This window comes from Triticum urartu, chromosome 5A (genome assembly GCF_056163025.1).
Source record: "Triticum urartu cultivar PI428250 chromosome 5A, HENAU_Tu73, whole genome shotgun sequence".
In the NCBI taxonomy this organism is placed as follows: Eukaryota; Viridiplantae; Streptophyta; class Magnoliopsida; order Poales; family Poaceae; genus Triticum; species Triticum urartu.
The window spans coordinates 183,712,160-183,784,248 of record NC_141877.1 but is presented as its reverse complement, the minus strand read 5'-3'; positions in this window follow the sequence as shown (position 1 = coordinate 183,784,248).

Genomic DNA, 72,089 nt, shown 5'->3' with positions numbered 1-72,089 from the left:
AGTAGGAGCGCTTCAAGAGCCAGCTAATAGCCACTACAAGGAGCCTGAAAAAGAAGCAGCAACAGCTTCAAGCTGACCAACATCTGCTCAACGATAAATAGACTGACGTCTTAGCAGCCGAAGAATACGACATCAAGCGCCTGGCCAAAGCAACCCAAAGCGCAAATTACTACCTCAGTTCGACGATAAGGCGCCAGAACACATACCACCATCGCGCAATGCGGCTGACCAGCCACCACGTGGCCGGTACAAACTAGCAACTCAAGCCGAATACCAGCCCGCCCCGCCTCATCGCAAAGGCAGAGGTAAATCAGCTGATGGTCATACATATGACCTTCGACATGACCTAAACAATAAAGCAGGACATACCAGATCAATCTACGGATCGCGAGGACATGCCCCACACGCGACAACGGCCATCTGTTTGAACGTGACAAACCTATTCATGCACGGGCCGAACACCGCAGACGGACTCCATCGGAGCTACATTGCGACGCGACCCGATATAGAGGCGCCGCACACCCTCTTTGCTTCACTCACGAAGTCATGGAACATGAATTCCCAGAAGGGTTCAAACCTGTGAATATAGAATCATATGACGGCACCACAGACCCCACGGTATGGATCGAAGACTTCATTCTCCACATTCATATTGCCCGCGGCGATGACCTTCAAGCCATTAAATACCTCCTCCTGAAACTCAAAGGACCAGCGCAGCACTGGTTGAACAGCCTGCCTAAAAACTCCATCGGCAACTAGGAGGACTTGGAAGAAGCCTTCCTTGATAACTTCCAAGGTACATACGTTCGACCTCCGGACGCCGATGACTTAAGCCATATAGTTCAACTGCCCGGAGAGTCCGCCAGGAAATTTTGGACCAGGTTCCTCACAAAAAAGAACCAGATAGTCGACTGTCCGGATGCCGAAGCCCTAGAGGCCTTTAAACACAACATCCGTGACGAATGGCTCGCCCGCCACCTCGGCCAAGAGAAGCCAAAGTCCATGGAGGCCCTCACGGCACTCATGACCCGCTTTTGCACGGGCGAGGATAGTTGGCTGGCCCGTAGCAAAAACAATACAAGCGATGCTGGCATCCCTGAAGCTAAAAACAGCAACGACAAGTCTCGACGCAACAGGTACAAACGTCGAAATAACCACAACAACACCGAGGATACGGCGGTCAATGCCGGATTCAGTGGATCTAAGCCTGGTCAGCGGAACAAGCCGTTCAAAACGAACAATTCGGGCCCATCTAGCTTGGACCGCATACTCGATCATCCGTGCCAGATTCATGGCACCCCAGACAAACCACCCAATCCTACCAATAGAGATTGCTGGGTTTTTAAAGAGGCTGGCAAGTTAAATACTGAAAATAAGGATAAGGGATCGCAAAGCGAAGACGGCGATGAGGAGCCCCGGCCGCTAAACACAGCGGGCCAGAAGAAGTTTGCCCCTTAGGTCAAAATGGTGAACATGATATACGCTACCCACATCCCCAAGAGGGAGCGCAAGCGCGCATTCAGGGACGTCTACACGATAGAGCCAGTTGCCCCAAAATTTAATCCATGGTCGTCATGCCCGATCACTTTTGATCGTCGGGATCATCCGACCAATATCCTTCGCAGCGGTTCAGCCGCACTGGTCCTGGACCCAATAATTGATGGGTTCCACCTGACGCGAGTCCTGATGGACGGTGGCAGCAGCCTCAACTTGCTCTATCAGGATACAGTGCGCAAAATGGGCATTCATCCATCATGTATCAAACCCACAAAGACTACCTTCAAAGGAGCCATACTAGGTGTAGAGGCCCACTGTACGGGCTCAATCACGCTCGAGGTTGTCTTTAGATCTTCGGACAATTTCCGAAGCGTGGAGATAATCTTCGACATAGTCCCCTTTCGCAGCGGCTATCACGCACTGCTCGGACGGACCGCATTTGCCGGATTCAACGCAGTGCCACACTATGCTTATCTCAAGCTCAAGATGCCCGGTCCACGTGGCGTCACAACAGTGAATGGAAATACGGAACGCTCCCTCCGTACAGAAGAGCACACAACTGCCTTAGCAGCAGAAGTACAGAGCGGCCTTCTCAAGTAGAACCTTAATTCGGCTGCCGAGCCCACGGACACCGTCAAGAGGGTCCGAACTACCCTGCAGCAGGACAGCTCGGCTCGTCAGGAGCAAGACTAGCAATTCGGCCTCCGTCTCAGTCCTGGTCAAGTAGTGGCATTCGCACCACGCGTACATAACTACGCACTCAAAAATCCATGGGCATCGACGGAGGCATAACTAGTTTGTGATCCACGGTACGGCTCAACCGACACCGGATACACACACACCTTCACTTTTATTAGTTTCCTTTTCAGGTTTCAATCCCACGGGCCCCATCGGATGGCCTGATCACCAGCCCTCTTGAAGGATAAACACACCAAGACGGCGAGAAACACAGACGTACGGGGGATTTTCAAGGTGGTTTCGTTAACAATCACCCTACCTATTTTTCAGGACCCATGTGCAGCTCCCCCTTGGTTTTTGGCATGTTAAATAGCATGTTGCTTATCGCACTACTTGTATCAATGCGCCTCGACGTATTAATCAAATTACAATGAAAACAGTTCGCGGCTGGAGCTTTAAAGCCCCAGTTTATCACCTTTTGCATCCTTTCTGTTTTCTTTCTTTTTTTTCTTCTTTTTTCTCTTCTTCTTCCCTGTGGGTAACCCCATGAGGTAGCACCCATACACTTTGGTACGTTTGATGTTTGCCAGGGGCTTCATAGCACCCCACACTACGACAACAAAAGTTCGAACACTTTTTATAGTATAGTTCGGCACCCCGAATTAAGCACTATATGCATTGGCTCCGAATCATGTCTTTGGTCAATAGTTGGGTTGCTCGGCACATGTGCTTGCTACCTTACGTTCCTCTATATCGCCTAAGGTAGTAAAGGTAGAATTACTGCGATTGTGCCCTGGTTTATCCAAAGGAGCACCTCAGTAGAGAAAGCCGAAAACTGACTATCATGATGCGGCGAGAGCCGGTCAGCTGTTCGGAGGTTGCAAATCGTTGGAGATTTCTTCCGCATTACGCGAAGGATCGGTACTTCCCGATTAGATGCTTATAGCACTTTGTTTTGGATACTAGGGGTTGCGCCTATGTTTTATTGTCAAACTCCTATGGCTAAGTGAGGGCCTTCAAGCCGCTTAGTCTGGTTGCCTGGTTCGTTGCGCTAAACAACTCCTTCATGACCATATAATTGGATCAAGATTGCTTAGATTCCATCCTGAATACCTCTGTATTTCCTACGTGGGGGCAGAAGCCGACGACTGGCCAACCCTCAGATTTCATACAACACGGCCGCACATGAGGAAAAATTTAAAACATAACAAGCATTATATTACAAACCCACTTTGTTCTATCATACAAAGTACTTGAATACATTCATTCAAAAATAATATCATGCGTACACTGCATTGCTACAACGCGAGAACCCTCTAGGACATCTGCAAAATAGCGCTCGGGTGTGCGGTGCTCCTTGCCCTCTGACGGCCCCTTGGTCAACTCAACGGCGTCCTTCTTCGCCGACCACATCTTGCAGCGGGCGAAGGCCATGCGTGCACCTTCAATGCAGGCCGATCGCTTGACGACGTCCAGCCGAGGACATGCGTTCACCAGCCGCTTCACGAGTCCAAAGTAGCTGCCGGGCATAGCTTCGGCTGGCCACAGCCGGATTATCAAATCCTTCATGGCTAGTTCGGCCACCCTATGCAGCTCCACCAGCTGTTTCAGCTGATCGGTGAAGGGCACGGGATGCTCTGGCGCAGGATACTGCGACCAAAACAATTTCTCTGTGGAGCTCCCTTCTTCGGCTTGGAAGAACTCCGCGGTGTAGGACACACTGCGTGGCAGATTTGCGAAGGATCCTGGAGAACTCAGAATCCGGGTTAGTAAGAAGTACTTCTTCTTTATATATTTGCTTTGCAAACTGAACGCCTTACCTGCCGCGATCTTCCTGGCCTCTTGGATCTCCTAGAGGGCACCCTGGTCTTCATCCCGGGCCGCTTCCGTGCTTTGACGAGCCTTGGATAGTTCGGTCTCTCGAGCCGAAACATCGCCCTCCAGGATCTCGTACTTCTTCACCACGTCCTGGAGCTCTTGCTCGACCTCGTTCAGCCGGGCCTTCAGCTTCTTGCGAGCGGCCTGCTCCCTGATAGCTTTCCCCTTGGCTTCAGCCAGGGCCTCTTTCAGGGCCGCGACCTTGTTTGTCGCCCCTACACATACAATGACACTACAGTCAGTATACATCATTTACTCCTTCCGAATATACAGCGAGCCATTGCATACCTTGCTGGTCTTCTAGCTGCTTCCTCGCCTGGCCAAGATCTTCTTCGGCCCGCTCTAGTTTCTGCTTTAGTCTGGAGACTTCGGTAGTGTGAGAAGTCGCAGCCAGCAGCGACGTCTGCTTATTCACATCAAACACAGTTTGGTTAGCTTCCTGCAAAATTTAATTGATCCTCTGTCCGGCTTTTCTTTCCGAACACCGGACAGTGTCTCAGGGGCTACTGTCTATGTGGGGATTTTCTCGGTTAAATGCCGCTTACCTCAAAACCTGTCAGCAGGCCGCTGCAGGCTTCGGTCAGTCCGCTCTTGACGGGCTGAACCTTCTTAATCACCGCACCCATAGGATACGGTGTTCTTCCATAATGGAAGCGCCTCGTAGCGCTTCCAATGGATTATCCGACGCCTCTGGTTGGACAGAGGTCGCCGGTGGGACGGGCGCGCCTCCTTCTCTTGATGGAGGCTGCTTGTTGGACTCCGGGGCCGTATGGGTCTCCGGATCCATGCTTAGAGTGGGGCCTAATCGAGTACGGCCCCCATCGTCACTCTCCATGGGGGCTTGTTCCCCCATGTGTCCGACGGCCGAGGTATCGCCCCCCGGCGCCGCCTTGATGGCCTGCCGAACCTCTCCCTGGCCTGGGCAGGTCCTTCGGGATAGCACCTCGATGTCTCCCTTGGCCTCGGGATAGTAAGCGGCCGGCGGTGTCTCTCTGGCCATCCCCTTTGAGTCCAACGAGCCTCTTGATGAGGATCACTGGGAGCTGTCGTGGGCCAAACTGCAATAGCATAATTAATCATGTCAATACGACAAAGAGGAGAGGTTAGATTTATGGGCATGTACGAGTCTTAGCACTTCCGATGCGCCCCGAGGCTTAGTGCAGGGGCGTCGCTCCGGACTGCTGTCGATGTCCCATGCGGAGCTGCCCGCGAGCGGGCCTTTCCCCTTCTTGAGTGCCTCCACCTCCAGAATTGTGGAGGCCGCCCTCTTCTTCCTCCCCCCATCAGGGGGAGAATCGGTCTCCTCCTCCTCATCGTCATCTTCAGCGACGGAGGAACGAGTCTTGTCTTTGGACATCGCGTCCAAAGTGCCCTTGCGGCGGGGGCCACTACAGACCCCCTTGGCCTTCCCCGTTGCTTTCTTCGCCGGGGTCGTATAGGGCGCCGGCACCAGCATCATCGCTAAACGTGGAATGACTGGTTCTTCGGGCTGTGGAGCCAGACACTGGATCTGCTTCGCCCTCTCCATCCAGTCCTGAAGAAGCAATGATAATAATAGCTTAGATATCATCCTTGAAACAAGTAAGTAGGGGATGCATTAAAAATAACATACCTCATTGGCCAGGTGGTTGATGTTGTGCCCGCGGTCCAAATCTGTGGCCGGCGGTGTCTCGTTTCCCTTGAAGAGCAACTTCCATGCATCTTCGTGAGTAGTTTCGAAGAGCCTCTTTAGGGTATGGTGCTTCCTCGGATTGAACCCCCATAGAGGGCGGCTTCGGCTTTGGCACGGGAGAATCCGGCGAACTACCATCACCTGGATTATATCGACAAGCTTGATATCCTTGTCCACCATACTTTGAACGCGCGTCTACAACGCTCTCAGCTCATTTGGCTAACACCAGTTCGGGCTCTTCTCAACCCAGGTGGTGAGCCGCATTGGAGCACCGGAGTTGATTCGGCAGCTGCGGCCCAGCTTGTGCTACGGGGTTCTATGATGTAGAACCATTGTTTCTGCCATTCCTTGACAGTCTCCACGAAAGTGCCTTTCGGCCAGGAGACATTGGTCAGCTTACTCACCATGGCTCCTTCGCACTCCGCGTGCTGGCCATCTACCACCTTCAGCTTCACGTTGAAGACCTTGAGCCACAACCCGAAGTGGGGTTGGATGCGGAGGAAGGCCTCACACACGAGGATGAACGCCGAGATGTTGAGGAAGAAGTTCGGCAATAGATCATGGAAGTCTATCCCGTAATAGTACATCAGCCCACGGACAAAAGGGTGGAGTGGAAACCCTAGCCCATGGAGGAAATGAGGGAGGAATACCACCCTCTCGTTGGGCTTCGGCGTGGGGACGACTTGCCCCTGGGATGGAAGACGGTGGGTGATTTCCTTCGCCAAGTACCCGGCCGCCCGAAGCTCAGTAATGTCCTTCTCCTTGATGAAGGAGACCATCCACTTGCCTTGGCCTCCAGATCTAGACATGGTTGAGTGCTAGCTTGAGTGGGAAGAAGATGAGAACTTGGGTGCTGGAGCTCAAGAGTGGAAGGGCAGAGGAAGAGAGATGGCATGGGAGAATAAGGGGGAATCCTTATCCCCTTATAAAGGCAGTGAATATCGAACGCCTCCCCACTTGCCGTAAAACTCGCCTATTCCCAAGGGCTGTGTAAATGGCATGGTTGGGTTACCCATGCCCGCGTTGATGAAACTCCCGTTATAAGGGGACACGATCTCTGCTTTGACACGACGTGCCAATGGAAACCGCATCTCGAAACACGGAACAACGGACAAAAACAGTTTGATATAGTGACCGAACAGATGTGATGTCATCTTGCAAAAATTTGTCAGCGGATGGGACTCGTGAAATATTATATTCCTTCCGGTTGTGTGTGGTACTTGTGTTGCAGATCTGGACACCTTCATTTCATCCGAAGACTATCCTGGAGTATTCGGAAAGTAGAACGCGCCTTGCAATGCCGAAGACAATCTGCCCGCCGGACACATCGTCATTGAAGCCTGGTTCAGGGGCTACTGAGGGAGTCCTGGACTAAGGGGTCCTCGGGTGTCCGATCTATTGGATATGGGCCAGACTGATGGGCCGTAAGGATACGAAGACTGACGACTCCACCCGTGTTTGGATAGGACTCTCCTTGGCGTGGAAGGCAAGCTTGACGACCAACTATGAAGATTTCTTTCTTTGTAACCGACCTCGTGTAACCCTAGATCCCTCCTATGTCTATATAAACCAGAGGGCTAGGTCCGTAGATAGGCCGAATCCTCATAATCATAGCCAGACTAGACTTTAGGGATCAGTCATTACGATCTCGTTGTAGATCAACTCTTGTAATACTCATATTCATCAATATCAATCAAGCAAGACGTAGGGTATTACCTCCATAGAGATGGCCCGAACCTGGGTAAAACATTGTGTCCCCTATATCCTGTTACCATCGATCCTAGATGCACAGTTCGGAACCCCCTACCTGAGATCCGCCTGTTTTGACACTGACAAAGCCACTTCCCGCCGACCCTCGGGTATGCTACCTCTTTTCGAACCATACCCTTGTTCTATTGCCCCATCTGCCACGTCGCTGCATGTGGATTTTTTCCACTCCACCATCTTCCCAATTTGCTATCCTCTGCTCTGCTGGTCACGTAGACAAAAACCTTAACTTGCACTAAAAAGGAAATCCTACTTCATGCAGACTAATCCATGTCTAGGTTCAATAAGGAAAGGGAGGGAGATTGTATTATCCAAGAGACTAGGCATCAAACCCGCATCTAGGTTGAAAAGGTGACAATCAGTAGCTAAGGAACGAGTCTCCTGTCTCTTGGTTGAAGAAGGGTAGAAAGGCATGACAACACAATAGAGAATGACCAGGTCGATCGGTTTGTTGTCCTCACATAGGAAAAAGGTGGCTAAAGAGAACAAAAATGGGACATAATCCACATATGTTGCCTGGATATTTATTGCTCTGGGCAACCATACCTCCCTTTCCACTCTATGCATTTGTGGAGGTACATCATACTGGTGCGCCCACTGTCCGAATGGGCCACCCATGCTCTTATTGCCACTTTTTTGCTGTTAGTATAACACCAGCGGTCAAGTCAAGCAATGCTACTACTAAAGTGATGCCACATTTAACTAATGCCACACTCAGTCTAATGTAACCGATAAATTTAAGCAATGACATTTAATGTCACTGGATTATTTCAGGGTTAGCCGTTGATTGTGGATTGATTAAAGATTTTTCAGCTAAGGCATTCTAATGTTGTTGCACAGCCAGTATACCAACGATGAATCTTGTTACTACCTTCAGATTTTTGCACTGCTAATGCTTATAGATTACTTACCTCACTTTCATAAGATAAGTCAATTTTTTTGTACAGTGTTAAGAGGAAAGGTCAAGAGTGGGCACCTCCTCCTTCAGCTGTTCTCTTGATTCGTTCGATCAAGTTTTTATGTTTAATCCATTATCAATATTGGGATAGCAATTTTTAGGTCCCCCGAGGTCGAAATGATATTTACCTTGAAGGTACATGGTTTGCAGTTTTTTTATACTGTCATTAGTTAATAATGCTAGTTACCTTCAAACTTTTTTATTTGGTTTAATGCTCTTGCAAAGCTAGTATACCAATGCTGAAACTTGTTACCTTTACATTTTGTATTGTTAATTCTTAGAGAAATCTTCCAGTGCTAGAGCTTATGGAAATCTGTTCAGTAAAACCATTGTACTGTACCCTGTAATAAAATAACTACTCTACTGTTGCACTAGCCACTAGATTAGTGTATATTTGTACTATTCGAATGGTGTTGCATTAGTGTATGGACATATATAAAGTGTGGCATGCTTCCCCAGATATGTGCTCAAGAAAACTACTACCTGTTTTTCTAAATACTAGATGTTTGGGTACTCTAAATTGAACTACGAAAACATCTTATATTAAGGAACAGAGGGTGTAGAGTTCATTCAAATTATCCCAGTAAAGCTAGTCACACATTTGTTAAAATTAATGTTCATTATGTTATCAGAGGAGGTCTGTATGTTTGTCTCTAATGCCTATCGACTACATAGCTGACATCATGATGTAATGTCAAGTCATTTCCTTTTGTACAGTGTGACTGAATTGTCAAGGCAGTGATGGCATTTTATTTTAGTTGAACCGCACAAAATATGCTTAAAAGAAGAGGAAAGGTCAGGAATGGTTCAATTTTTTAGAAAAAACTATGTATGCCTTCCTGACATCAGCCGCTGTTGCCTTATTTATTCCTTCAAGAAGGTGGTTAGAAACAGTCTTGCTACCTTTTCCCATTAAGAAATTGGAATGCTTATATTTGTGAATCTATGCTTCAACTAGTGCCACTTTTATAGTAATCGCACTTTCAATATCTATGCAAACAGGGATGCTCGATTTGAGTGGAACTACACAAAAAGTCCAAATGGTTCAACATTAGGAGCATGTTTTCTTCCAAACCTTTATATCCAATTAGTGGCACTATGAGTTGTTCATTATGAAGGTAGATGGTTTGCTACTATCTTGCTACTCTTTTTGTACTATCATTAGATAGTAATACTAGTGGTTTGCATGTGAATTTATTGGCAGGGCGGACCTACATTGGAGGTGCTGGGCATGATTGAATGATTGGATGCTCAATTTCGGTTGTATCGATTTCACCTCTTCCATCACTACGAACATGGATATCCTTGGTCTGATGAAGAATAGGCATTATATTTCTGCTCTGAACTAGCAAATCAATTCAGTATGAAATTGTCCAGGGTAAGACATGACTGTATCAAATTGTCCAGTGCAAAACATGACAGACGCTAAGCGGAAGAGACGTGTTTAAACCGAAAATACAAGGTGGGGTATATGTTTACTAGCTGCTTGATATTTGTGCAGACAGAGATTTCTTCCCGTTGCTATTTGGCAAACAAAGAAAGTGACGACAATTTTGGTTGAATTGCACAAGAGAATAGTATAGTCACTACATGCAGTGCCATTTGAAAATAGACACAGAAATATTGGATAGTCACTTCATGGAATGCAGAAAAGTAGTACTGTACTATTTATTGGCCAACACTAGGTGCTTCATTGCTCTGATCTGATTATATAATGGTCTAAGTTAAAGTTTGTATTTCGAAAATAGTCTCACCGTGTGATTGAGAGAAGACCAAATCATATTGCTGTGGATGTTCCTCCATCATGTGTGATTCATTCTCATGGTTCCAGCTGTTGGTGAAACCACTTATGTTTGCAAGAGGAATTGTAAACTTCACAAACAGATTTTTCTTTCACTCTGTACTGAATGTTGGCCATGTGAAGCATCCATATTAGTAGGAAGAACATATGTTTATTCTAGATCTTTGCTTTCGGAGCTATATATTTGTATATGGTCTATGAATCATTGAGATGCATTAACATGTTGATCTTATGTATGGGAATCATACTAGTTGGTTTTGAATTTGGGCTACTAATGTGAACATATTACAATGCCAGGCCTGTGAGTCTCGTGTGAACATTTTGAATGGATCGGCTCTTACTGTTGTGCACAACATCATCCTTATTTCTACATTCTTAGTGTTTACAAGTTACTAACAGTTCCTTATTTCTGTTCGCTCAGTGTTTACAAGTTACTGATCGATCACTAGCTAGCCTACTAATGCGCTCCTTGCAGTTTTAGTTGCGACGTAAGATTCGAAGTGGCAGTTTTTTGAATAAAAAAGCCTACCTCTGAAGAAACTGACAAGCTGCTCTAAAGAAAATGCCATGCGAATCTGAAGAAACTGCCAGCAAAAACATTCGCAAACGCCTTATCTCCCAGTGAACGTTCATCAGCTAATGCGATCCTACACGTACACCATCCGACCTACTCGATCCTACATGTATACTATCCAACCTACTCAATCCTACATGAATAAATAGCGGATCACGCACGTACTACCTCCTTTCCGGTTTGCATGGCTTAATTCAAAAATCTCACAAACCAAGGTAGATGATGAGTGGTGGAATCACTTTTGACAAGGCGGGAGTACCTCGTCTGGATGATTCGAGTGCACTCGTTTGACCGTTATGCCAACGTGCGACCCAGCACGGATGGGACGCACCACTGATCGAACGGGACGACACAGTCCTAGTTTCCGTTTTTCTAGTTTTCCACAGCAAGCTGGCATGCTAAGCCTTGCATTCTTATGCATTGAATTTCGATAACCGCGATGACCATCGCGTTTCCCGCGACACACTGGTTCACCTACCTTCTGCCTATAATTACTGTTTCTCGGCCTTCTCTAATGGCACCATCACCCTGTTGGAAATATGCCCTAGAGGCAATAATAAAATGGTTATTATTATATTTCCTTGTTCATGTTAATTGTCTATTGTTCGTGCTATGATTGTGTGAATACATAGACCACAACATGTCCCTAGTGAGCCTCTAGTTGACTAGCTTGTTGATCAATAGATAGTCATGGTTTCCTAACTATGGACATTAGATGTCATTGATAACGGGATCACATCATTAGGAGAATGATGTGATGGACAAGACCCAATCATAAGCATAGCACAAGATCGTGTAGTTCGTCTGCTAGAGCTTTTCTAATGTCAAGTATCCTTTCCTTAGACCATGAGATTGTGCAACTCCCAGATACTGTAGGAATGCTTTGGGTGTACCAAACGTCACAACGTAACTAGGTGGCTATAAAGGTGCACTACAGGTATCTCCGAAAGTGTCTGTTGGGTTGGCATGAATCGATACTGGGATTTGTCACTCCGTATGATGGAGAGGTATCTCTGGGCCCACTCGGTAAGACATCATCGTAATGAGCTCAATGTGACTAAGGGTTGGTCACGGGATGATGTGTTACGAAACGAGTAAAGTGACTTGCCGGTAACGAGATTGAACGAGGTATTGGGATACCGACGATCGAATCTCGGGCAAGTAACGTACCGATTGACAAAGGGAATTGAATATGGGATTGATTGAATCATCGACATCGTGGTTCATCCGATGAGATCATCGTGGAACATGTGGGAGCCAACATGGGTATCCAGATCCCGCTGTTGGTTATTGGCCGGAGAGTTGTCTCGATCATGTCTGCATGGTTCCCGAACCCGTAGGGTCTACACACTTAAGGTTCGGTGATGCTAGGATTGTAGAGATATTAGTATGCGGTAACCCGATAGTTTTTCGGAGTCCCGGATGAGATCCTGGACGTCACGAGGAGTTCCGGAATGGTTCGGAGGTAAAGATTTGTATATAGGAAGTCCATATTCGGCTACCGGGAATGTTTCGGGGGTCACCAGTATTGTATCGGGACCATCGGAAGGGTCTCGGGGGTCCACCGGGTGGGGCCACCTATCCCGGAGGGCCCCATGGGCTGAAGTGGGAAGGGAACCAGCCCCTGGTGGGCTGGTGCACCTCCCTTTGGGCCTTCCTTGCGTCTAGGGTTGCAAACCCTAAGGGGGTGGGGGCGCCTCCACTTGGCTTGGGGGCCAAGCCACCCCCTAGGCCGCCGCCCCTCCCATTAGATGGGATCTTTAGGGGCCGGCGCCCCCCCTAGGCCCCCTATATATAGTGGAGGGGAGGGAGGGCAGCCGCACCCAAGTCCCTGGCGCCTCCCTCCCTCCCGTGACACCTCTTCCTCCCCGCTTGCGCTTGGCGAAGCCTTGCCGGGATCCCGCTACTTCCACCACCACGCCGTCGTGCTGCTGGATCTCCATCAACCTCTCCTTCCCTTGCTGGATCAAGAAGGAGGAGACATCTCTCCCAATCGTACGTGTGTTGAAAGCGGACATGCCATCGTTTCAGCGCTCGATCATCGGTGATTTGGATCACGACGAGTACGACTCCATCAACCCCGTTCTCTTGAACGCTTCCGCTCGCGATCTACAAGGGTATGTAGATGCACTCCTCTCCCTCTCATTGCTAGATGACTCCATAGATTGATCTTGGTGATGCGTAGAAAATTTTAAATTTGTGCTACGATCCCCGACAGTGGCATCATGAGCTAGGTCTATGCGTAGTTTCTATGCACGAGTAGAACACAAGTTGTTGTGGGCATTGATTTTGTCAATTTACTTGCCGTTACTAGTCTTATCTTGATTCGGCGGCATCATGGGATGAAGCAGCCCGGCCTTACACGTACGCTTACGTGAGAATGGTTCCACCGACTGCCATGCACTAGTTGCATAAGGTGGCTAGCGGGTGTCTGTCTCTCCCACTTTAGTCGGATCGTGTCAGGACCCCGATTCCAAGTCACATCGATCTAGCCAGTAACACCTCATATCACTTTGCGGCCTCACGCACGGTGTTCCCACGGGTGTTGCCTTACCATGGCCCGGGACCGTTTGTGCCTTTTGGCTCACGTATATGATAGTGTCGCTAGCATCCATATAACAGAGAACCCGGGCCGACATGGCTAGTCGTGAACCCAAAGCGACACTAACCCATGGGGACAGGCATACATGAATCACATCAAGCATGTCGGTCAGCAGCGTGTGAGTCCGGGCTGTAGCACTGGGCTAACAGGACTCCGGGAATCCGGGCTATAGCAGGCTACGCATGACTCCGGATGTCACCGCGTGACATTTCCCCGAAGGGACAGACACAGGAACGAAGTGAAACACATGCCGGCCAGTCAAGTGTCCTGAGTAGTAGTGCTGGGCTAGCAGGACTCCGGTGAACCGGGCTGTAGCGGACTACTATGGCTCATGGAAGCACTAGACTACATTTCCCCATAAGAGAGGCTGCCAAGGATAAACAACTAGATTGTCGGATCCCACACATACCAAGCATTCCAATCATACACACAATATGCTCAATATGTGTAAATACAACATGGCATCACAACAAGACTCTATGACTCAAGCATTTATTCACTAGGCTCCGAGGAGCGAGATATTACAAACATGGGTCTCATGACCCAACAATCATAGCATACAAATCAAGCACATGGGGAAGCTTAACATGTCTGAGTACAGACATGTACAAATGAAAAAGGCTAAGAAGCCTGACTATCTACTAGATTCTGCCGAGGGCGCAAGATCGTAGCTGAGGTATCAAGCTAAACATAGAAGTCCACGCGGAAGTACTAGCGAGACTGAAGTCTCTCTACAAAACATAAATTAAACAAACTTGAGTACAAAAGTACTCAGCAAGACTTACATCAGAACTAGCTACATATGCATCGGCATCAACAAAGGGATGGTGGGGTTTAACTGCAGCAAGCCAGCTTTGACTTAGTGGCTAACCTGAACTACGACAGCAAGCAACTCTTTTGAGGTCGCGCACACGGGTCCACATATTCACCATATCAATACACCACTATGGATCCTCTCCCGTCTTCCCACGAGCACGCCATCCATAGCACTCACGCTTATCTTGCGCATTTTAGAGTATCCACTTTCACTTGTCTATGAACTGTTATAGGCAACCCAGAAGTCCTTTACCACGGACACGGCTATTCGAATAGATCATTTATAACCCTGCAGGGGTGTACTTCTTCACACACGCTCTCGCCACTTACCACCATGTACACGTCGTGTATCTCGGCATCCTTCAAGCGGAAGCCTGGCGAGGGAGTCGGCCGTGACCTGACTAACCACACAAGTCTCTAGTCCAGGTTTATCACCTATTCGAGTTCCATCCGCGAGGAGATCCGACCGGAGTTTCGCTCACAGCCCCAAACGATGTGTGCAGCGTTCCCGAGAGACCAAACGGGCGCTCGGTACACCGTGCCACGGTGTATCTACCGCATCATAGCCCACCCCTAGGGTCAGCGCTACGCACGGCCGCCAACACATATCCTACAAACACCAGAAACTAGTTGCAACTCCTGGACAGAAGGCAGGGGCAGTTAATAAGTCGAGAGGGTCCATTGGTTTCGGGCCCAATGCGTGGTAGTAGCTGTTCATGGATCACAAACACTGAACTCAGTTCCTGAGGACGACTTCAATGAGACAACCCACCATGTACTCCTACATGGCCTCTCACCGCTAACTTTAATGCACAATATGATGCATGATCATGACATGTCAATATGCTGTGTTTTGAGCTAATGCAACTAGCAACATGTTAAATGGGGTTGGTTTGAACCCTAGGTTCAAATTCAAACTCCATATGTGAGGGTTTAAATGCCATTTATATGATTTTGCCTAAACAGCAGCCATAAGTTATTCTAACATGCATGAGAATGGTACAGATGGATAGATTGGATTTTTCTGATCATTTTCATATATAATTTATTTCATTTGGAGTTACGGTTGATTTTATATGATTTTTAGAAGTTTAGGATATTTTCTGAAATAAATAAATCATTTCTGATTTATTTATAATCCAGAAAACTGATTACTGCGTCAGCCTGACATCATCATGACGTTAGCAGGTCAACGGGACACGGTCCAGGTCAAACCTGACCAGTGGGGTCCACTGGTCAGTGACACAGTGCTGTTTAGTGTCAATGACAGGTGGGACCTGGTCAACCGACACGTCAGCATAGTTAATACTGACGCGTGGGTCAAGGGTAATTAGATTAAACTTAATCTAGTTTAGTTAGCCAGTTAGTTAGGATGTGGGGCCCGGCTATCAGTTTCACCGGAGGTTAATTAATGGCACAATTAGCTGCTAATGGTTGTGCCACGTCAGCACAGCTGGAGTTATCCATCGGCGAGGTCAGTGACGGCGGAACGGCTCGGGTTTCGCCCACGGGCGACCAAACCCACAGCGGAGGGCATCTACGCGTTGCTGGAGAACGCGCGCATCCAACGGTGCAAGCAGCACCTGTGGGGCGGCCGGAAACGACGACGGCGTCGAGGTCAGCGGCGACCGGAGCTCGGGCGTCGACGGATTCGTCGCTACGGTGAGCAAGGCGTGCGTTGCTTGGCATCTACGGCAGCTGCACGTGCTAAAGAGGCAGTTGGGCATGCTAGTATGACCAAAGGGTCACCGGACTGACGCCGGCGACAAGCTCGGGCGGAGGTGAGCTTCGGCCTCGATGAACACGCCGGCTACGGTGTGCAGAAAGACGCGACGTTAGGGGGAAAGTGACCGGAGGCTCACAGCATGTTGATTGAAGTACTCGTCGGGCTCGGGGAAGGCCTGCAGACGACGGAGCGACGACAGGGATCGCCGGATACCCCGGAAGAAGATGGCGGCATTCAGGATGAAGCAGGGCTTCCCGACCCGTGCGGCTCGGCGTGGAGGAGTAGGGAGACGGCGCGGTTCTTTTAGACACGACAGAGAGGCGGGGCAGTGGCTCTGGCCGCAGCGAACGGCGTCGGTGGTGGTGGGCATGCTTAGCCATGGGGAGGGAAAGTAGAGGAGCGAGGGGGAGAAAGAACCAGAGAGCGAGAGAGAGAGAGGCAGAGAGGTGCGTGGCATCTCCAAGGCGACGTCGGGGAGGCAGCAGCAAGCAGGAGGTGGCACGCGTGTGTTGGTGTTCGTTGGGCACATGCCCTCCTGCCCACTGGTAGGAGGTTGCAGACGGTGGAGGGGCCTGGTGGGCTGGGCCAGCAGGAGTTGGGCCAGGTGGGCTGCATAGTGCAAGGCCGGTTAATGGGCTGCCAGGTACGTCCAGGTAAGTTATCCCCTCTTCCTTTTATTTCTGTTTTCTATTTTCTGCTCCTGTTTTGAATTTGGTTTGCAGACCAAATTATTTTTGCAGCTTCTGGAAATATTTGTGGATGCAAATTAGTTTATCCTAGAGCTCCACAAAAGTCTCAGAATTATTGGAGCAATAAAATATTTATAGGATTTATTTGCTCCAACTCAAATACATTAGTAAATTAAATCAAAGCCCAAATAATTCCCTACAAATGTTCAATATTTTTCGTTTGGATCAAAACCCTTGCCAAAATTATCAAACATTAATGAACACATTTTTTTGGGTTCATTGAAAATATTTTTAGGTGGAACATGTTTGATTTGACTTGGTGCTAGGGTTGGAATCATCCCCATTTTCAAAGTTTCACGAAATTTAAACATGATGGCATGATGAACAAGCAAAGTCAAGCAAGGGCTGAACTGGGGCTGTGACAGCTCACCCCCACTAAACAAGAATCTCGTCCCGAGATTCAAGCGTAGGGTAAGGTGAAGGGGGGAACACAAGCTAACATAATCTTCACGATCCAGGTTGCACCTCATAAGGTTGTTGATTCGTTGCATACGTTGATCTTGACATCCTCGCTTTTGATATCTTCATCCACGCGATGACGACGGAAAGAAACTCTACTAGGATTGATCTTGTTGAAGATCGAGCTATACAATATCAACTCGCGGAATGAGATGTTGAAACATCTCGAGTTGAGACACAAAACACATCGAGAGGGATGGAAGAACAACGATAGGGTTTGATTTGGTGGGCAACAATTCCATGCTAAGAAAGATGGTGGATGGTGTCAAGGTGGCGAGGAAATAATTGCCATGATCCCGTAACGGGTCACCTTTGGAAAGGTGACTCGTTGGACTGTTCCCTTAAGTGGCAAAGAACTACTTTTGATCCATAGATCATTGAATATCTTCATACCAGCTTAAGGCAATTTACAACTGATCGTTTGAAAGAGCTCAAAGGTATGGCACACTCGGACTAGGATGGATGATGTGGACTACCTTGTTGAAGACAACTCAATGGATGACTTTTGCTTATCACCGGAAATGGATGGGACCCATGGTAAGTCGACTTTTGAAGATGATCTTGGAAAACAACTGCTGAGAAGGGCAGCCCATGGGAAATTGGCACAATGGCGGTGCAAGCTGGGAACAAATGCAACTGTTGGGAATGTTCCAATCATCATATCTGCCTGAGATTCAGATCCGATTAGTGATTAGGATACTTCAGACTTAGCATGTCTGAAAAGAAAGTTTGCAACACAATCGACGAGATGACGTTGCGAGATTATCAGGAAATGAACTACGATAGTAAGCTCCAAAACATGAGCAAGTTCTCCTACACACATGTGAACACGTTGTTGCAGACAAGCATGACCACATAGTAGTCTTACAAAGAAACACTACCGAGTTTTGATTGGGAACCATCATTGGAATAACGAAGTCTTGTCCATATCCGTCTGACCCTTCAGGATTAGCGCATGAACTTCTTTTCTTTGAACAAATCAATCAGTGGCTTGGTGTGCTAGGAAAATAACGGTGGGATGGAGGTAGCTAATCTCTCAAGCCATAGTATACTTCGCACATGCATGACTGACTTGGGATGATTCCCGAGGAAGCAAAACTAACTTTCTCAAGTTCAGGACGGCAGCTTGCACCTAATGCACATGAACTTAGAGAAAGCCAGTTCTTACACCAAACATGTATTTCATGAACGGGACATGAAGATAATGCTTACAAAAGTTTCCAACACTAGGTTGATGTTCAACATGAATCATGGGGGAGACAAAATGTTGCTAATGGGCTCAACAGCAACTCATCGGAATTTCCATATCACTGGACTTCCACCATTATGTGAACAATGTGATAGTATTGATCAGACCAAAATATGTAATGGTGTATGCTCAAGGGATCAACCATGAGTAAGACAACATTACGAACATCGTTGGTTCTGATTTGACTTGACGATAGCCCATATTCAAGTCAAAGTTTTGACAAGACAATAGATCCAATAACTGATCACGAGGACCAATTGGTGAAGATATCATCTTTCTTCTGTACATACACAAACACAAAGATATCCCTTCAGAAAGAACCAAATTTGGCAAAGCTTTTTATCTTCCAACTCTCCAAGTTGTTGTTTAGCTTAACCAACTAGCTCAGGGGTATCCAACATAGATTCTTGGAGAAGGGGTGGTTTACAAGAAACCAACTTGATCACGAACTCAACATAGCGGTCAGGTGACAACCTGGTAACACTTCCGAGAAGATATCTGGAAAATCACGAACCACCGATATGGTACTAAGTTCGAGAACAATCTTGCTTTTCAGAGCAAGATGATATGATCAAATAAGCAAGGGATTGAATAATCATCACTCATTGATCGAGGAGTGCACCAGAAATAAGGACTAGCTAGCACGATCAGTCCTAGAATGGTGATTCAATAACCAACACGCTAAGAATGAGAATATTGTCCATTAACTACCAAGCAACACGGTTGCTAGGAGTATAAATTTCACACATCATGATTCACTTGCCGGCATTCCAGTTACAACAACACGGAACCAAGGAATGAACAATGATGGCAAGAAGTATCACTAAATAAAGAATTCACAAGAGGTGGTGCAATTCTCATGACATTCTTGATAAGAAGAAGGTGACACTCCACGGTAGAACAGAGCAAAAGCTAGATTGGCATTTTGATCTGCGGATTACAACTGCTTGACCCTCCTAGAAATGGATGAGGTACTGGAGTTTGTTTCTCCTAGTCATTCTGGAATAGAATGGCTTGACGGACCACAAGAATAATTGACACTGACGAACACGATGGCACAACTATTCCTGACTATCACTTGATAGACGGAGGTCAGGGTACAACTAAAGAGGGACAACTCAAAGGAACATATGTTTTTCTGAGTGGTGGATGCATAGATTACTATGCCGAGCAAAACCCAACATTTTTCTTCCGGATAACCCATACAGAAAGGTAGGGTTGGCAGAGTCACAACATAGAATGGAGAACTCATCAGGAGCACTCTGGTCGTGATCTTTTGGTTCAAAAGAACTCCTGCCAAGAATGGTTCATGATAATTGGAAGAAGGATGTACCACGAACCTCGAGGACTATCGCAAAGGTTACTAATATCCTAAAGGAACTAGCAACACTATCAATATGAGGTAAGTAGGGTGAATCTCGGGTTCAAGAACCCATGAATAGAATACCTACTACTACATGGCATCACGGGATGCTTTCGAGAGTGGTGGCCAGAATAATCACACCGGGAACACAAAACATAGCTAGATTACTAGGTGACTCCCTAAAACACCTAGGGTCATAATAATAGCTCCAACATATATGTCGAGGCAACAGAGTACCTCAACTCACCGATTAGTGTGATTAATCTGGCCCAAATGGACATCAGGAACAAGAGGAAGGGGCTTGCAAATGCATCAGACTACTTAGAAACCTGGGATGACTCGGACAACATAACGGCTGTAAATGCTCAAAAAGATTTGAGACATCCTGCAAAATGGTGGCATAACCACTCAACAACACAATATCAAGGTTCCGAGATCAACTGTCAAGATACGGAAGTAGTAGGAACGGAACTGAGGCTTGAAACTAAATATTCTACAAGTCTATGGATTAGTAACACGTCATCCTGATAGATAGATGAGAAGGCCTATTTCTTAATCCCCGTAGAAAAGAAGAGGTTGACTCAGATCAGAAGGGCATAGGGTAAAGGAGTAAAAAGAGCCTTACGTTCCCTTCCACAATCAATTCCCTTACATAACTAAAGCATTTCTAGACTCGACTTCGACCAGTTTGGCTTGGTAATCCTACAGGCAGTCAGGCTCTGATACCAACACTGTTAGGACCCCGATTCCAAGTCACATCGATCTAGCCGGTAACACCTCATATCACTTTGCGGCCTCACGCACGGTGTTCCCACGGGTGTCGCCTTACCATGGCCCGGGACCGTTTGCGCCTTTTGGCTCACGTATATGATAGTGTCGCTAGCATCCATATGACAGAGAACTCGGGCCGACATGGCTAGTTGTGAACCCAAAGCAGCACTAACCCATGGGGACAGGCATACATGAATCACATCGAGCATGTCGGTCAGCAGCGTGTGAATCCGGGCTGTAGCACTGGGCTAACAGGACTCCGGGAACCCGGGCTGTAGCAGGCTAGGCAGGACTCTGGATGTCATCGCGTGACATTTCCCCGAAGGGACAGACACAGGAACGAAGTGAAACACATGCCGGCCAGTCAAGTGTCCTGAGCAGTAGTGCTGGGCTAGCAGGACTCCGGTGAACCGGGCTGTAGAGGACTACTATGGCTCATGGAAGCACTAGACTACATTTCCCCATAAGAGAGGCCGCCATGGATAAACAACTAGATTGTCGGATCCCACACATACCAAGCATTTCAATCATACAGACAATATGCTCGATATGTGTAAATACAACATGGCATCACAACAAGACTCTATGACTCAAGCATTTATTCACTAGGCTCCGAGGAGCGAGATATTACAAACATGGGTCTCATGACCCAACAATCATAGCATACAAATCAAGCAAATGCGGAAGCTTAACATGTCTGAGTACAGACATGTACAAATGAAAAAGGCTAAGAAGCCTGACTATCTACCAGATTCTGCTGAGGGCACAAGATCATAGCTGAGGTATCAAGCTAAACGTCGAAGTCCACGCGGAACTACTAGCGAGACTGAAGTCTCTCTGCAAAACATAAATTAAGCAAACGTGAGTACAAAAGTACTCAGCAAGACTTACATTAGAACTAGCTACATATGCATCGGCATCAACAAAGGGATGGTGGGGTTTAACATTAGCAAGCCAGCTTTGACTCAGTGGCTAACCTGAACTACGACTGCAAGCAACTCTTTTGAGGTGGCGCACACGAGTCAACATATTCACCATATCAATACACCACTATGGATCCGCTCCCGTCTTCCCACGAGAACACCATCCATAGCACTCACGCTTATCTTGCGCATTTTAGAGTATCCACTTTCACTTGTCTATGAACTGTTATAGGCAACCCATAAGTCCTTTACCACGGACACGGCTATTCAAATAGATCATTTATAACCCTGCAGGGCTGTACTTCTTCACACACGCTCTCGCCACTTACCACCATGTACACGTCGTGTATCTCGGCATCCTTCAAGCGGAAGCCTGGCGAGGGAGTCGGTCGCGACCTGACTAACCACACAAGTCTCTAGTCTAGGTTTATCGCCTATTCGACTTCCATCCGCGAGGAGATCCGACCGGAGTTTCGCTCACAGCCCCAAACGATGTGTGCAGGGTTCCCGAGACACCAAACGGGCGCCCGGTACACCGTGCCACGGTGTATCTACCGCATCATAGCCCACCCCTAGGGTCAGCGCTACGCACCGCCGCCAACACATATCCTACAAACACCAGAAACTAGTTGCAACTCCTGGACAGAAGGTAGGGGCAGTTAATAAGTCGAGAGGGTCCATTGGTTTCGGGCCCAATGCGTGGTAGTAGCTGTTCATGGATCACAAACACTAAACTCAGTTCCTGAGGACGGTTTCGAGGAGACAACCCACCTTGTACTCCTACATGGCCTCTCACCGCTACCTTTACCAAATCGTGTTCAGACACTTATCTCACACACAGTAGGACATGTTCATCACCATTCCAATTCATCCCTGATGAATCAGACCTGACTCAACTCTAAGCAGTAGCAGGCATGACAAACAAGCATGAATGAGTAGGCACATCAGGGCTCAAACAACTCCTACTCATGCTAGTGGGTTTCATCTATTTACTGTGGCAATGACAGATCATGCAGAGGAAAAGGGTTCAACTACGCAGCATGTAACAGTTGAATCGTTGTTGTCCTAATGTAGTAAAAGAGAGCAGGAGCGAGAGAGTGGGATTGTATCGGAATGAACAAGGGGGTTTTGCTTGCCTGGCACTTCTGAAGATAGTATAGTTCTTCATCGGTGTCATCGAACTCATCATTGGGGCGTCGTCTACTGAGAGGGGACAATTACCGGCAGACAAGGAAGAACACAATCAATGCAATGCACAATATGATGCATGATCATGACATGTCAACATGCTGTGTTTTGAGCTAATGCAACTAGCAACATGTTAAATGGAGTTGGTTTGAACCCTAGGTTCAAATTCAAACTCCATATGTGAGGGTTTAAATGCCATTTATATGATTTTGCCTAAACAGCAGCCATAAGTTGTTCTAACATGCATGAAAATGGTACAGATGGATAGATTGGATTTTTCTGATCATTTTTCATATATAATTTATTTCATTTGGAGTTACGGTTGATTTTATATGATTTTTAGAAGTTTAGGATATTTTCTGAAATAAATAAATCATTTCTGATTTATTTATAATCCAGAAAACAGATTACTGCGTCAGCCTGACATCATCATGACGTCAGCACATCAATGGGGCACGGTCCAGGTCAAACCTGACCAGTGGGGTCCACTGGTGAGTGACAAAGTGCTGTTTAGTGTCAATGACATGTCGGACCTGGTCAACGGACATGTCAGCACAGTCAATGCTGACGCATGGGTCTAGGGTAATTAGATTAAACTTAATCTAGTTTAGTTAGCCAGTTAGTTAGGATGTGGGGCCTAGCTATCAGTTTCACCGGAGGTTAATTAATGGCGCAATTAGCTACTAATGGTTGTGCCACGTCACCACAGCCGGAGTTAGCCGCCGGCGAGGTCAGTGACGGCGGAACGGCTCGGTTTCACCCATGGGTGACCAAACCCATGGCAGAGGGCATCTACGCGTTGCTGGAGAACGCGTGCATCCAATAGTGCAAGCAGCACCTGCTGGGGCGGCCGGAAACGATGACGGCGTCGAGGTCAACGGCGACCGGACTTCGGGCGTCGACAGATTCGTCGCTACGGTGAGCAAGGCGTGCGTGAGGGGACGAGCTCGGGCGGAGGTGAGCTTCGGCCTCGATGAACACAACGGCTACGATGTGCAAAAGGACGCGGCGTTAGGGGGAAAGTGACCGGAGGCTCACAGCGCATCGATTGAAGTACTCGTCGGGCTCGGGGAAGGCCTGCAGACGACGGAGCGATGACGGGGATCACTAGATCCCGCGGAAGAAGACGGCGGCGTTCAGGATGAAGCAGGGCTACCCGACCCGTGCGGCTCGGCGAGGAGGAGTAGGGAGATGGGGCGGTTCTTTTAGACACGACGGAGAGGCGGGGCAGTGGCTCTGGCCGTAGCGAACAGCATCGGTGGTGGTGGGCATGCTCGGCCATGGGGAGGGAAAGCAGAGGAGCGAGGGGGAGAAAGAACCAGAGAGCGAGAGAGAGAGGCAGAGAGGTGCGTGGCATCTCCAGGGCGATGTCGGGGAGGCGGCAGCAAGCAGGAGGTGGCGCGCGTGTGCTGGCGTGCGTCGGGCACACGCCCTCCTGCCCACTGGCAAGAGGTTGAAGACAGTGGAGGGGCCTGGTGGGCTGGGCCAGCAGGAGTTGGGCCAGGTGGGCTACATAGTGCAAGGCCGGTTAATGGGCTGCCAGGTACGTCCACGTAAGTTATCCCCTCTTCCTTTTATTTTTCTTTTCTATTTTCTGCTTCTGTTTTGAATTTGGTTTGTAGACCAAATTATTTTTGCAGCTTCTGGAAATATTTGTGGATGCAAATTGGTTTATCCCAGAGCTCCACAAAAGTCTCAGAATTATTGGAGCAATAAAATATTTATAGGATTTATTTGCTCCAACTCAAATACATTAATAAATTAAATCAAAGCCCAAATAATTCCCTACAAATGTTCAATATTTTTGGTTTGGATCAAAACCCTTGCCAAATTTATCAAACATTAATGAAGGCATTTTTTTGGGTTCATTGAAAATATTTTTAGGTGGAACCTGTTTGATTTGACTTGGTGCTAGGGTTGGAATCATCCCCATTTTCAAAGTTTCACGAAATTTAAACATGATGGCATGATGAACAAACAAAGTCAAGCAAGGGCTGAACTGGGGCTGTGACAGATCGGATTCGATGAAAAGGGTCCTTATGGAGGGTAAATAGAAATTGGCATATCACGTTGTGGTTTTTGGCGTAGGTAAGAAACGTTCTTGCTAGAAACTTATAGCAGCCACGTAAAACTTGCAACAACAATTAGAGGACGTCTAACTTGGTTTTGCAGCATGTGTCGTGTGATGTGATATGGCCAAAAGGATGTGATGAATGATATATGTGATGTATGAGATTGATCATGTTCTTGTAATAGGAATCACGACTTGCATGTCGATGAGTATGACAACCGGCAGGAGCCATAGGAGTTGTCTTAATTTATTTATGACCTGTGTGTCAACATAAATGTCATGTAATTACTTTACTTTATTGCTAACCGTTAGCCATAGTAGTAGAAGTAATAGTTGGCAAGACAACTTCATGAAGACACGATGATGGAGATCATGATGATGGAGGTCATGGTGTCATGCCGGTGACGATGATGATCATGGCGCCCCGAAGATGGAGATCAAAAGGAGCAAAATGATATTGGCCATATCATGTCACTATTTGATTGCATGTGATGTTTATCATGTTTTACATCTTATTTGCTTAGAACGATGGTAGCATAAATAAGATGATCCCTCGCAATAATTTCAAGAAAGTGTTCCCCCTAAATGTGCACCGTTGCTAAGGTCTGTTGTTCCGAAGCACCACGTGATGATCGGGTGTGACAGGTTCTAACGTTCGCATACAATGGGTGTAAGCCAGATTTACACAGCAATACACTTAGGTTGAATTGACGAGCCTAGCATGTAAAGACATGGGCTCGGAACATGAAAGACCGAAAGGTCGAACATGAGTCGTATAGAAGATACGATCAACATGAAGATGTTCACCGATGATGACTAGTCCGTCTCACGTGATGATCAGACACGGCCTAGTTGAATCGGATCATGTATCACTTAGATGACTAGAGGGATGTCTATCTGAGTGGGAGTTCATTAAATAATTTGATTAGATGAACTTAATTATCATGAACATAGTCTAAAAATCTTTGCAATATGTCTTGTAGATCAAATGGCCCACGCTAATGTTGCCCTCAACTTCAACGCGTTCCTAGAGAAAACCAAGCTGAAAGACGATGGCAGCAACTACACGGACTGGGTCCGTAACATGAGGATTATCCTCATAGCTGCCAGGAAAGCATATGTCCTAGAAGCACCGCTAGGTGAAGCACCTGTTTTCCCAGCAGAACAAGACGTTATGAACGCTTGGCAGACGCGTAGTGATGATTACTCCCTGGTTCAGTGTGGCATGCTTTACAGCTTAGGACCGGGGCTCCAAAAGCATTTTGAGCAACACGGAGCATATGAAATGTTCCAAGAGCTGAAAATGGTTTTCCAAGCTCATGCCCGGGTCGAGAGATATGAAGTCTTCGACAAGTTCTACAGTTGTAAGATGGAGGAAAATAGTTCCGTCAGCGAACACACACTCAAAATGTATGGGTTGCACAACCGCTTGTCTCAGCTGGGAGTTAATCTCCCGGATGATGCGGTCGTTGATAGAATCCTTCAGTCGCTCCCACCTAGCTACAAGAGCTTTGTGATGAACTTCAATATGCAGGGGATGGAAAAGACCATTCCTGAGGTATATTCAATGCTGAAATCAGCGGAGGTGGAAATCAAAAAGGAACATGAAGTGTTGATGGTGAATAAAACCACTAAGTTCAAGAAAGGCAAGGGTAAAAAGAACTTCAAGAAGGACGACAAGGGAGTTGCCACGCTCGGTAAGCAAGCTGCCGGGAAGAAGCCAAAGAATGGACCCAAGCCTGAGACTGAGTGCTTTTATTGCAAGGGAAACGGTCACTGGAAGTGGAACTGCCCCAAGTACTTAGCGGATAAGAAGGCCGACAATACCAAAGGTATATGTGATATACATGTTATTGATGTGTACCTAACCAGCGCTCGTAGTAGCTCCTGGGTATTTAATACCGGTGCAGTTGCTCATATTTGTAACTCAAAACAGGAACTGCGGAATAAACGGAGACTGGCGAAGGACGAGGTGACGATGTGCGTCGGGAATGGTTCCAAGGTTGATGTGATCGCCTTCGGCACGCTACCTCTGCATTTACCTATGGGATTAGTTTTAAACCTCAATAATTGTTATTTAGTTCTAGCTTTGAGCATGAACATTGTATCTGGATCTCGTTTAATGTGAGATGGCTACTCATTTAAATTTGAGAATAATGGTTGTTCTATTTATATGAGAGACATGTTTTATGGTCATGCCCCGCTGGTCAATGGTTTATTCTTATTTAATCTCGAACGTGATGTTACACATATTCATAGTGTGAATGCCAAAAGATGTAAGGTTGATAATGATAGTCCCACATACTTGTGGGACTGCCACCTTGGTCACATTGGTGTCAAACGCATGAAGAAACTCCTTGTAGATGGAATTTTGGAGTCTCTTGATTATGAATCATTTGACATGTGCAAACCATGCCTCATGGGAAAAATGACCAAGACTCCGTTCTCCGGAACAATAGAGCGAGCAACCAACTTATTGGAAATCATACATACTGATGGGTGCGGTCTAATGAGTGTTGAGGCTCACGGTGGCTATCGTTATGTTTTCACCCTCACTGATGACTTGAGTAGATATGGGTATGTCTACTTAATGAAACACAAGTATGAGACCTTTGAAAAGTTCAAGGAATTTCAGAGTGAGGTTGAGAATCAATGTGATAGGAAAATCAAGTTCTTACGATCAGATCGTGGGGGAGAATAATTGAGTCACGAATTTGGCACGCACTTAAGGAAATGTGGAATAGTTTCACAACTCACGCCGCCTGGAAAACCGCAGCGTAATGGTGTGTCTAAATGTCGTAATCACACCCTATTGGATATGGTACGATCTATGATGTCTCTTACCGGTCTACCGCTATCATTTTGGGGTTATGCTACAGAGACTGCCGCATTCACTTTAAATAGGGCTCCGTCGAAATCCGTTGAGATGACACCATATGAATTGTGGTTTGGCAATAAACCTAAGCTGTCGTTTCTGAAAGTTTGGGGATGCAATGCTTATGTCAAGAAACTTCAACCTGAAAAGCTCGAACCCAAATCGGAAAAATGCGTCTTCATAGGATACCCTAAAGAAACTATTGGGTATACCTTCTACCTTAGATCCGAAGGCAAGACCTTTGTTGCCAAGAATGGATCCTTTCTAGAGAAAGAGTTTCTCTCGAAAGAAGTAAGTGGGAGGAAACTAGAACTTGATGAAGTATTGCCTCTTGAACCGGAGAGTGGCGCAGCTCAAGAAAGTGTTCCTGAGGTACCTGCACCGACTAGGGAGGAAGTTAATGATGATGATCATGAAACTTCAGATCAAGTTGCTACTGATCTTCGAAGGTCCACAAGGACACGTTCCACACCAGAGTGGTATGGCAACCCTGTCCTGGAAATCATGTTGTTAGACAATGGTGAACCTTCGAACTATGAAGAAGCGATGGCGGGCCTAGATTCTGACAAATGGCTGGAAGCCATGAAATCCGAGATAGGATCCATGTATGAAAATGAAGTATGGACTTTGACTGACTTGCCCATTGATCGGCGAGCCATAGAAAATAAATGGATCTTTAAGAAGAAGACAGATGCGGATGGTAATGTGACCATCTATAAGGCTCGGCTTGTCGCTAAGGTTTATCAACAAGTTCAAGGGGTTGACTACGATGAGACTTTCTCACCCATAGCGAAGCTGAAGTCCGTCCGAATCATGTTAGCAATTGTCGCATTCTATGATTATGAGATATGACAAATGGACGTCAAAACGACATTCCTTAATGGTTTCCTTAAGGAAGAATTGTATATGATGCAGCCGGGAGGTTTTGTCGATCCTAAGAATGATGATAAGGTGTGCAAGCTCCAACGCTCAATCTATGGGCTGGTGCAAGCATCTCAGAGCTGGAACATTCGATTTGATGAGATGATCAAAGTGTTTGGGTTTACCCAGACTAATGGAGAAGCATGTGTTTACAAGAAAGTGAGTGGGAGCTCTGTAGCATTTCTCATATTATATGTGGATGACATACTATTGATGGGAAATGATATAGAATTCTTGGAAAGCATAAAGGCCTAACTGGACAAGTGTTTTTCAATGAAGGACCTTGGAGAAGCTGCTTATATATTAGGCATCAAGATCTATAGAGATAGATCGAGACGCCTCATTGGTCTTTCACAGAGTATGTACCTTGACAAGAAATTGAAGAAGTTCAATATGGATCAGTCCAAGAAGGGGTTCTTGCCTGTATTGCAAGGTATGAGATTGAGCATGGCTCAATGCCCGACCACGGTAGAAGATAGAGAAAAGATGAGTGTCGTCCCCTATGCCTCGGCCATAGGGTCTATCATGTATGCCATGCTGTGTACCAGACCTGATGTAAACCTTGCCATAAGTTTGGTAGGAAGGTACCAAAGTAATCCCGGCATGGAACACTGGACAGCGGTCAAGAATATCCTGAAATACCTGAAAAGGACTAAGGATGTGTTTCTCGTCTATGGAAGTGACGAAGAGCTCGTCGTAAAGGGTTACGTCGATGCTAGCTTCGACACAGATCTGGATGACTCTAAGTCACAAACCGGATACGTGTATATTTTGAATGGTGGGGCAGTCAGCTAGTGCAGTTGCAAGCAAAGCGTCGTGGCGAGATCTACATGTGAAGCGGAGTACATGGCAGACTCGGAGGCACCACAAGAAGCAATCTGGGTGAAGGAGTTCATTACCGACCTAGGAGTTATTCCCAATGCGTCGGGCCCAATGACTCTCTTCTGTGACAACACTAGAGCTATTGCCCTTGCCAAGGAGCCCATGTTTCACAGGAAGACCAGGCATATCAAGCGTTGCTTCAACACCATTCGTGAAAATGTTCGAAATGGAGACATAGATATTTGTAAAGTGCATACGGACCTGAATGTCACAGATCCATTGACTAAACCTCTTCCTCGAGCAAAACATGATCAACACGAGAACTCTATGGGTGTTCGATTCATCACAATGTAACTAGATTATTGACCCTAGTGCAAGTGGGAGACTATTGGAAATATGCCCTAGAGGCAATAATAAAATGGTTATTATTATATTTCCTTGTTCATGTTAATTGTCTATTGTTCATGCTATAATTGTGTTATCCGGAAATCGTAATACATGTGTGAATACATAGACCACAACATGTCCCTAGTGAGCCTCTAGTTGACTAGCTCATTGATCAACATATAGTCATGGTTTCCTGACTATGGACATTAGATGTCATTGATAACGGGATCACATCATTAGGAGAATGATGTGATGGACAAGACCCAATCCTAAGCATAGCACAAGATTGTGTAGTTCGTCTGCTAGAGCTTTTCTAATGTCAAGTATCCTTTCCTTAGACCATTAGATTGTGCAAATCCCGGATACATTAGGAATGCTTTGGGTGTACCAAATGTCACAACATAACTGGGTGGCTATAAAGGTGCACTACAGGTATCTCCAAAAGTGTCTGTTGGGTTGGCATGAATCAAGACTGGGATTTGTCACTCCGTATGACGGAGAGGTATCTCTGGGCCCACTCGGTAAGACATCATCATAATGAGCTCAATGTGACTAAGGGTTGGTGACGGGATGATGTGTTACGAAATGAGTAAAGTAACTTTCCGGTAACGAGATTGAACGAGGTATTGGGATACCGACAATCGAATCTCGGGCAAGTAACGTACCGATTGACAAAGGGAATTGAATACGGGATTGATTGAATCCTCGACATCGTGGTTCATCCGATGAGATCATCGTGGAACATGTGGGAGCCAACATGGGTATCCAGATCCTGTTGTAGGTTATTGGCCGGAGAGTTGTCTCAGTCATGTCTGCATGGTTCCCGAACCCGTAGGGTCTACACACTTAAGGTTCGATGACGCTAGGGTTGTAGAGATATTAGTATGCGGTAACCCGAAAGTTGTTCAGAGTCCCGGATGAGATCCCGGACGTCACGAGGAGTTCCGGAATGGTCCGTAGGTAAAGATTTGTATATAGGAAGTCCAGTTTCGGCTACCGGGAAAGTTTCGGGGGTCACCGGTATTGTACCGGGACCACCGGAAGGGTCCCGGGGGTCCACCGGGTGGGGCCACCTATCCCGGAGGGCCCCATGGGCTGAAGTGGGAAGGGAACCAGCCCCTGGTGGGCTGGTGCGCCCCCCCTTTGGGCCTCCCTTGTGCCTAGGGTTGCAAACCCTAAGGGGGTGGGGGCGCCTCCACTTGGCTTGGGGGCCAAGCCACCCCCTAGGTCGCCGCCCCTCCCATTAGATGGGATCTTTAGGGGCCGGCGCCCCCCTAGGCCCCCTATATATAGTGGAGGGGAGGGAGGGCAGCCACACCCAAGTCCCTGGCGCCTCCCTCCCTCCCGTGACACCTCTTCCTCCCCGCTTGCGCTTGGCGAAGCCCTGCCGGGATCCCGCTACTTCCACCACCATGCCGTCGTGCTGCTGGATCTCCATCAACCTCTCCTTCCCTTGCTGGATCAAGAAGGAGGGGACGTCTCTCCCAACCGTACGTGTGTTAAACGCGGAGATGCCGTCCGTTCGGCGCTCGGTCATCGATGATCTGGATCACGACGAGTACGACTCCATCAACCCCGTTCTCTTGAACGCTTCCGCTCGTGATCTACAAGGGTATGTAGATGAACTCCTCTCCCTATCATTTCTAGATGACTCCATAGATTGATCTTGGTGATGCGTAGAAAATTTTAAATTTGTGCTACGATCCCCAACACACCCAACTCGTCCAATCCTCATAAGCCCCCACCGGCCCGACGTCGCTCGCCACGTATGCCATGCCCCCGCCCGTCCGTGATAGGCGATGTTGGAGGCGGTCACCGCCGGAATTAGTGTTTGGTTTTTCACCGGAAGGCAGATGGAGGGAGGAGGCATTCTATAGGTCTTTAGAGCAATGCGGAGTATGAAGAGTTGTTGGAGTGTGACTGCCTGGCGGAGGAGCAGCGTATCACCGATTTGCGCCGCCAGGGGGACATGGAGTAGCAGTGCACCGACGCTCTGAGTCGCGAGCAGAGCTCCCGCAACTGGGCCGACTACGTGGAGGCCGGCGCCCGGCAAATAGCCCTGGAGGCTGTCGGGCATGCACGCGTTCGTGACACCGAATTTTACTACCAGCTCGTCAAGTGGGTTTCCCACTTAGAAGCCGAAGCTTCGGTGGATCACGCTGGCATGGAAAGGGCCAACGCGTGCAAGCAATGCGCCCTATCACACCTCTGGCAAGTCCGAGGCGAGGCGGAGGACGCCGGTGCCGGCGTTTAGCGTGTACCGCAGATGGTGGCCGGCATCATCTAGTTAGCTAAGTGTAAGTTAGTACGTGTACACTACTAGAGTATTAGTAGGAGTAGATAGTTAACTTGGCTATGATGGTTGTCAACGTGGAAGTTCTGTACTCTATATCTGGATCAGACCTGTTACTTTGCTCTGAATGTTGAACTTTCTGTTTCAACATATGGAATGGGTTGTTATTTTTTTAATGGGTTGTATTTGTCTGCCACAGGTTTAGAGGCTGACTTGTGGGCCTACCAGGTTGATGCATACACAATCAGGAGATGATTGTATGTGGAGAGGATGACAGCAGGGACCCACCAAGGTCATGGCAGTACGCAAAGCAAGTGCCGCCTTATTTCATGAAGCCAATAAAAAAATGCCATTGTCAACATAGTCAATAAATGAGAGAATTGCACAACGAGCGGCTGACAACAGGGACCTAGCAGCTCGCCCAGTTTTTTTGTTTTGATTTAATTTGATAAATGCCACTCCAAATCTGGTGATTCCGAGAAATGCCATTGCAATTTCCAAACTTTGAAAAATGCCATTTCCAGTGGCATTTTTCAAAGTCTAGAGTGGCGTTTTTCAAAGTTTGCAAAAATTGCAGTGGCATTTTTCAAAGTTTGGAAATTGAAGTGGCATTTTTATGAATCGCCATAATTGGAGTGGCATTTATCTAATTTGTTTTTGAGAGGGAAGCATGGTGTTAACTGGGCTGTGCGGGGCACTCTGGCCTGCCTAGACAACCTTCTTCTTTTATATTTACCACAGACCAGCCCAGTAGTTTTTTTTTCTTTCTGAAAATGGCTAGCCTAGTTTTTTCTGCTTTGTCAAGTAAGTCGCTTTGTCAGGCCTGTTGGCCTGCAAATCTTTCAAGACGAGGAGAGCTTCATTCAGCTGGCCCAGAAAATGGCCTATCAATAATGAGAAATGGGTTGTACATTTTTAAAACACATCAAACCGATAATTGGTTTCAAATTTCTTTTTTTTCATTTCGAGATTTTAAATTTCATTGATTTTTATGCATGGACAATTTGTTGGATTTTATATTGATATACATTTATTTTTTAAATCAGTTTGAATGTGACTCGAAATTTCGGGATTAAAAACAGTTCGGACCGCATCGAAATATGCAAAATTCCGTATATTTTTTTAACCGTGGCCACAATATGGGTTGTAATGCTAACAAGAAGAATATGGCCTCCCAAAAACCTTAAGAATTAACAAGTGGGCTGTAAATTATTACAATTAATGGTATATGGGTTGTATGTTGTTTTCCATAGATTTGAGGCTTTCCTAAAAAAAGGTTGACGCACAAGCAGTGACTGTTGGATGTCCATCCAACGACCGTCGTGCTTCTTCAATCTCTACTCTTCCTGCTCCAGCCGCTCAAACAAGCACTGGCGGGACTGCCTTCTCCCTCCTCCCGCGGTCAGCTATGCTACCGCGCAGGCCTCACCGCCCCACCATACTCCCATCGCTGGCCTAGCCATCCCTCTACTCACCCGCACCTACTATTATTCTCCGGCGACAGCAGACGAACCAGTAAACCCTCGTACTCCCCTCCGCAAGGGAAACAACTGCCGAGTCTTCCCTAGCTCTGTGTCGTTCCCTTCCTAGGCCTCGCCATCCTCCACCGCCCTAGTGCTCTCGGCGTGGTGTGGTCAACATGGTCAACGAACGACATCCATAGGAAGTGGACTGTACATGGAGATCCTGACAGCTGGGTCCACGGCCGCACGCAAGGAAATGCCTCATTATTAAGTGCAAAATAATGATTCCTCCACCTGACAGCTGGGACCCACCGGAAGGGCCTCTATATTTCGCAAAAAAATGTTCCCCCCGCTAATAGGTCAGACCCACTAGCTATATCTTCGCACGCAAGGAAGTGCCTCCTATTACACACAAAAAAAGAATACTCCCCCTGCTAGCTGGGACCCACCAGAGTGGGAGGCGGACTTGTGGGCCTACTAAGATGACGGGGACGGACGACTTTGTCAACTTAGTCAATATGAACAATTCTAGCTCCAGTGACCATACGATGTCCATCCAACGGCCATAGTGCTTCTTCAACCTTTGGTCTTCTTGCTCCAGCCGCCCAAACTAGCGTCGACCGTGCCGCATGCTCCTGCCTCCCGTGGCAGACTGTGATGCCGTGGAGGCCTTACGGCCCCCTGCTACTCCCACCGCTGGCCAGGCCATCCACTCACCCACACCCCTGTTATTCTGTAGCGACGGCAGCCTCACACCACAGCCGAACTAGTGAACCCTCGTACTCCTCTCCGCGTGGGCTTCCATTACCGCATCTTCCCCGTCTCCGTGTCATCACCTTCCTAGGCCTCGCTGTCGTCCACTGCCCTAGTGCTCTCGACGCGGCGTGCTCAACATGGTTAAGGAATGACTTCCATCGGAAGAATAATGTACATGGAGAGGCTGATAGCTGGGTCCACGGCCGCAGCAAGGAAGTGCCTCCTTATTACGCGCAAAGTAATTATTCCTCCACCTGACAGTAGGGACCCACCGGAAGGGCCACCGTATTTCGCAAAAAAACATTTCTGCCCTGACTGCTAGGACCCACCAGCTACATCTTCGCATGCAAGGAAGTGCCTAACAGTCGGGACCCACCTGGTCAAAACGTACGTAGCGTTGTCATTCTGGTCACGAACGTGTACGTACATACTGGTCGATCAGTCTGTCTACAGGCTGCAGGGATGAACCGTGGCTGTGTAAGGAAGGGCACGTGTCGTAGTAGAGGCGCGCACGTAGCATGTCACGCAGTCTCGTTAATATCGTGTACACGTACGTATAGAGGCCAGGGTGCAAGAAAGTAAATACGGCCACGTACGTACATATGGGCGGGGTCTCGAACACCTACTCGCGCATACGTACGGCCAAATCTCGTGTACATGGATGGGTCGTAACAAAGAAACTGCGTCGTCCTCGTGTTCATGGGGAGGCAACGGAAAGGCAACGGAATATGTTGTGTTCATCAGGAGCCAACCGGCTTGGATGGAACAACCGATCGAAACGAGGCCTGGTGTACCGCAGAACGGAGGAAACGACCTTGTGTTCGACAGGCCACGATGGAAACGGGATCCTGTTCATCAGGAGGGGTCTGGCATACCGCAAAACGAAGGAAACAAACTTCTCTTGGATCTCCTACGATGGAAACAGGGTCTTGTTGATCGGGAGGAGTGTGGCGTACCACAAAACGGAGGAAGCGGACTTGTGTTGGAGCGCTACGGTCGAAACGGGGGTCTTGTTCATCGGGAGGGGTTAGGCGTACCGCAAAATGGGACTCCACAGGATACTGTTCATCTCCATCGTCAACTGCCTCCATGGGCTACTGTTCATCCACCGTTGACCTCCTCCAGCCTCCACCTGCGACTGTTCATCCACGGGCTCCTATTCATCCAGCCTCCATCGCTCCTCCATCAGCTACTGTTCAACCAGCCCTCTCCATGGGGTCCTATTCAATCACCCCTCCACGGGGTACTCTTCATCCAGCCCTCCACCAGCTACTATTCAACCAGCCCTCCACAGGGTCTTGTTCATCCAGCCCTCCATGGGGTCATGTTCATCCAGCCCTCCACGAGGTCCTGTTCATCCAGTGGCAACAACCTCTACTACCACGGGGTCCTGTTCATCCAAGCCCCCACCGGGAACTTTTCATCCATCCCCAAACAACGCTCACTATTCATCGAGAGGCAGCATCGATCGGCTTCACTTAGCAGCAGTGTGGCGAAGGAATCGCTCAATCAGATTCAGTTAATAGACATCGATCGATCGCTCGGGTTCAGTAACGCATAGCCTATTGTGCAATCGCTCGGGTTCAGCAGGCGAACGCCTCGCTCGGGTTCAGTGGATGTCGTGGTATTCTCACGGGGGGCTTGCGAGTCGACAGATGCCACAAGGGCTTAGTGTGTGGGTAAGACTGCTGCTGATAGGCCCGGGAGCGGGTATGCGAGTAGCACGCGGTGGTTTACCCAGCTTCGGAGCTCTCCGGAGAGATAATACTCCTACTGCTGCATGTCTGAGTGCATCTATCTTGGGTGTACATCAGTCAGTACAAAGTGCTCCTGGAGCTGTATCTGGGATCAGTGCCAAGTGCATCTGATCTGGTATATGTCTCATATGTGTATGTGAGCTAGCTAGTGGCCAGCCATGCTCATGCATGAGAGTGTGTGAGTCCATGTATGTATGAATGGATGGATGGATGGATGTGGGTGTGAGCTAGCTAGCCATCTTGCTAGCTAGCATGTGTGCGTGGGAGTGAATGGCCAAGAGGCCATAGTGGCACCCGTGGCTGTGAGCCTCCCCTGGTGCTCCTTATAAAGGGGAGCCTAGGGGACAAGGGATGGCCCATGTGACCAACTTCACTATTTAGGAGACAACGATGTGACATCTCACACCCGCTATAGTGTACCACTATTGCTCAGCAGTGTCCGGGTACAGCCGTCTTGTCCGCGGTATGGCCATTGTGTCAGGGTCTTGTCGGTGTCGGGTCATGCTGCAGTCGGCAGCCGGCTGGTTGACGCAGTCGGCAGCCGGCTGGTTGGCGCAGTCGGCAGCCGGCAGTCGGCCGGGCAGAGCAATCGGACGGGAAACCGGCAGGAGCGGCCGGACAGTCGGACTGAGGGGCTTTGCTAGCCCCGATGTCTTGAAATATTGTCTTGCCGTCCTCGGGGTACCCGTGGTCGATTACTCCGACAGTAGGCCCCAAGCCTCCGGGCAACTTGGCAAAGTTGGGCGGAGGTTTTTTGGCGAGTGTTCATGGAAATGATTATGAAAAAGACAAAGTTAGTCCACGCAGATATATCAAATGTTTGCTTTTAGCATTGCAAGTTTTATGCGGAGGGTGCCGACTCGGTTTCGTCCGAGCCCCCTTCAATCTTTTTCATGTTCCCTCCGCTTTTTGGCTTGTGCTCTCGCTCGCCGGACAGCCGCTCCGCGGTCTCTGGCTAAGAGTGGGCCATGAAGTGGAGTGTACAGTACTCAGAGTCTAGGAGCAGATTCAACCAAGTAGATACTTGTAAAGGAAAACGGCCGGGTCGCCCGAACCGTTTTTCTTCCCGGACGTTTTTTGCGTGGGTGGCCTCCAGCATTCACCCTTGCTAGCCGGACAGCCACTCTGCGGTCTATGTCCAAGAGTGAGCCTTTGGTACTACGCACGCTACTAAGCCGTCTGCGGGAACTAACGTCTCAGGCCAAGCGGCCAGCCCCGGGCCAAATCTGGCTGGCGCCGGGGCGAACAGTGATGCAACTGTAATAAAAAAATGCGGAGATAGCACCCGAGCATCGCTCGGGGTTATCCGTGCTTGCGTGATGCAAAAATATGCGGGTGAGGAGCTCACATTGATTTTTGTGTAGTCGCGGTCGTCGAAAACAGCCGGCGCGACTCGGCGCTCGCGGAGCGCGTCAGCGCACCCGCTGGGTGTAGCCTTCGAGCCCCCAGGTGCTCGAAGGGGGGTTCCGGCCGGTCAGGCTCGACCGGCCAGGCGGCGAGGCATCTTGCAACATCCTTTTTCTTCTCTTCCGGGGGAGCCAGACAGAACTCTTCTCTTGTCTGCGATCTTCCCGGGGGCGCGCCAGCGCACCCGCTGGGTGTAGCCCCCGAGATTCGGGCCGACTGCTGAGCAGTCAGGCCGGATCTCCCAGCAACTACTTTGTCTTCTTCTTCGCGGGGGCGCGTCAGCGCACCCGCTGGGTGTAGCCCCCGAGATTCGGGCCGACTGCTGAGCAGTCAGGCCAGATCTCCCGGTGACTACTTTGTCTTCTCTCGCGCGGGGGCGCGTCAGCGCACCCGTTGGGTGTAGCCCCCGAGATTCGGGCCGACTGCTGAGCAGTCGGGCCGGATCTCCCGGCGACTACTTTGTCTTCTTTTCTTTTTCTTGTCAACCGGCTGTGCTCAGACGGACCGACTCATCGGTCGGCCAGCCAGCAAAGCGGGCAGACGAAACAGTCGACCCAGCGGCAGCGCGGGCTGTTGACCGAAACAGTCGGCTGGACTGCAGTCTGCAAAGTCAGATCCTCCTCTTCTTTCTTTCATTTTTTTAGCACGCGGCCACTTGTTTCTCAGCCGGCTTGGGCAGCCGGCCCTTGACTTTTCTCTCACCCAACCTCCCCTTTTTTCTGTTTCTTTCTTCATCTGTTCTCCAGCCGGCACCCACTCCCCCTTTCTTTTTCTCTTTGTTGCTTTCTTTTCACTGCCTGAGCAGTCGGCAGGAGCGGGAGCGACGGAGGCCGGCTGGCACGCCCAGCCGGCGGCCGGGACGCGGCAGTAGCCGGTGGCCGGGTCGCGGGCGAAGCCGGCGGGCCGGGATGCCGCAGCAGCCGGCGGCCGGGAGGCGGCACGACAGCGGAGGCAGCGCGCCGGGTCGGAGGCTAAGCCGGCTATTGCAGGCTGCGGGCGGGGCTGGCGTGCGGGAGCCGGCGAGGAGCGACGTGGGGCAGACCCGGTGCAGACGAAGGGGGCCCAACCCGGCCAGGCGCGGGGCAAGGCGGAGAGCCAGAGCGGCGCGGAGCTGGTGTGCGTGGACGTGGGGCAGTCGGCCCACGGCGGGGAGAAGTCGGCGCATAGCCGTCAGGCGGAGGGGAGCGTGGACGCTGGCAGGAGGAGGAGGCACCGTGCGCGTGCGGGGCAGGAGCCGGCCTGGAGCCGCGGCCGGCCGGAGCGCCGGCGGGAGGCGTGGGCGCGTGGCGGAGCTTTGAGCTAGCTGCAGCAGTGGGGAGCCACGGACGACGGGCGGACAGAGCCGCAGGCCGGAGTGGGGCAAACAGGTGCGGGCGCTGGGACGCAGCCTGGTTAGTGGAGAGCAGCAGCGGGTAGGGAGCCGCGGGAGGAGCCACAGTGCCCGCGGGCTTGGGCGGTGACCCAGCGGACACAGCAGCAGGCAATAGAAGCAGTAGGCGGCGGCGTTGCTGCTAGGAGTTTGACCGGTCATTGATGGAGGAGGACACCGAGAGGGGCTCGCTGGCGCGGCGCTTGCCGAAGCAAGTGGTCAGCGCGAAGCGGAGGAGCTCGGGCGTGGCCCGGCGCTGGTGCTCACACGGAGTAGGAGGAGGCCGGGGCTGCCCGCTGGAGCAAAGCGAGGCAACGTATGGCTAGTGTACGGGATATGTCTGACTTGTGTATGGCTATGCATTGACCATTGTTTGACTACCATCTAGCTAGCTTGTCTAGATGGTGTATGGAGGAGCCAAAGCGTGTTTTGGCTGGAGCAAGGCGCAACATGGAGGGAAGCAGGGGCGAGCGGCGCGTGGATGGCCACGGCCGACTGAAACGAGAACCCGCGCGCAGCGCGCGCACGGACTGCCAGCGTTGTTGTGGTGGTGACGAAGGTGGCGAGGTTGACGACGAGGACGCGCTGTCCTGCGCGGCCTCTCCGGGGGCGGGTCGAAGTCGAGCCCCCGAGTGCTACCGGAGACACGGCGCGACGCCGCAGCGGTGATGGCAAAGATGGTCCCGCCCGAACAGTGAAACCAGCAGCAGTGTGGTAGCATAGTAGTAGTACCCCCCCACGGTGGGCGCCAACTGTCGTGGTATTCTCACGGGGGGCTTGCGAGTCGAAAGATGCCACAAGGGCTTAGTGTGTGGGTAAGACTGCTGCTGATAGGCCCGGGAGCGGGTATGCGAGTAGCACGCGGTGGTTTACCCAGGTTCGGAGCTCTCCGGAGAGATAATACTCCTACTGCTGGATGTCTGAGTGCATCTATCTGGGGTGTACATCGGGCAGTACAAAGTGCTCCTGGAGCTGTATCTGGGATCAGTGCCAAGTGCATCTGATCTGGCATATGTCTCATATGTGTATGTGAGCTAGCTACTGGCTGGTCATGCTCATGCGTGAGAGTGTGTGAGTCCATGTATGTATGAATGGATGGATGGATGGATGTGAGCGTGAGGTAGCTAGCCATCTTGCTAGCTAGCATGCATGTGTGGGAGTGAATGGCCAAGAGGCCATAGTGGCGCCCATGGCCGTGAGCCTCCCATGGTGCTCCTTATAAAGGGGAGCCCAGGGGACAAGGGATGGCCCATGTGACCAACTTCACTATTTGTGAGACAACGATGTGACATCTCACACCCGCTACAGTGTATCACTATTGCTCAGCAGTGTCCAGGTACAGCCGTCTTGTCCGCGGTATGGCCATTGTGTCAGGGTCTTGTCAGTGTCGGGTCGTGCTGCAGTCGGCAGCCGGCTGGTTGGTGCAGTCGGCAGCCGGTAGTCGGCCGGGCAGAGCAGTTGGACGAGAAGCCGGCAGGAGCGGCCGGACAGTCGGACTGAGGGGCTTTGCTAGCCCCGATGTCTTGAAATATCGTCTTGCCGTCCTCGGGGTACCCGTGGTCGATTACTCCGACAGTGGACGTGCAATAATTAATTCGGTGTCAGATTGCCAGAAGCATACATTGTACTAGTACCATTATTGTTTGACTTCCCGAAGACGCGAACAGCCAAGCGCAAAGTTCACTACTAGTACTACTATACTGGTATATACTACTAGGAACCGGATGGTGGAGCGTCTGCACTCTTTTTTTATTTCAATTTGTGATAAAGAAATCTTCAACACATTTGGTTCTCTTCAAGGGTTCTCGCATGTGATAATGGAAGTTGATTGCATGGAACACTCACCACAATCTCGCTTAGTTCTGGCTCCTATCCTGTTAGAAATAAGAGCTTTCGGTAATATTTTCTCCTTTTTTGTTATTCAGCATATAAACAGGTCAGAAAACCTTGCGGCACATCTTTGTGCGAACCATGCTGGATGCACTTTGAATGTGACCGAGAGCTGGCTTGATGAAACACCTCGCTTCCTTCTTCTTTTTTTGCGGGGTACCTCGCTTCCTAGTGACCAATCTCTTGGCTAATCGTCCCAAGAATTCTTATATGTGAATAAAGCTCTCTCATTTACCCACAGAAATATTAAGCCGTATTAACCAAAAAGGAGGGAGTATGGACTAGCACTACTTTTTGGTGTGTCCCGTGAACTAGCAGAACGAGGAGAAGGTTGCAGGACAAGGTGAAGCTCGCTTAGGCTAGTCATAGTCGGGGTAACTTAGGTAGTAACTTAACACATCCCCAAACAATTTTGCTTATGTGGCAAGTATTTAATGAGGAAAGAGGTGCTTGTGGTAACATAATATGTTACTATAACATAGCGCTTCCAGAGGCAAAATTAGTCTATGAGCTAATAAATGAAGCCATCTATGACACTACTAGTATGTTACTTTGCACTATGTAGGTAGTAACTTACACTAGTGTCATATACATGACACTAGTATAAGTTACTCCCCACTATGACCAGCCTTATGCCCTCTCCATCTACCTCAAGCCTGGTGGCTCGCTGGATGACGAGAAGATTTTGACTAATGCAACCTACCCTCGCCTAGGCGGTGGACGTGCAACAGTTCATTCGGTGTCAGATTGCCAGAGGCATACACTACAGTACCATCATTGTTCGACTTCACGAAGAGGCAAAGAGCCAAGCGCAAGGTTTAGTAGTACGAGTACTACTACTACTAGTATACAGGTACTAGGAACCACATGGTGGAGCATCTGTACTCTTATTTTATTTTAATCTCTGATAAAGTACACATTTATTTGGGAGAAGTGTGGAAAACGGCAGCCCAATAGTACTATTAAAAAACATCGAACATGTAATGATGATATCGATCAGCCATGCTCGAATATATCTTGGCCTCCGTGCGAGCCCGTTTGTGTGTTCTTGCTCCTCGTCTCTTTCAAGGAACGGCGGGATGACCATTTTTCCATCAATTGAGATCGGTTTGCTCACATTCCGGTCCCACATGTCAGTGATATGCCAAGAGGAGTGCATTGACCGACTGGCCATACGCATACTTGGTTTTGCACCTTCATACTACTCCTCCCTCTGACACAGTTTACAGGGCGCGCTTTATTCTCATGCATTTCTCCATGCATTTACACCACCAGAGAGATTTTAGACGCGTTTGGTTTAATGTTGAATTAATTAGGGCGTGGTAACTGCAATCAAGTCCACAATTTTCTCTCGATGCACTAGGTCTGTACGTGGAGTGGAGTAAGTGCCTGCATATGTGTACTCGGGGTGGAAGCACTGCATGCATGTGTGTACGCATTACTTCCTCTAGTAATAGACGTCGTGCTATAACTACCAATGCCATTTTTCAGGCCGATCGCTAGTCGCCTTGGTCCCAGAGATTGTTTAAGCACGCTCTATAAACAGTGGCGGAGGAAGTAGTATGAGTGGATTCAAAGAAGAGAGTATTGATGGTTGCTTCTTCCTAGCAACTTACAGTGGGAAAGGTGGGGCTTATGATTTGACTACTCATTACTCACTATTAGTGCAGCGCAACGACCGGGCTGAGTCTTCCATGCGGTTGTGCACTACTCCCTCCATTCTTAAATATTTGTCTTTCTAGAGATTTCAACGAGTGACTACCCTCGAAGCAAAATGAGTGAATCTACACTCTAGAATATGTCCATTTGAAATTTCTAGAAAGACAAATATTTAGGAACGGAGGGAGTATAATTTTGTGCATGGTGCATGGAACCGGATGCTGAAGAGGCTTCTCGCAATGCTATCAAGCTTCTAGCATTTGTTTACATAATTGACATACTATACAAATAGTTTTCCAGCGACATGAAATTGTACAATGCTCTGAGCTTTAAGCTTTTGTTTTGTGTGTCTTTCCATCCATGCTCTTTCGGAAAAAATAAAAAACTAACTTCCTTGCTAATGCATCTCAATGATTAGCAGGTCAGAGCTAATATTTACATCACAACTAAAGACAAAGTTGTGAGAAGGTGTTAAATTGAAATTGATCCATGCTTTCATTGGTAACAACTTCCCCCCGGCTTTGTCTAAATCAACAGGCATGCTGGGAAAAAGTAGCTGTCAGGAGCATGCAACATTCCAATCATTTTGTGCAGTTCCACTAAAATAGCGTTGAGCGTCCCTGTTCCAAAGATATTAAGTGTGATTACAATAATAGAGGACTGTTGATGAAACAATAAACACACAAATAAAAGCCTGTCACCTTTGAAGTCTCTCTTAAGACTAACTAGTTGGAGAAGATAAGCAAATAGTTGGAGAAGATTAGGCTCGGAGTTGGATGAGGAGGATAGAGCAAAACCAATCTCCCTTTGTGCAGTCGCACTAAAATGTAGAGATGTTGCCCATGTGACATTTGAGTACAACTGCACAAAACACTCTTAAAAAAGTGATTTGTGCAGTTCACCAAAAGGTCACAGTACCAACGAGGTGAAATGGATAGCCCTGTGTGCGAAAAAGAGGTAGAAAGGAAACAATTACAGGCCAATAATAGTTGATGACACATACGACAATAAAAAGAAGCATATTCCTTATCCTAAGATAAGATGACAACACGGTTGTGTTTGTCTAAAATGGTGTGAGGACGAGATTGCAATATGGAAAGTACGCCGGACGAGCTACGTTTTGGGAAAGAACTATTGAAGATCCACATGCAAGATTTTCCACATGCAGTGACGTAGGAAGACAGGCAGTGGAGCAAGGCCGGAGGGGATACCTGGGGGTCATCGGGATGTTACTAGGAGAGCGGCAGTGGGGGGATCTGCCCATACTACGGCAGCGAGCAAGTGGCGTAGGCCCTACCACACCAGAGCTTGGTCAGAGAGAACGGTGAGTATAGCAGAATGGGACGTGCTGCCTTGGCGTCATCGAATGGAGAAACGATGCACATCCTCCCTTTCGGCCGACGGATGGGATGTGGGCGGATCAGTGAACAATGGTGAGAGAGAGAGGCCACCGCCGCCTTGTGTCAGATAATCTAAACAGAGATAAACCCCCACAGGCAGGCTCCATTGTACATAGTGGAGCGGACTACCTTTTTCTCCATAAAAATCATTTTATATTTTGTGTACGTGCCACTGAGCAATATAACTTTATTTAAAATAACGTGCCAATGCATCTAGTCGAACTTTGTTTCGTGCACGCATGCCACACTGTCGGGACCCCGATTCTAGGTCACTCCGATCTAGCATGTAACACCTCATATCACTTTGCGGCCTCACGCACGGTATCCCCACGGGTGTCGCCTTACAATGGCCCGGGACCGTTTGTGCCTTTTTGGCTCACGTATATGATAGTGTAGCTAGCATCCATATGATAGAGAACCCGGGCCGACATGGCTAGTCGTGAACCAAAGCGGCACTAACCTATGGGGACAGGCATACATGATTCAGATCGAGCATGTCGATCAGCAGCGTCTGAATCCGGGCTGTAGCACTGGGCTAACAGGACTCCGGGGAACCCGGGCTGTAGCAGGCTAGGAAGGACTCCGGATGTCACCGCGTGACATTTCCCCGAAGGGACAGACACAGGAACGAAGTGAAACACATGCCGGCCAGTCAAGTGTTCTGAGCAGTAGTGCTGGGCTAGCAGGATTCTGGTGAACCGGGCTGTAGCAGACTACTATGGCTCAAGGAAGCACTAGACTACATTTCCCCATAAGAGAAGCTGCCATGGATAAACAACTAGATTGTCGGATCCCACACATAGCAATACACGTCACACGTACTCATAACATGCAAGTATGTGTTGTACAACATGGCATCACAACATAACGCACTACAACATGACCCCCACTATAGCAACGCATCTTTCCGTATCCAAAAGTGCATATATGCGTTGTTAGTGTCTTTACCAACGGTTTAGGATGCGTAGCCTTATCCAGTGTTGCTAGCGCATAGTCCAACGCTTATACTACCGTTGGTAAAAGGGACCGTTGCAAGAATACAACGCATAAAACAGACCCGCGCAACACTTTTATATGTTGGTGCTTTATGTACAGAAAGCAGGATCCCATTGCTTGGCAACAAGGAATTCGCAATGTTTCAAGTGTTGATACTTATATAATGTGAATATTATTATTATTATTATTATTATTATTATTATATAATATACTTCCAGTAATTAAATTAACCCTCCACATAATGGTGACAATTATTTACATGTGAAGAAAAAACAAAAGGATATACTCATGGGAGGAAGAGCTCATATATTATATAAAACTGTTGGATTACAAGAGTGGATATTACACAAGGAACATCATCCAAACGTGATGCATAATCCAAATATTTTCTTGACAACGGAACGTAAACTAAAAGCATCCATCAATATCCATACAACTAATCTAAAAGTTAACCAAGGAACATCATCCAACAAGAACATCATCCCTGAAACTTAACCAAAACTGAAAGCATCCATCATCATCATCATCATGAACAGGACATCAGAATTATCATCTTTGCAGTATACTTGCCACACACCCGTATAATCATCCATTTATCCTTTGAATCTACAGACAAAAAATGAACTGTTAACACACAATACATTGACAAGATGCAAGTAGTGACAGAAGGATGTTAGTCATTCTATCTGCTAGTATATCTCTATATGCAAACTCCAGAAATTTATCTACACCAGGTGAGTACTGTGTACTTTCTATAGGAAATCGCAATGGTAATTCGGTTGATTCTAAAACCATTGCACACTGCATAAAAATAACAAATATTACTGCAGTTGTAACCATGAATGAATTGCAAAAGCTTAGCTTGTTAATATCTTGTTTATGGTATAAGTCCTATCATCATACAATAGAAATTCACAATTATATTGTTTTTTGACAATGCAAGGATCCTCCTCCCAGCGATTGCAACATAGCAGGCATAATTTTTTTCAAATATTGTAAAAAAAAGCTAGTAAGGTTACTCTACTATGCATACTAGTCGTCAACGTTTGCACGGGCTAACATTTTTGTGTTTCACATTGTTAGCTGGGAATAAGTACTATGGTGATATGAAATTGTTAGCTCAGATCTGACATCAGTAATGGTTTCTCCTAACGCTATTTCTCTTCAAGAAAAAAATATGAGAGAAATTATGTATTCTTGGAGGCCAGATGTCTCCCCAACTGATGAGGTTGGAGAGATGTGTTGCAGTATAAAAAACATCCGAAACATCCGAAACAATATGGTTATTAGAACACTTGGTCACTGCAAAGTCATGATACAATCAAACAAAAAAACATCCGAAACAAATCGTGAGTAAAATTTGATAGTGAAAACACACTGGATGAGAAATTTATACATGTAAAAATTATATAAGATCGTCACGACTTAATTTAAGGGGTTTATGTTATATATCAAGCCCAATATTTTGCAATATTCAGCTTGTATTAGTGAGACTTGCAGCAAATTTCTTACTGTATATATACAACTGGATATTCGACTCTAGATACATATCAAATATGTCGAATATTTTACACGATAGGATTTCTCTGAGTCATCCACTATGTTTTACCATGTACATCTCTTCTTTTGACTAAAGCATACACTGTCAGCACCCTGTAAATTCCTACTATAAATATATACCAAAGGACACGTCAAGAAGTTGAATCCTGTTATCACGTGGTAGAAAACTATAGCACAAGAATGGGATAATATGCGAAGTTGCTGGAGAAAGAAGAGCGATGAAATCGACATGAGAAAACTCCAGTACAATAATGGGCTAATGTACATGCGTGCATGCGTGCGTGCGTCTGTGGCTAAGAACTTAATTAACAAAGCCACAAAATTATTTTGGCTAACCTTATAGATGACCTATTAAATTATCACCACCACAGACCATTATTTGTGTTTGTCCTTCCTCAACGGCAGCACATATATTTTCACATTCAGAAAAACAAGCTATGATGAAACTGACCTTGTCAGATAAAATATAAGGTAGAATTGGTAATTGTCAAGGTCATCCTCTCCTCTGCTTGCGTGCCACATACCTGCACTAGTACATAGTGTTATTAGCTCAAGTAAACATTTGTTCTCTTTGAAACTGAAAAGAAATCGTGATAATTTATGTGTTGCAAATACAATAGAACAACATATGTTTTTTGATACAAAGTGACATCATTTTTACAAATTGCACAAACAATTATAATTAAGATGTACCTCAAAATATTAAGAAAGGTACATAAAAAATCTACCAAACATAAGGACCATCATAATTTTTATACTGTGAGCTTATGCATCACACAGACTAGTGGGGCTATATATGTATATAATTATATCAACTGTTGTGTATAAAGAAATAGCCACCATGCTGATATTAAACTAATCGTGCACCTGCAGACATGTATGAACTAGCACTTACACTGAAGCATCACATGTTCAAGTTAATTAGGCTACAGTTATGCATGCAATTTAATATAATTAGCGCTTACACCATGGGTGGAGGCAGGGTGATGCGACCAATTAGACCTCTTAGCAGATATGATTAGAAAGAAAGAGAGTCCATTGCGTAACGAACTAACAAACATCTAAGTTACGGCGGTCAGGTAGTCAGGCCTAAGTAGATGGCCGTGATACAACACTCGCGGATGTTCTCACTTCTACAACAACTCTGCGTAAAGTTCTCACTTCTACAACAAACTTGCGTAAAGTTCTCACTTCTACAAAAACTCACTGGAACATGTGAACACTGCTACCTACTTCAGCTGTAATAAGGTTTAAAAAGGATTTTTCCAATAGAAATGTGATTGTATGACGGAGTGACTGATCAGGCCTACATCTTGGCACGTAAGCAGAAAGTGGAACTTTGAATCATCAACATCAACCACGGGACTAGGACAACAAGCCTATTATACAATCAGGCAACCACATAATCAATCACAGCAACCAAGGACTGCATAATCAAGTTTCACTTACATGGGCTCGTGACAGGCTCCTAAGCCATAACTAAAATCAGTTTAATCACAACAAGATGCTTCAGCTAGAAGCTCCCCTCCGCACCAACCATCTATAATTCAACCTGTCGGTCATTATCAGGGACTGCCATGTCGTAAGTAGCAATTCCCAACCCAATTAGACTAAAGTGAAGCAGAGCAAGATGGGGAAAATAAAATTGGGAGAAGAGAAGCGGTCCGACTCACCATGGTAGCGCGATTGCGAGGGTGGTTTTAGTGGTAACTCTGCCCATAGCCGCAGGCCCTCGTGCGGAGGTAGTGGATGCAGTTGGTCATCGAAGGGGAGCGGTGACGAGAGGGACGTCGCGACGGGAAGCAGGTCGCAGGGGAGTGTTGACTAGCGATGGAGCGCCGGGATGGAGGATCGCATGGGGAGTGGTGAGGGCCTGAGGGGTGGCCTTCCAAGACGGAGGATTGCAGGGGAGTGGTGACTGGTGAGGGGCGGCGCTCCCGGATGCAGGTAGGTTGAGGGGCGGCGGCCGGCATGGGATCCTATAGGATCGAGAGGAATAGGGAGGCTGGGGAAAGGGAAGACCTAGATTAATTGTGAAAGCCAACTTGGGCCCGGCTAGACAAGAGGATGGGTTAGTGCGTTGGGCTAGTTGTGGCTGGTTGTATTCTACAAGGCATATGCTACAATACTTATTATTCGTATCTATTGTGAATTTTGCAACATACAGTCAAAACGTTGTATAATATTTGTTGCTTTATAACGGGTTTTCTTGTAGTGACGCAAACTCATATAGATAAAGGCTCAGAAGAGCCACATAGCATTAATACAAATAGGGGTCACATGACCCATCATTCAGATCATACAAGCAACGGAAGCATTACATGTCTGAGTACAGACAACTACAAAAGGAAAAAGGCTCAGAAGCCTGACTATCTACAAGACCCTCCCAAGGGTACAAGATCGTAGCTGAGGTAACAAGCTACTTGTCGAAGTCCAAGCGGTACTACTAGTGAGACAAATGTCTCACCTGCAAAACATAAAATAAAGCAAACGTGAGTACAAAGGTACTCAGCAAGACTTACATCAGATCCTATCATACATGCATTTGTATCAAGAAGGTAATGTGGGGTTTAGTTGCAGCAAGCCATCTTTGTAACACCTTCGATGTGACTATAGCTCCCACGTGTCGAGGCACGACTTAGAGACATAATCGCATTGAAGGCATACGTCGCAAGTTAGGCAATCTTCACAACATCCCATGTAATATAAATCATAAAGGGGAGATAACATAGTTGGCTTAAACTCGCCACGTCAATCAAGTACATAAATAACATTACATCATCCAAACACTCATGGCCCATCTACGGCGCCAAAATAAAAGATAACCCAACATGCGACACGGTCCCGATCACCCCCAACTGGGCACCACTACTGATCATCAGGAAAGGAAACATAGTAACATTGAGAGTCTTCATCGAACTCCCACTTGAGCTCAAACGCGTCTCCTGGAGCGGAATCATCAGGCCCTGCATCTGGTGTAATAGTAATCTGTGAGCCACAGGGACTCAGCAATCTCGCACCCTCGCGATCAAGACTATTTAAGCTTATAGGTAAGGCAAGGTAAACATGTGGAGCTGCAGCAAGCGACTAGCAAATATGGTGGCTAACTTATTCGCAAAAGAGAGCGAGAAGAGGAGGCAAAGTGCGAGCGAGAAACTAGAGAACCACCTGCGCAAACATTACTCCAACACCGTGTCCGCTTCCCGGACTCCGCCGAGAAGAGGCCATCACGGTAACACACTCAGTTGATTCATTTTAATTAAGTTAAGGTTCAAGTTATCTACAACCGGACATTAACAAATTCCCATCTGCCCATAACCGCGGGCACGGTTTTCGAAAGTTCAAATCCCTGCAGGGGAGTCCCAACTTAGCCCATGACAAGCTCTCACGGTCAACGAAGGAATAGACCTCCTCCCAAGATGTTCCGATCAGACTCGGTATCTCGGTTCTTCAAGACACTTCGACAGGTTAAAACAAGACCAGCAACACCGCCCGAATGTGCCGACAAATCCAGGAGCTGCACATATCTCTTTATCAGGGCACACTCAGATTGTCCTAGGTACGGGTAGGCCAGCCCAGAGTTGCCCCTAGTGGCCACCGGCAGCTGACAGGTGGACCAACACTCAGAGGAGCACTGGCCCGGGGGGGTTTAAAATAAGATGACCCTTGGGCTCTGGAAACCCAAGGGAAAAGAGGCTTGGTGGCAAATGGTAAAACCAATGTTGGGCATTGCTGGAAAAGCTTTACTCAAGGCGAAATATCAAGGGGTTCCCATTATAACCCAACCACGTAAGGAACGCAAAAATCCGGGAACGTAACACCGATATGACGGAAAACTAGGGCGGCAAGAGTGGAACAAAACACTAGGCGAGAGGCCGAGACTTCCACCCTTTACCAAGTATATAGATGCATTAAGATGACATGGCAATATAATGATATCCCAACAAATAAATAAATGTTCCAACAAGGAACGGTCTCCAAATCTTCACCTGCAACTAACAACGCTATAAGAGGGGCTGAGCAAAGCGGTAACATAGCCAATCAACGGTTTGCTAGGACATGGTGGGTTAGAGGTTTGACATGGAAATTTGGGAGGCTTGAAAGCAAGTGGTAGGCATCGTAGCATTGGCATAGCAAAAGAGCGAGCAAACTAGCATAGCAAAGATAGTAGTGATTTCGAGGGTATGATCATCTTGCCTGCACAGTTGTCAGAGTTGACTGGATCCTCGAAAGTAAACTCAACGGGCTCCTCGTTAGCGAACTCATCTCCCGGCTCTACCCAGACAAGACAAACAAGCAACAAGGACACAATCAACCACGTGCAAAGATCAAACAACATGATGCAAAGATGATATGCTATGCGGGATGCGATGCGGGATGCATATGCAAGATATGACAGGAAATGCAAGAACCTGGCCTCAACTTGGAAATCCAAGTGTTCCACTGGAGAGATGAGATGAAATCGCTTGAAAACGATATAAAGAACGCCGGAATCAGAGTTACGGTTTGGAAATGGCAAGCGATTCAAATATGGCACCGGTCTGCGATTTACAGCAAGTAGCCATCTAAATGCAATGAGATGAACATGCTACAGCACCCAAACATGACAACAAAATACATGGCAGGGATGCATTCAAGATGCTTAACAAAAGTCTAGCACTAAGCTACGGCCAAATCATCCATTAACACGTTCAAACAAGCATGGCAAAAATGCATACGGCAAACAGATCTCAGACTTAGTGAAATTAACACTTGTCTGGAATTTCAGATCAGGTAGCACTCTTTGGAGCAACAAAACTACATGCTACAGGACCTGAACACGGCAAAGTAAAGTATGGCATGGAGGTACTCAAAGAGCTTAACAAAAGTCCCTTAGTGACCTTGAGCCAAAAGGGATCAGAAAAATACAATTGCAAGCATGTGAACATGGCAAAAACATAAACAGGTCACAGACTTAGTGAAAGCTGGAACATGCTGAAACATATCTCAAGTAGGCATGTTTACTAGGTCGATGCACTCACTACGGAGCAAGTCATGATAAGCTAAGCATACATCCATCAAGAATACACAAAATGCAAGCTAGAAATGGCAAGAACAATAGCATAGCATGCACGGATCAACTACAACATCATCGGCAAAATTGCAAACAAGTTGACAATCTGCCCAGATTCACAAAGTAGCAAAAGTAGAGCTCGATTGACACAAGCTAGTGTGCTCCATAATTGCAAACAAAGACATGGATGGATAGAGCACTACAAGATTAATAAAACATCCTTACTGATCATCCTCAAAAGAGGCACGGATCACTAGGAAACAACATGAACATATGGCATCATGAGATAAACAGATCAAGGACTTGGTGGAAATGCTAAGTCCCTGAAATCAGAATTACTTAGTGCACCACTTTGCGAGCTTGTGCTAGTCACCACACTCATCACAAAAATACATGGGTTGCACCTCTGGAAAGATGGCAAAACCCTTAACAAAACATATGTAGAACTCATGGGCATATCATGCACACAATAATCGTGGCAAAAATGACAAAAAGCTAAATGGAGTAGCAGATCTGACAATTAACTCAAGTAGCCCTCTTCTAACAGCATTTCGGGCATCAAGATGAACTCAAATGAAAATGATGCAATGGAATGAAATGATGTACTCTCTGAGATGAACATTTTGATATGCTATATGCATGAATCGGAGCTATGGATGCAAAGTTATAGCCTGATGAAGATAGGCACATGGATTAGGGTTTCTGAGAAAAGTCAACCAGAAAAAAAAACAGATCTCAGATCTGGCCGGGCACGGACTTCGAGGATGGCCGGGGCACTGTTCACCGGCGGCGGGGATGACGCCGGAGGAGGGGGAGACAGCCGGGCGGCGGTGGTGATGGCGATGGCGGCCGCGCGGCGAGGCGCGACCAGGGTGGCGGAGCGCGGCGGCAGCCGCGGCGGCCCGGTGCGGCGGCGGGGCGCGCCGGCGGGGAGGCGGCGGAGCGGCGGAGGAGCGACGGCGGGCGGTTCGGCGGCGGGCGGCGGAGCTCGCGGCGGGGGGGGCGCGGTGGAGGCGCGGTCCGGGAGGCGGTGGAGGAGGGCTGGCCGCGGGCTCCCGCGGGCTGCGGCGGCGGGCGCCGGGGTGCCACGTGGCACCACACGGTTGGTCGGTGGCAGCGAGCGGACACGTCCGCTCCGTCCGGACGTGTCCGGCGGCGGCGGAGGAGATATTTTAGGGTTAGGGGTGGAGAGATCCGAAAAATTTCGGGAGGGGACTTTAAATAGAGGTAGAGGGAGCTAGGAGAGTCCAAATGAGGTGCGGTTTTCGGCCATGCGATCGTGATCGAATGCTCTAGATGATGGAGAAGGCTTAGGTGGGTTTTGGGCCAAACTGGAGGGGTTTTGGGATGCAACACACCCGAGGCCTTCTCGGTCCCTCGGTTAACCGTTGGAGTATCAAATGAAGTCCAAATGATACGAAACTTGACAGGCGGTCTACCAGTAGTAAACCAAGGCCGCCTGGCAAGTCTCGGTCCAATCCGGAAATGTTTAATCCCCACACACGAAAGAAAGGTAGAAATGACCACCGGAGGAGAACGAAGCGCCGGAATGCAAAACGGACAACGGGGAAAAGCTCGAATGCATGAGACGAACACGTATGCAAATGCAATGCACATGATGACATGATATGAGATGCATGACAACGATAACAACACACGGAGACAAAAACCCGAACCCGAGAAAATAAATTAACTTAACGCCGGAAACGGCAAGAATTGGAGTACAAATTGGGAAAGTTACATCCGGGGTGTTACAACAATCTACCACTACGAAAAGGATCTCGTCCCAAGATCTAGGACTGAAAGAACGCCGGGTATTCAGAACGGAGGTGATCCTCACGTTCCCAGGTAGCTTCACGGTCGGAATGGTGTGACCACTTGACTTTGAGAAATTTGATTGACTTGTTGCGAGTCTTGCGTTCAGTCTCTTCAAGAATAGCAACTGGGTGCTCACGACAAGAGAGATCTTATTGGAGCTCAATGTCCTCGAAGTTGACGGTGCGATCAGGAGTCTTGAAGCACATTCGGAGCTGAGAGACATGGAACACGTCATGAACATTTGCAAAGTTTGAAGGAAGCTCGAGTTGATAGGCGAGGTTGCCTCTCTTGCTGACAATCTTGAAAGGTCCCACGTATCTAGGGGCAAGCTTCCCTTTGATACCGAAGCGACGAGTACCTTTCATAGGAGAGACGCGGAGGTACACATGATCTCCGATCTCGAAAGCCAAATCACGGTGCTTACTATCATAGTAGCTCTTCTGACGGGATTGGGCTGCTTTGAGGTTATCACGAATGACTTTCCACATTTCCTCTGCCTCTGTGATTAAGTCATTACCCAAAAGCTGACGTTCACCGGTTTCAGACAAGTTGAGAGGGGTACGGCACTTCCTGCCATACAGAATTTCAAATGGGGATTTGCCCGAACTTGCTTGAAAACTGTTGGTGTAGGAGAATTCAGCATAAGGAAGACAATCCTCCCACTCCATGCCGAAGGAGATCGCACAAGCCCTGAGCATATCTTCAAGAATATGGTTGACACGCTTGACTTGACCGCTAGTTTGAGGACGGAAAGCTGTGCTGAAGCGGATGTTGGTGCCCATGGCCTTCTGAAAAGAATCCCAAAACTTAGATGTAAAGATGCTGCCACGGTCTGAAGAGATCACTTGTGGAATACCGTGCAGAGAGACAATACGAGAGGTATAGAGTTCCGCCAATTGAGTTGCAGTGATCGACTCTTTGATAGGCACAAAATGAGCCACTTTACTGAGTTTGTCGATGACAACGAATATAGCATCGTTGCCACGCTTGGACTTTGGAAACCCAGTCACGAAGTCCATTTCAATGTGGTCAAACTTCCATTCTGGAATGGCAAGAGGTTGGATGAGACCAGCTGGCCTTTGGTGTTCTGCCTTCACTCTTCTGCAGACATCACACTCATTCATGAACTGAGCAATCTCGCGCTTCATTCGAGTCCACCAATAAGCCTGCTTGAGGTCCTGATACATCTTCGTGCTCCCAGGGTGGATGGAGAGGAGTGAATTGTGAGCCTCGTTCATGATACCTTATGAAGATCACCTTTGGGCACAACAATACAATCCTCGAAGAAGAGAGTATCCTTGTCATCAAGGCGGTAGCACTTGTACTTGGGTTGACTCTTGGCAATCCCAATCGTCACCTTCTTCACCATAGCATCAAGAAGTTGGGCTTGGCGAATTTGGTCTTCCAAGGTAGGAGAGACTTGAAGGTTGGCGAGGAAATCTTGAGGAACAACTTGCAGATTGAGTTTGCGGAAAGCTTCACAAAGCTCGGGTTGATAAGGCTTGAGAATCAGACTGTTGCAATAAGCTTTCCTGCTCAATGCATCAGCAATCACATTGGCCTTGCCTGGAGTATACTCAATACTCGGATTATACTCTTGAATCATTTCGACCCATCGAGTTTGCCTGAGGTTGAGATTAGGCTGAGTGAAGATGTACTTGAGACTCTTGTGATCAGTGAAAATGTCCACTTTTCTTCCCAATAGAAGATGTCTCCAAGTCAAAAGAGCATGCACAACTGCCGCCAACTCGAGATCATGAGTGGGGTAGTTCTTCTCATTAGGCTTCAACTGGCGAGAGGTATAAGCAACAACTTTCTTCTCTTGCATCAATACTGCGCCAAGACCTTGGAGAGAGGCATCACAAAAGACCTCGTACGGCTTGGATTCATCAGGCGGAGTCAGAACTAGAGCAGTGATCAATTTCTCTTTCAAAGTGTTGAAAGCAATGTCACACTCCGGAGACCAAACATACTTGACGTTCTTCTGGAGAAGATTACAGAGAGGCTTCACGATCTTAGAAAAGTTTTCAGCGAATCTTCGGCAGTAGCTTGTGAGACCGAGGAAGCTGCGGAGTTGCTTCACGTTCTGAGGAGGTTCCGAATTCACAATTGCAGACACTTTCTCAGGATTCACGGCAATGCCCTTGGCAGAGATGATATGACCAAGATAAAGAACCTCATCGAGCCAAAATTCACACTTGGAGAACTTGGCGTAGAACTTGTGTTCCCTGAGCTTATCGAGAACCAAATGCAAGTGCTTGGCATGATCTTCCTTGTTCTTGGAGAAAAACAGAATGTCGTCGAGATAGACCAAAACGAAGTCATTGGTGTAGGCATTGAAGATGAAGTTCATCATGCGAGAGAACGTCGGAGGAGCGTTGATGAGGCCAAAAGACATGACAGTGTATTCATATGAACCATAGCTTGTCCTGAAAGCCGTCTTGGGAATATCTTGCTCATGGATTCGAATCTGATGATAACCCATACGGAGATCAAGCTTGGAGAATACTTGGGCACCTTTGAGTTGTTCGAACAGCTCATTGATGTTGGGAAGTGGGTATTTGTTCTTGATGGTCTTCTTGTTCAATGGACGGTAATCAACACAAAGTCGGTCCGTTCCATCCTTCTTCTTCACAAAAAGAACACCACAACCCCACGGAGAAGAACTAGGCCGGATGAGACCCATTTTCTCTTGAATATCGAGTTGCTTCTTCAGCTCCTTCAACTCTTCAGGTCCGAGCTTGTAAGGACGCTTGCACATAGGTTCCGTATCAGGCTCAACATCGATAACGAATTCAACTGGCCGGTGCGGAGGCATTCCTGGAAGCTCTTCTGGAAAGACGTCTTGATATTCGCAAACGACTGGAATTTGCGAGATAGCATCTAGTTCACCCTTCTCATTAAGAGAAAACAGACGGATGGTATCATCACGAGCGGCAAAGACAATTACATCCTCAGACGAATGAGTCAATTGAATTTGCCTTGCAGCACAATCAAGATGTGCCTTGTGCTTAGAAAGCCAATCCATTCCGAGAATAAGATCAATATCCGAGTCACCAAGAACCGTTGGAGAAGCCAGAAACTTGTAGTCACCCAATGTGATAGTTGAAGGAAATATTCCCTAGAGGCAATAATAAAGTTATTATTTATTTCCTTATATCATGATAAATGTTTATTATTCATGCTAGAATTGTATTAACCGGAAACATAATACATGTGTGAATACATAGACAAACAGAGTGTCACTAGTATGCCTCTACTTGACTAGCTCGTTAATCAAAGATGGTTATGTTTCCTAACCATGGACAAAGAGTTGTTATTTGATTAACGGGATCACATCATTAGGTGAATGATCTGATTGACATGACCCATTCCATTAGCTTAGCACCCGATCGTTTAGTATGTTGCTATTGCTTTCTTCATGACTTATACATGTTCCTATGACTATGAGATTATGCAACTCCCATTTGCCGGAGGAACACTTTGTGTGCTACCAAACGTCACAACGTAACTGGGTGATTATAAAGGAGCTCTACAGGTGTCTCCAAAGGTACATGTTGGGTTGGCGTATTTCGAGATTAGGATTTGTCACTCCGATTGTCGGAGAGGTATCTCTGGGCCCTCTCGGTAATGCACATCACTTAGGCCTTGCAAGCATTGCAGCTAATGAGTTAGTTGCGAGGTGATGTATTACGGAACGAGTAAAGAGACTTGCCGGTAACGAGATTGAACTAGCTATTGAGATACCGACGATCGAATCTCGGACAAGTAACATACCGATGACAAAGGGAACAACATATGTTGTTATGCGGTCTGACCGATAAAGATCTTCGTAGAATATGTAGGAGCCAATATGGGCATCCCGGTCCCGCTGTTGGTTATTGACCGGAGACATGTTTCGGTCATGTCTACATTGTTCTCAAACCCGTAGGGTCCGCACGCTTAAGGTTACGATGACAGTTATATTATGAGTTTATGCATTTTGATGTACCGAAGGTTGTTCGGAGTCCCGGATGTGATCACGGACATGATGAGGAGTCTCTAAATGGTCGAGACGTAAAGATTGATATATTGGAAGCCTATGTTTGGATATCGGAAGTGTTCCGGGTGAAATCGGGATTTTACCGGAGTACCGGGAGGTTACCGAAACCCCCCGGGGAGCTAGATGGGCCTTTATGGGCCTTGGTGGAAAAGAGAAGAAGCAGCCCATAGTGGGCCACGCGCCCCTCCCCTCCCTTGGTCCGAATTGGACAAGGAGAGGGGGCCGGCCCCTCTCTCTCTTTTCCCCCCTCCGCGAGTCCTATTCCAACTAGGATTGGGGGGGGGGGAATCCTACTCCCAGAGGGAGTAGGACTCTCCTGGCACGCCCTATGTGGCCGGCCGGCCTCCCCCCTTTTGGTCCTTTATATACTGAGGCAGAGGCACCCTAGAGACACACAAGTTGATCCACGTGATCATATTCTTAGCCGTGTGCGGCGCCCCCTGCCACCATATTCCACATCGGTCATATTGTAGCGGTGCTTAGGCGAAGCCCTGCGACGGTAGAACATCAAGATCGTCACCACGCCATCGTGCTAACGGAACTCCTCCCCGACGCTTTGCTGGATCGGAGCCCGGGGATCGTCATCGAGCTGAACGTGTGCTAGAACTCAGAGGTGCCGTAGTTTCGGTGCTTGATCGGTCGGGCCGTGGAGACGTACGACTACATCAACCAAGTTAACGCTTCCGTTGTCGATCTACAAGGGTACGTAGATCACACTCTCCCCCTCTCGTTGCTATGCATCACCATGATCTTGCGTGTGCGTAGGAAATTTTTTGAAATTACTACGTTCCCCAACAGTGGCATCCAAGCCTAGGTTTTATGTGTTGATGTTATATGCACGAGTAGAACACAAGTGAGTTGTGGGCGATATAAGTCATACTGCTTACCAACATGTCATACTTTGGTTCGGCGGTATTATTGGACGAAGCGGCCCGGACCAACATTACGCGTACGCTTACGCGAGACCGGTTCTCCCGACGTGCTTTTGCACAGAGGTGGCTTGCGGGTGACAGTTTCTCCAACTTTAGTTGAACCGAGTGTGGCTACGCCCGGTCCTTGCGAAGGTTAAAACAGCACCAACTTGACAAACTATCGTTGTGGTTTTGATGCGTAGGTAAGATTGGTTCTTGCTTAAGCCCGTAGCAGCCACGTAAAACTTGCAACAACAAAGTAGAGGACGTCTAACTTGTTTTTGCAGGGCATGTTGTGATGTGATATGGTCAAGACATGATGCTAAATTTTATTGTATGAGATGATCATGTTTTGTAACCGAGTTATCGGCAACTGGCAGGAGCCATATGGTTGTCGCTTTATTGTATGCAATGCAATCGCCCTGTAATGCTTTACTTTATCATTAAGCGGTAGCGATAGTCGTAGAAGCATAAGATTAGCGAGATGAGAACGATGCTACGATGGAGATCAAGGTGTCGCGCCGGTGACGATGGTGATCATGACGGTGCTTCGAAGATGGAGATCACAAGCACAAGATGATGATGGCCATATCATATCACTTATATTGATTGCATGTGATGTTTATCTTTTTTATGCATCTTATCTTGCTTTGTTTGACGGTAGCATTATAAGATGATCTCTCACTAATTATCAAGAAGTGTTCTCCCTGAGTATGCACCGTTGCCAAAGTTTGTCGTGCCCAAACACCACGTGATGATCGGGTGTGATAAGCTCTACGTCCATCTACAATGGGTGCAAGCCAGTTTTGCACACGTAGAATACTCAGGTTATACTTGACGAGCCTAGCATATGCAGATATGGCCTCGGAACACGGAGACCGAAAGGTCGAGCGTGAATCATATAGTAGATATGATCAACATAATGATGTTCACCATTGAAGACTAATCCATTTCACGTGATGATCGGTTATGGTTTAGTTGATTTGGATCACGTGATCACTTAGAAGATTAGAGGGATGTCTATCTAAGTGGGAGTTCTTAAGTAATATGATTAATTGAACTTTAATTTATCATGAACTTAGTCCTGGTAGTATTAGCATATCTATGTTGTGGATCAATAGCTCGCATTATTGCTTTCATATGTTTATTTTGATATGTTCCTAGAGAAAATTGTGTTGAAAGATGTTAGTAGCAATGATGCGGATTGGATCCATGATCTGAGGTTTATCCTCATTGCTGCACAGAAGAATTATGTCCTTGATGCACCGCTAGGTGACGGGCCTATTGCAGGAGCAGATGCAGACGTTATGAACGTTTGGCTAGCTCAATATGATGACTACTTGATAGTTTAGTGCACCATGCTTAACAGCTTAGAATCGGGACTTCAAAGACGTTTTGAACGTCATGGACCATATGAGATGTTCCAGGAGTTGAAGTTAATATTTCAAGCAAATACCCGAGTTGCGAGATATGAAGTCTCCAACAAGTTCTATAGCTAAAAGATGGAGGAGAATCGCTCAACTAGTGAGCATGTGCTCAGATTGTCTGAGTACTACAATCGCTTGAATCAAGTGGGAGTTAATCTTCCAGATAAGATAGTGATTGACAGAATTCTCTAGTCACCATCACCAAGTTAGTAGAACTTCGTGATGAACTATGATATGCAAGGGATAACGGAAACGATTCCCAAGCTCTTCGTAATGCGGAAATTGATGAAGGTAGAAATCGAGAAAAACATCAAGTGTTGATGGTAGACAAGACCACTAGTTTCAAGAAAAAGGGCATAGGGAAGAAGGGGAACTTCAAGAAGAACAGCAAGCAAGTTGCTGCTCAAGTGAAGAAGCCCAAGTCTGGTCCTAAGCCTGAGACTAAGTGTTTCTACTGCAAAGGGACTGGTCACTGGAAGCGGAACTACCCCAAGTGATTGGCAGATAAGAAGGATGGCAAAGTGAACATAAGTATATTTGATATACATGTTATTGATGTGTACTTTACTAGTGTTTATAGCAACCCCTCAGTATTCGATACTAGTTCAGTTGCTAAGATTAGTAACTCGAAACAGGATTTGCAGAATAAACAGAGACTAGTTAAGGGTGAAGTGATGATGTGTGTTGGAAGTGGTTCCAAGATTGATATGATCATCATCGCACACTCCCTATACTTTCAGGATTAGTGTTGAACCTGAATAAGTGTTATTTGGTGTTTTCGTTGAGCATGAATATGATTTGATCATGTTTATTGTAATACGGTTATTCATTTAAGTAAGAGAATAAATTGTTGTTCTGTTTACATGAATAAAACCTTATATGGTTACACACCCAATGAAAATATTTCGTTGGATCTCGATCGTAGTGATACACATAATCATAATATTGAAACCAAAAGATGCAAAGTTAATAATGATAGTGCAACTTATTTGTGGCACTGCCGTTTAGGTCATATTGGTCTAAAGCGCATGAAGAAACTCCATGCTAATGGGTTTTTGGAATCACTTGATTATGAATCACTTGATGCTTGCGTACCATGCCTCATGGGCAAGATGACTAAGACTCCGTTCTCCGGAGCGAGCAATTGACTTATTGGAAATAATACATACTGATGTATGCGGTCCGATGAGTGTTAAGGCTCACAGCAAGTATCGTTATTTTCTGAACTTCACGGATGATTTGAGCAGATATGGGTATATCTACTTGATGAAACGTAAGTCTGAAATATTTGAAAAGTTCAAAGAATTTCAGAGTGAAGTGGAAAATCATCGTGACAAGAAAATAAAAGTTTCTACGATATGATCGCAGAGGTAAAATATTTGAGTTACGAGTTTGGCCTTCAATTAAAACAATGTGAAATAGTTTCACTACTCACGCCACCTGGAACACCATAGTGTAATGGTGTGTCCGAACGTCATAACCGTACTTTATTAGATATAGTGCGATCTATGATGTCTCTTACCGATCTACCACTATCGTTTTGGGGTTATGCATTAGAGACAGCTGCATTCACGTTAAATAGGGCACCATCTAAATCCGTTGAGACGACACCGTGTGAACTATGGTTTGGCAAGAAACCTAAGCTGTCGTTTCTTAAAGTTTGGAGTTGCGATGCTTATGTGAAAAAGTTTCATCTCGATAAGCTCAAACTCAAATCGGAGAAATATGTCTTCATAGGATACCCAAAGGAGACAGTTGGGTACACCTTCTATCACAGATCTGAAGGCAAGACATTCGTTGCTAAGAATGGATCCTTTCTAGAGAAGGAGTTTCTCTCGAAAGAAGTGAGTGGGAGGAAAGTAGAGAACTTGATGAGGTAACTGTACCTGCTCCCTTATTGGAAAGTAGTTCATCACAGAAATCTGTTCCTGTGACTACTACACCAATTAGTGAGGAAGCTAATGATGATGATCATGTAACTTCAGATCAAGTTACTACCGAATCTCGTAGGTAAACCAGAGTGAGACCCGCACCAGAGTGGTACAGTAATCCTGTTCTGGAGGTCATTCTACTTGACCATGACGAACCTACGAATTATGAAGAAGCGATGGTGAGCCCAGATACCGCAAAATGGCTTGCGGCCATGAAATCTGAGATGGGATACACCTATGAGAACAAAGTATGGACTTTGGTTGACTTGCCCGATGATCGGCAAGCCATAGAAAATAAATGGATCTTCAAGAGGAAGACGGACGCTGATAGTAGTGTTACTATCTATAAAGCTAGAATTGTCGCAAAAGGTTTTCGACAAAGTTCAAGGTGTTGACTACGATGAGATTTTCTCACTCGTATCGATGCTTAAAAGTCTGTCCAAATCATGTTAGCAATTGCCGCATTTTATGAAATCTGGCAAATGGATAACAAAATTGCAATCCTTAATGGATTTCTTAAAGTAAGAGTTGTATATGATGCAACCAGAAGGTTTTGTCAATCCTAAAGGTGTTAACAAAATAAGCAAGCTCCAGCGATCCATCTATGGACTGGTGCAAGAATCTCGGAGTTGGAATATACGCTTTGATAAGTTGATCAAAGCATATAGTTTTATACAGACTTGCGGTGAAGCCTGTATTTCGGAGTTGGAATATACGCTTTGATAAGTTGGTCGGTGGCGGCGAGCGGACACGTCCGCTCCGTTCGGACGTGTCCGGCGGCGTTGGAGGAGATATTTTAGGGTTAGGGGTCGAGAGATCCGAAAAATTTTGGGAGGGGACTTTAAATAGAGGTAGAGGGAGCTAGGAGAGTCCAAATGAGGTGCGGTTTTCGGCCACGCGATTGTGATCGAACGCTCTAGATGATGGAGAAGGCTTAGGTGGGTTTTGGGCCAAATTGGAGGGGTGTTGGGCTGCAACACACACGAGGCCTTCTCGGTCCCTCGGTTAACTGTTGGAGTATCAAATGAAGTCCAAATGATACGAAACTTGACAGGCGGTCTACCGGTAGTAAACCAAGGCCGCTTGGCAAGTCTCGGTCCAATCCGGAAATGTTTAATCCCCACACACAAAAGAAAGGTAGAAATGACCACCGGAGGAGAACGAAGCGCCGGAATGCAAAACGGACAATGGGGAAAAGCTCGAATGCATGAGACGAACACGTATGCAAATGCAATGCACATGATGACATGATATGAGATGCATGACAAAGATAACAACACACAGAGACAAAAACCCGAACATGAGAAAATAAATTAACTTAATGCCGGAAACAGCAAGAGTTGGAGTACAAATTGGGAAAGTTACATCCGGGGTGTTACAAGCTTTGACTCAGTGGCTATCTTGTTCTGTGAAAACGAGAAACTTCTTTGAGATGAGGCAGCACACATGAGTCCACTAATCACCACATCAATACACTACTATGGATTCATCCTCGTCTCCTTACGAGAAGGCCATCCATAGCACTCACACTTGTCTTGAGCATTTTAGAGTATCCACTTAAAATTGTCTATGTACCACGTAAGCATCCAAGAAGTCCATAACCAAGGACACGACTATTCGAATAGATCATGATAACCCTGCAGGGGTGTACTTCTTCACACACGCTCTCACCACTTATCACCATATACACGTCATGTATCTCGGAAACCTTCAAGCGGAAGCCTGGCGAGGGTGTCGGCCACGACCTGACTAACCACACAAGACTCTAGTCCAGGTTTCTCGCCTATTTGGGTTCCATCCGCAAGGAGATCCGGCCGGGGTTTCGCTCACGGCCTCAAACGATGTGTACAGGGTTCCCGAGCCCACCATCTGGGTGCCACTCGGTACACCGGGCCACGTGTGCCTAGTCTGTCCCAAGTCCACCCTGCCGGGTGCCACTCGGTAGAAAAATAGCACTACCTATAAAAACCAGAAACTATTTGCAACTCCTGGACAGAGATCAAGGCGGTTAATAAGTCGAGAGAGCTTGGAGCGCCCGGAGCCCAATGTGTGGTAGTAGCTAGTCATTGGACAACTTACACAGAACTCAGTTCTTAGGGACGGTTCCAGTGAGACAACCCACCATGTACTCCTACATGGCCTCTCACCGCTACCTTTACCAAATCGTGTTCACACGCTTAACTGTCAACATCAGAACATTGCACTGTACTCTAATTCATTCCATATGAATCAAACCTGATATACTCTAAGCAATAGCAGGCATGGCATGGCAAGAACACAACATGGCCCAAGCAACTCCTACACATGCTAGTGGGTTTCAACTATTTACTGTGGCAATGACAGGTCATGCAGAGGAATGGGTTCAACTACCGCAGCATAAAGTAGCAGTTGAATCATTGTTGTCCTAATGCAATAAATGAGAGCAGGAGAGAGATAGTAGGATTGTATCGGAATGAACAAGGGGGTTTGCTTGCCTGGTAGATCAACAGGGGGGCACTGCTCCTCAGACAGGTACTCTGGAACACTCTCCGGAGGAGGATCTATCGAGAAGGAACAGTGTCGGAAATCAAACACAAGCATATGCAACATTATGATGCATGAACATGGCATGCGTAGGTGATGTTTTTTTGAGTTAATGCAACTAGCATTTATTTGGTTGAAGTCCATTTGAACCAAGGGTTCAAATACAACCCCAAATTAAGCTCTTAAATATGCCATAAGTGTGTTTTCATATATACAGCATGTATAGATGGTTTTTCATGCATGAAAATGGTACAGATGGATAGATTGAATTTTTCTGATAATTTTTCATATATAAATTATTTCAGTCTGAGCTACGGTTGAATTTCTATGAATTTTTGAAGTATAGGCAATTTTCTGGAATTTCCTGTAAAAGAATAAATCTAGAAAAGAGTTATTGCATCAGCATGACGTCACTATGATGTCAGCAGTCAACGGTGCGGTCCAGGTCAAACTTGACCAGTGGGACCCACTGGTCAGTGACATAGTTAGTTAACAGGGGGTTATTATACTAATCTAATTGAAATTAGTGGCGTTGGGCCCAATGTCAGTGTCAGGGGGTTAGCAAATGGTGATTAGCCTTAAGCTAATCACCTGGCAGGTCGGGCCCGCACATCAGGCCGGCGAGGTCGCCGCCGGCGACCACTGGACACGGCGGCGTCCACGCTGCAGGGCACGGGGGCGGCGGCTGGGAGCACCGGGGCGTAGCCCGTGCTCTCCCGCATCTAGTGGGGTAGGTAGGAGGTGGAGGGGTGGCCGGAGCTCGCTGGAGCGAGGCTCGGGGCGGTGGCCGGAGCACGGCCAAGTGCGGGCGAGGGCTGCGGTGCATGGGGAAGCGAGCGGAGAGGCTCTACGGCCTCCTGGCGTCACCACGAGCAGGGTGACGCGCTCGGCTGCGGGCTGCGGTGGCCAGGGCGACGGCGGCAACATGGACGGCGGCGGGGCGCTTCAGCCATCTATGAAACGATGGCTACGGCGAGCGGCAAGCTACGGGGTTAGGGGGAAAAGGATCGTGGCCTCACAGCGGTTGCAGGGGCCGTAGAAGCGGGCTCGGGGAAGCTCGGACGGCGGCAAATCGATGGTGGAAATCCGGGGTGGCCGACGAGGAAGACGAAGAAGATGGCGTCATTTCAGGCGTCCCGTGGGCGCGTGCTTCGTCTTGGTGCTTCACGGCGTCGAGGAAGACCCGTTGGACAGGGCAGAGGGGCAAGGGGAGCACGGTGGCGCGCTGCGCTCCGCTCGGGTGCGAGGTGGAGGGGGACCAGAGAAGGGGGGAAGCATGGGGGGGAGAGTGAGAGAGGTTCGGGGGAGTGTGTGGCGTCGTCGGGTGCCTCCAGTGGCGAGCGGAGAAGCAGGAGGTGGCCGGCGTGTGCTCGCGCGCGGCGAGCGCGTGCCCCTGTCCTCCTGGCGTGAGGAAGGGGACGACTGGCAGTGCCAGGCGGCTGGGCCGGCCTGCTGGGCCGCTGGGCCCGGCCGGCTGCACAGTGCCAGGCCGCAGGTAAGCACAGGTAGGCTTTTCCTTTTTTGTTTTCTTTTCTATTTTTCTGACATTTGTTTGGTTTAAATAAAATACTAAACCATTTTAATTAATTCTGTCAAATTTTGCAGGGACCTAAGGAATTAATCCAAAGCCCCTCACCAAAATTCAGAATTATTGGACAATATTTTGTATATATAAAAATATTTATCCAACGCAAATAATTACTGGATTAACTCCAAATGTCCAAAATAAATATTTACGAGCTCCTAAAAATATTGGTTTGGTTTTTTACCTCTGACCAATATTTTCAGAGAGTAACATGAACATTTTCTTGGACCTTTTTGGAGAAATTTTTATCTGGATTATTTCCAGAAATGATTCTGAGGGTTTCACAAATCCCCATTTCAAATTTAAATGGAATTTAAACATGATGCAAACATGAAGGGCTAGCCTAGGTCATGCCAGAACTAGGGATGTGACACACACGACCTCCGTAGGTAAACAACCGCTACACGTGCTCAAACTAGCACGTGGGCTGCCATTTCGTACAGAAATGAGCTCCACCGTGTACCCGCGTAGGTGTGGTTGGGCACGAAGCGTGAGTGCATGCACCGATTCTCTTCGTGTACGTACACCACCTACATGGGGTTGTGTGAGAGAGATACAAACATAGAGAGATATAGTGTGTGGATTGGTGAGTGTTCTTTGGGGGGGTGAGAGATAGACAGGGAATATGTGTCGATGATATTTCAATCAAAAATGTAACATATGGAATGTGTGTGAAACAGAGGCCTCGATATATCATATATATAGAGGGGGCTATCCACGAGAAGAGAGTGGAGGTATCATCGGTGTGAGGTATCCATAGAATCGAAGAGAGGGGTGATGTGTGTGTGTGCGTGCGATAGATAAAGAGTGCCATCGAATTTGTGTGTGCCCACGTCAAAGATATACGGTGGCTGGCCTACTGGAACATGAGAGGGGACATGTGCAGTTTGTCTCTGTGGCATGTATACCTACCTACAACGCTCGACTATCAGTGTGTGGGGGTGGGGCGGAGAGACCTAACTATAGAGGTACAATGGCTGGTATATGTGTGGAGGAGGAGAGAGACCTACCTTATGTATTGAGGGAGACCGGTAGGCATCCATGCATATGTGTAGGAGAGGAATAAGGTTGGGAGAGAGACAGAGCTAGAGTGTCAGAGGGTTTGGTGGTGGAGTTGCTTCTCGCAAATGGTGGGAGAGGCTTGCTAGACAAATGGAGGGCACGTCTGCAATATAAATAATAGATGGGATGCCTGCTTGTATGTGCAAGTGTGTGTGAGTGACAGGTCAGGAGCCATGCACGAATGATGAGGGGGGTGATATGGGTGTGGTAAGCAGACGTAACTACATAGGAAGATCAATTGTCCTTTTGTCGGAGAAAGGAGAGACATAACTTGTGAGGTACGTCGACCGATGCATGGGGAAAATAGTTAAAGTTGACCTAGGTATATGTAGGGAGATCGATCGGTATACATGCATGTATGTGTTAGAAGCAAATAAGGCCTGGAGAGAATGATGGAGAGAGAGGGATGCAGCTAGGAGGTGGTGCGAGAGGCATACTATATCAAGGGGAAGGAGTGTGCGAGTACGAGGTCAATGAAAAGAATGGCGGGAGTGAGGCATGGACGGTGAGAAGAGAAGAGGGAAAGCTTGAGTTTGTGGTAGGCACACCTGGCTAGAGAGGCATATCGATCGGTGTGTACCATAAAGAAGGAGCTAGGGGGCCTACACACACCGCGGGTGAATGACCTAAAGTGAAAATACAAATTTGCATGATGGAGCTAGAGAATGCTGAGGGAGGGTGAGAGGGAGGCGGGCGTGTGCATGCACGAGTGAAAGTTAGCGCTAGCTACAAAGATAAGAGGATTGTGTGGGTGTAAAAGACGAACAGAGATCTTAGCTCATTATAAAAAGTGAATTCAGATATTTGAAGAATTTATCATAGTGTTTTTAAACCAATGCATGGATGAATATATATAACGGTGATACGCATGGTGTGGTTATGAACATGTTATACTACATATAATATATTTTATATAAAAAACTGAATTGGTGATGATCGTGTGCCTGCCATCCTGCAATATAGGCCGTTCGATTTATATCCGGCAAATGGGAAGGAAACTATGGCAATTTTGAAAAAACATACCCACACCCGTCTGCACATTTGCAAATAAGGCCTTCCCTCATTCATCATTTTCTCCCACAAGATAAACTACGCATACAAATGCATCTTGATGTTACGTGGAACGCATGGGCATCTTGCTAGAACTACATATAATATATAGAACATTGATTATAATTTGGGATAATTTGTGGCTTTTGTAGCTCACAGCTAAATACTTGTCATAATGTAGGGGGCGGGGCACTATACTTTGTGTGATAAACATGTTGTACGTATGGAACATGGTTTAGATTATGAATATCCAGTTAGTACATCAAATGTACTATTATTTGTAATCAACATCAACTATATTCAAAAATTTGAATTCGAGTTCAGATAGTACACACAGTTCATATCTATCTCTATAGTAATCATGTAGTGTGTTGTTAAGGTAAGACACGAATGATGGTTTAAGTTGGCAACAATCATGATTGTAGATTCTTATTCAAATAGAGAAACAAATTCAAATTTAGTTCGAGTTGCAGTGGTAGTATAGACATTTGGAATGCACTAAATTGTTGGTATGAGTAGGTTACATGCATTATACAGCCAACGAAAAACTTTAATTGGAGATAACATGGATTCATAGCTTCGAATAGCATTTGTATAGTAAAATAGGACTAGACTCTCTCTTTGTGTGGTGTGAATAGTTTTATTTTTTGTTTTTTTCGTTGAGGGAAGTGCAAATTGATTTGGTACGTATAATATTACACGTTAGGCTTGTCCCTAAAATTCAACCCGCGCCTTGTTATATCCTGAAAATTCAGATATCGTGCTCCCAAAATGTGATGCCCGGGTAATCAAGCTACAGTGATCCCCCGCTAATGCTGCCACGTCACCTCGTTTACTGATAATAAACTAGCGATAGTTCAAAACTGAAACAAATTCAAAATTTAATTAAAGTATAGAATAAAAGTTTTCAAATGTTAAAACCAAAATGTTCGGGTTGTGACAAATATTGCATCGGTAATTACAGTGAAGAACCCATAATTAAATAAAATATTTAAATGCACTATAGTTGGTAAAACAACGACAAAACAATTATTTAAATGCTTTTAAATACTAAACAAATATTAAACTAGTTTATTTAGTCACTAAAAACTTTTTACAACTCCAATTTAGGTGTGGGCTTTAACTTATTATAAAACTATAACTATTAAAGATCTAAAATAAAACAGAAAAGGAAAATAAATAAAAGAAAGAAAATACAAAAAAAGAAACAAACAAAGAAAAAGCCCCCCTCCCACTGGGCCAAGTGGCCCAGCTGGCCTCCACCGACCCAACCGGCTGACCCATGTCCTCTCCATAACCCCCCCACTCCCCCCTGTCCAACCCTAGCCACCAACCACTCCCCCCACTCCCCCTCGTCAGCCCCCACCTCCCGATCCGATCTGGATCGAGGAGGGGAACCGAACCCCGACGCCGCCTAGTCGCTTTGCCATCGTCGGCGCCCGCCTCCTCAACCCTCCTCCCCATCGAACCAGCCCGAAGCCGCTCCCGACCCCATCGCCTCGACGCCCATCACCGGAGCACCACCACCATCGCCGAATCCCGCTGGGCTGCCCCGTCGTCCACGTCTTCTCGTCGCCACGCCGCATGTCGTCCCCAACCTCCGTCGAACCCGCTGCACTGAACCCCTATGGCCCCAGTGAGCCCCGCCTCGCTCCCTTCCTCTCCCTCGCGCGCTCGCGCTCGCGCTCGTTGCCGCAGTCCCCGCCGATCTTAACCGTGGTTGACGCGCTCTGGCCGCGTCCAATGCGCGCTCACCGCGCCGCGGCCGCGCCCGCACCGCGCTCGCGCCGTCTCGCGCACGCACGCCAACCGCTCCCACTGCGTGTCACGCCGCTGCACCGCGGTCGACGCGCACGACCGCCCGTCCTGCGGGCCGTGCCTTGGCCGCGCCCCCAGCTCACTAGGCCGCGCCTCCTCGCTCACGCAAGCTGTCGTCGCTGCAGCTGCGTTGCCGCTGCCGCATGCTGCTGCCGCCGCACTTCTCCCTCACCGTTGTTGCGCACTGCTGCTCCGCTGCTAGCCCTGGCCGCCGGCGCCCCTCCATGCCCGGCCGCCCGTCTCTGCTTCCGGCGGCTCCGGCGATCCCCTGCACGCATCACCGCCATGGCCGCCGAAAGGGCTCACTTGATAATATCATGGCAAATTATTCGCAATGGCATACTGAAAGGGCTCCTACTAGTAAAAAAGTTAATTCAGTTGAAGAACTTTTTCCTTTGAGTGAAAAAGTTGATGCTCTTATGAAATTGGTTGCTAGTAGAAGTGCTCCTATTGATCTTGATGATATGCATTTTGCTACTTTGATTGAGAAAAATAGTGATGCCATTGATGTGAATTTTATCTCTAGAAATAATTTCAACAACAATGCTTATAGAGGTAATTTTAATCCTAGGCCTTTTCCTAGTAATTCCTCTAATAATTATTGTAATTCCTATAGAAAACAATCTTATAATAATAATAGGAACACCTCTAATCTTGAGAATAATATTAAAGAATTTATCAACACGCAAAAAGTTTTCAACACTTCCATAGAAGAAAAGTTGAATAAGCTTGATGATTTGTCTAGAAGTGTTGATATAATTGCTCATGATGTGGAAAATCTCAAGATGAAAATTTTTGTGCCTAAAGTTGATGAATCAATTAAATATCTTTATGTTTCTATGGATGAAAGTAAGAAAAGAACCACTATGCTTAGAGCTAAAAGAGAATTCTTAGATAAGGCGTTTACTAGTGATTTGTTTCGCAAAACTGATGAAGATCTTAAAATGATTGGTGTTTCTTTTATTAATTCCTTGTTTAGCAAAGTTAATATTGACGAAAAATGGACTGGTGAAGAGTCAACTTTAAGTAGAAGGCGTCCCAATATTTTAGAGGGTGAAAATCTTGTTGAAAAAATTGATGAAAGTGGGTTTGAAGAGGTAAAAACTTTAACTGGTGATGTGCCCACTCTTTTGAATTACAAAGACTTTAATTATTATAGTTGCTCTTTGATTGACTATATTTCTTTGTTGCAATCCATGATAAATTCACCCCATGGTTATGAACAAAATAAGGCTTTTTCTAAACATATTGTTGATGCTATGATGAAAGCTTTGGAAGAAAAATTGGAATTGGAAGTTTCAATTCCTAGAAAATTGCATGATGAATGGGAACGTACTATCAAAGTCAAGATTAAAAATTATGAGTGTTTTGCTTTGTGCGACTTGGGTGCTAGTGTTTCTACAATTCCAAAATATTTATGTGATGTGATTGGTCTTACCGATCTTGAATCATGCTCTTTAAATTTGCACTTGCCGGATTCTACTATTAAAAAGCCTATGGGAAGAATTAATGATGTTCTTATTCTTGCAAATAGAAATTATGTTCCCATAGATTTTATTGTTCTTGATATTGATTGCAATCCGTCTTGTCCAATTATTCTTAGTAGACCGTTTTTACGCACTGTCGGTGTCGTGATTGATATGAAAGAAGGCAATATTAAGTTCCAATTTCCTTTGAGGAAGGGTACGGGACACTTTCCTAGAACTAGAATTAAGCCACCCTATGAATCAATCATGAGGGCATCTTATGGATCTCGAACCAAAGATGACAAAACTTAGATCCTTGCTTTATGCCTAGCTAAGGGCGTAAAACTATAGCGCTTGTTGGGAGGCAACCCAATGAATAAATTTTATTTTAGCTTTTTTACTTCCTATTATTGTGTGTTATCACAATTATGCTACTATTATGATTGTGTTTTTATGTTTTAATTAGTGTCTGTGCCAAGTAAAGCCTTTAGGATCTTCTTGGGTGATAGTTGTTTGATCTTGCTGAAAAAACAGAAACTTTTATGCTCACAAAATTAATTTTCATCTTTTACCATAGAGTGATAAAATACCCATTCCACATTCAGTACATCAATATACAAGTTTCTCAGGTCGTCCTAATTTTTCAGAATTTTTGGAGTTACATAAGTATTTGAAATAGTCAGATTTCTACAGACTTTTCTGTTTTGACAGATTTTGTTTTCTTTGTGTTGTGTGCTTATTTTGATGGCTCTATGGTTTTCTTTGATGAGTTTTTGCCATAGAAAAGTTGGAATATAGTAGATATAATAAAAGAACAAAATATGACTTGGTTTGATACAGCACTTATAGTAGTGGTTTATTATTCTTATACTAACGGATCTCATGAAGGTTTTGTTGAGTTTTGTGTGATTGAAGTTTTCAAGTTTTGGGTTATCTTACGATGGATGAAGGAATGATGGAAGAGTCTAAGCTTGGGTATGCCCCAGCATCCAAAGCTATTATCCAAAAATGAGCAACCAACTAAGCTTTGGGATGCCCCCAAGTGGCATCCCCGCTTTCTTCCAACAACTATTGGTATTTTACTCGAGACTATATTTTTATTCGTC